The sequence below is a fragment of the Rhinolophus sinicus genome, chromosome 3 (assembly GCF_057876585.1).
Source record: "Rhinolophus sinicus isolate RSI-liver-muscle chromosome 3, RSI-T2T, whole genome shotgun sequence".
NCBI classification, from domain to species: Eukaryota; Metazoa; Chordata; class Mammalia; order Chiroptera; family Rhinolophidae; genus Rhinolophus; species Rhinolophus sinicus.
Genome location: NC_142503.1, coordinates 34,130,210 through 34,202,298, shown reverse-complemented (window position 1 = coordinate 34,202,298; position 72,089 = coordinate 34,130,210). Strand labels below are relative to the sequence as shown.

At 41.6% G+C, this 72,089-nt stretch overlaps 1 protein-coding gene and 1 long non-coding RNA gene across 3 annotated transcripts; one reads left to right on the top strand and one right to left on the bottom strand.

The window, feature by feature from the left end:
- Positions 1-13,937: 13,937 nt before the first annotated feature.
- LOC148758479 (uncharacterized) lies at positions 13,938-22,736 on the bottom strand. Of its 2 annotated transcripts, none has more exons than XR_016020619.1 (2): positions 17,705-22,736; positions 13,938-17,085 (listed from the first exon to the last, which is right to left on the bottom strand). It is a non-coding gene; the product is annotated as an uncharacterized LOC148758479 (long non-coding RNA). The 2 variants fall into 2 exon arrangements; XR_016020618.1 differs by having other exon boundaries at positions 18,294-22,736.
- LOC109453391 (chondroitin sulfate proteoglycan 4-like) lies at positions 17,153-71,791 on the top strand. Its single transcript, XM_074329209.2, has 10 exons — positions 17,153-17,364; positions 27,515-27,678; positions 28,009-31,569; positions 33,209-33,679; positions 36,456-36,632; positions 43,213-43,411; positions 46,782-46,913; positions 54,365-54,537; positions 68,196-68,379; positions 69,010-71,791. Exons 1-10 carry the CDS (start codon positions 17,286-17,288, stop codon positions 71,055-71,057), a joined length of 7,188 nt encoding a protein of 2,395 aa, XP_074185310.2. The 5' UTR covers positions 17,153-17,285; the 3' UTR covers positions 71,058-71,791.
- The last annotated feature ends 298 nt before the right edge of the window (positions 71,792-72,089 follow it).

Below are 72,089 nucleotides of genomic sequence, written 5' to 3'. Positions count from 1 at the left end.
CATGTGAGGCTGAGAGCCTGGAAACTGCTCTCCTGGCTCTGTCCCCACATAGTTAGTAATATGCTTCAATAAATTAACTAGTGTTCTGGTGACAATTCACATCCTGCTTTATTTTAAAGTAACCTTCATTTCTCTGGGCTGTATAACAGAGCTGCAATGCTAATAAAATAATAACCCCTGGTTTAGCCTCCATAAACAAAATCACTAGAACTTTAGTGGTGCCCATTATCTCAGACTGAAACATAATTTTTTTTCAAGGGCATCTGGGATACGACCTGTACTCACTAGTTGTTGATATTGCTCCCTCCCTCTATTTCTATCACCCTTATTGGGGCTCCTGGTGTCTGGGAGATGAGGCTGTTTGGTGTCTTGGCCAAAAGCTGGTCTAGGAGTCAAAGGGTGGGTTTATGTCCCAGCTCAGCTGTGGGGCCCTGGGTGACCACCCACCTAGATCCTCTGTGCTCAAGATTGGTTCACAGTCTCTTCTGTTCTCTTTACAGTTTTGCCCTTGGCAATCTCACAGCTACAGCCATTAGTCTGCATAGGTTCAATAATTCAACTTCATTCAATAAATGTTTACTGACTGCTTGCTATACGCCAGGCACTGTTCTTGCTACTTGCGGAAACACACACACACACACACACACACACACACACACACACACACAGCAGAAGATGGACAATAAACAGTTAACAATAATTCGATAAACAAAGAAAATACGTAGAATGCCAGAGGGTGATAATTGCTGGGAAGAAAAACATAGCAGGGAAAGGAGAATCAGTGAAAGGTGACATCACTGTTGTTTGCAAGAGAGGGGTTGGAGGAGGCCTTGATGAGAAAACGATGTTTGAGAAAAGTCGTAAAGGAGAGAAAGGAGTGAGCCATGAATATCATTGGAAAGAAAACGCTCCAAGCAGAGGTAAGAGCCAGGGCAAAGGCTGGGGTGTAGAGGGAGTGAGCCTGGGCAGGCCTTTGTGAGGACTTGGGCTTTTACTCTGAGAAAGAAGGGTGGGCGCCATTGCAGCGTTTTAGCTGAAGAGCGATCTGAGTTATGTTTTAGAAGGATTACATTGCCTGCTGTGTTGAGAATAGATGGCCGGGGAGGAGGGAGGTTTGCAAAAACAGAAATAGCCAAACCTGTTAAGAGGCATCTACCATAATCAGGACAAAAAGTGATCGTTGTTTGGACCAAATAATCAAATTTTGGTTGATTTTTAAGGCACTACCAACAGGATGGGCAGGAAGACTCCCAAATACACGTTTCCAGTTGGTTTCTCTCCCAAGTGCCAGTCCCATAATTTTAAACTGTGCCTGGGCAACCCCATCTGGATATCTTTTTAATGCTCTATAATGCCCCTAACCTCCTGCCACTCTAACCACCTCTCCTCTTAATAGCTTTCCTCCTGCACATAGAACCTTAGAACCACATGAAAGTCTTCCTCACTCTCACATGTAATAGTTGTTAATTCTAAAGATTCTGCACTGCCATTTGAATCCATACTTCCTTTCTAGCCCTAGTACCATCGCTGTAGTCAGACTGCCCTATCTCCCCCTGGAGGGCTTATCCTGGGCAAGGCGCTGCTGGAGATGTAAGGAGGTGTTGAATGTATTCCCAGCCCTCAAGGTGGCTAGTTAATAATGTGATGAGGCCATAGTGAGATAGGAAGCCTCCAGCTGGTCACATAGCAGACTCACAAGGCTTGGACCCCCATCCACTGATCACACTGGGGAGAGAGATGGCACTTACAGCACCCACAAATGCTAAGTTGGCACAGGAAGGCTTGAGCAGTATCACATCTCTATTAGATCCTAGCTCTTGCTGAATGCTTCCTTGACCTGCAGCTTAAAAGACCCACAGTCACTATCCCAGAGAAACAGGACTTGCTCTAGTGGAAAGTCTGTAATTTGGGGACGTACAGAACCCAGAGCTTGAGTCTCACCTATTTTCTCCAGGCCTTTGATGAGTTGCTTAATTCTCTCCAAGCAGGATTCCTGGAGTTTAAAGATAATAAATATAAAATGGCTTGTGCAGAGTCAGCATTTGATAAACAGTAATGAATATCATATGCCAATTCTTCCCCCTTTTGATTCACTTTTTATAGTACCACTAGATTCATTTTCCTAAAACATAGCTCTTGGATTGTTACATTGCCTGCATGGTAATTTACCTTTTAAATAAGTCTCAGGGTAGTAAACGTAATGTATGTATATTTTTAAACTTTAATATATATTTCTCTTTAAGTCTTTGACATCCTTGAGGCTTTTCACTAATAGAAATCACCCTTTCTTCCTTTAAAAACAAGCAACTGGAAGAAAAGTGTTTTTTACCTTCTGTTTAGATAATTCAGTAAATTTGAAAGTATTGATTATATGCCTGAAATGTCCTTGGGTGGGAAATAGGAGTGTTACAAAGATGTAACATTTATCTCTTGCTTTCAAGGGTCTTATAGTCCAATGGGAAAGACTATATTTATATACGAAACCATTAGAGTAATATAACTGCAATGAGATGATCATTTGGAAAAATTAAAGAAGGCTCTATGAAAACCACAGAAGTCACAGAGTACCAAAGATGGAGTAGATTAGGCTATGTGGAAGGTGGGGAGAGGAAATTCCAATTTGGATCAATAACGCTCTGTTCTGTTATCTTTAACTCTCTGTCTATTTGCCTACTGAATGTCTTATTCTGAAAATTCTGCATGGACACTGACACACTCTATCGAATTCAGAAATTCATTTTGGTGCCTTCATGCACCCCCTCCTGCAGAAGCCCTCTGCAACAGCTAGCTAGGGAATTTCTGCTCTCCCTGTCATTTACTGCTATCCCTCCACCCCCGAAAGTAGGACCTGCATTAGGCAAACAAAGCCTGATAAAGAAGCTGGGGTTACATATCAGCTTTTCTTTCCTCTGGGAGTTTTCAAACACCCAAGTAAAGCAATTTTCGCCATGGAAGCCAAACAGCTTTAGTTGAGAGTTTGAAGTCAGAAGATTCCTATTATGCAATTTGTTCCCACTGTTTTTCTCACTTCACATTGGAATGTTGATCTTAAGCAACTGTTTTTTCCACAGAAATACACAGGGCATCTTTTCACACAATATTCCTTTTTGTTTCATTTGGCTGAGTAGCTTTGTAAAAGGGAATTTAGAACTTGTCAATTGAATCTTGGTTAATCTCACTTGAGCTTAAAGAGACCAGATTACTGTTTCCCTTCCTTTTCCTAGAAGTGAGTCCTAAATCCAGTCTTATTTCACACTTGTTGGACACAGTCTGGGTCCAAAGATGGCACTTTGAAAGTTAGCAGAAAGCTCTTTTCTTAAAACCTAATGGCGCCCTCAAGTGGCATATTCCATTTCAAGTTCTTGAATCTAATGGCAACCCTTTCAGAAGCTTTGTTTCTTAGAAATTGGAGAACGTATTTTTTCAATAATCAAAGCTATCAGTTAGTTTTATTATCTTTTAAGATGACTATTCAAATTTTCCCTTATTAGCCTTGATCCCTGGAGCACTGGAGATATTTCTTTGCTACCTGCTACATGAGAATAAAACTTAGATGCACATATCAGTGCTGTAGAGGACAGTTAATAGTTTCTAAGAACATTCTCATGGGAAGGGTGAGTTGGCTGTCAGAATTAGTGATTCATGCTGAGTTGAATTTTAAGCAAGGTGGGGATGGGGTACTTGAAAAAACAAGTAAATGCTTTGAACCTAAGTGTAGTGTGTTCTTCCTCCTACACATGCAATTTCAATTTCAAGAAGGTACAATAATTTATGCTTCACAAGATAATAAATAGCACTGAATTCTTTGGTTTTCTCTGAAATGTCAGTGGTCAAGTTACTGGTGGGATGAATGAGCCACTTTGGTCATTATTTTTGAAGGCTGACTTTGAACATAAAATCTTTGAAGCATTCTAAGTAGATGGATTCAGAGCTTCCCACAGGCTGGCAAACCATTCACCAAACCTCACATGCCCCAGTGCAATCGGAGCCAGGAGGCTGATAGAAGACAGAGGAAGGCCAAGGGCTGTGGCTGGGCAGCCCAATATCTGTTTCATGTGTATTTTAATACCCAAGGAATCAGCTTCCTCGAGGCTGGGAAGCACTGAACCTTCCCTCACTCTAATAGGCTGAGTGATTTGATCACACTCGCACAGGCCTAGCCTGGCACGTGTGATGGTTTGGGAGGGTAAATTGCTTCACACAACATCAGTCAGGGGAAGGACCCAGAATGAGTCTCAGGCTTACACTCTCCCAATAATATTGGCATTTTATAAAGACCCCACGGAAAGGCCACAGCAATTATCTGAGAGCTTAAGGAATAAGAAGAGTTTTAATAATGTCCCTTCATTGCTTTGAGAATAAAGGGTCAGTGCCAATAGGGTGTCATGGAGATTTATGCACAGGTAAGGAAGGCCATTGGTTTCATAGATACCAGAAGGATTTTGTTTTTGCTAAGCTCATTGATGTTCCCGGACAGCAGAGATGATGCCACTCTGCCAGTTACGGGAGTGCAAGTTGCCACACTGACTTTGTAGATGAAAAGAAGCTGGAAGAGCCAAGAAAAAGAAAGTATGAATTTAGGAAATATTTAGTTGGCATTATAGAGAGAGTTCTCTGGTTCTCATGCTCCCTCTTCCCTGAAGTGCACTGTTGCCACGCAACACTGTTTTCACAGAGTTAAGAGACTGAACAGTTGTAGGGGTTTGATCATGAAGGGAGAAGCCTCAGGCTCTTTATACTTTCACATAAATTCATGTGTGTGGGGCGAGGGGACAACACACATAAAGGACAGCACATCCCTTCTAGCTTTTCCATAGAAAGCTGAGCAGACAGGGGGCAAAGGATTGAGACCAAGAGACACTCATTGGAATGTAAGCTCGTGATTCACCTTGGTCACTGGAGGGCACCCCTGTGCAATTATCATGGCCCGCAAGGCCAGCTGACTTCAGGTCGTACAGATGCAGCTCCAGATGTATTGCAGGATTTCTCAACCTCAGCGCTATTGATATTTTGGACCAAATAATTCCTGTGGTGAGAGGGCTGCCCTGTGCATTGTAGCATGTGTAGCAGCATACCTGGCCTCTAACCACTAAATGTCGTTAGCCTGGGCCCCTTGCCCCCAGTCATGACAAAAACTATCCCCAGACATTGCCAAATGTCCCCTGGAGGCAAAATCACACTTGATTGACAAGCAATGGTGTATTGAATATTGGCTCTAGGCATCAGTCAGTCCACTGTCCTAAGACTCAAATCTTGTTTATCCTGGGTCAGTGGACAAATGCGTTAAAAAACACAAAAGTTGCTCTAGCCACCATCTGCCATCATTTCCCACTGAAGCCCCAGATACAGGGCTCCCAGTTTGATGTGATATAGGTGTACATCCAGCCTTCTCTCTGCCCTGTCTGTCCCCCTCTCCTCAAAGCCTTGTCCTCCAGCTCTGATGACAAGTGCAGACTATTATGTAGGAGGTGAGGCATTTTGTTAGCTAATTTATACTAAGCTTTGTTGTTCATCTGGAATACTTCTGCATCACCACACTGAGGGATAACACATTTAAAATGAGAGAATTGCCTCATTTTAAATCTAGTAGTTTAAATCTAGTAGGTGTAGTTTAAATCTAGCAAACGCATCTCTAACAGCAGAATTCTAGGCACGATAGTGGAATCTGCAAAATGGGGATATTAATACTATTTATCTCATAAAGTTATAATGAGGGTTAAATGAGTAAAGCACTTAGTGCCTGGCAAAAAAGTAAACACTGTTAAAAATACTAGTTGTTGTTGTTATTATTATTATTATCTATCTAATAGACGTGTTTGGGAAGAGGTAAGCTAGCCTATCAACTTCCTGTAAAAGTATTCTTGTCTGTAACATTTATCCTCCATGCCGTGTCCAAATACCTGGGATAGACCCACCCATAGAGTAGAGTTCAATGTTGAAAATGGATCCACTTTGAAATCTTCCCCTTTGAAGTGACTTTTGGATGTTCCATCAAAAATCAGTGAATAAGCGAATGCATGAACTATAAAGAAAATGGAAACAAGTTTCCAGTTTTTGTGTGTGTGAAGCACCTATATGTACATGCAAGGTACCATGACACTATCTAGAATATCAGACATAATTGTATAATTAATAAACATGTGGGCCCAGGAGGGTGTAATGAAAGTAGAGGGGAGTATAAGGTATGTGGGAGTGACGAGGAAGGAGACGTAGCAGTCCCACATAGCAGTTTACCGGGGAGGGTACTTGGGGACTGGTGGGTTGAGTATCCTGAGCCTTTATTTTGGGTGCTGGGATGTTATTGTGTAACCAGGAAGCAGCTGCCCCTCAGTCAGAGTCCCAGACTCTGTGCAGTGGAAGTTTCACATGTGCCATTCTCAGAGCAACATCTGTAGAGTCTGAAACCTCAAACTCATGCAAAGACCAAGCAGCCTTTTCTGAACCTTCCAGTCATGCATTCACTTTCTTGATGGGCTCTGCAAAGTGCTCCATGGAAAGTAAATGAACTAAATCACAAATTTTGCTGAGCTGGAGAAATCGGAGCCATCATAAAAGTGCATAGCTGTTGCCTAATTTTCTTAGTCCCTTCTGATTTAAGCAAAGGGATGCGTGTTGCGTGTGTGTGTGTGTGTGTGTGTGTGTGTGTGTGTGTGTGAGACAGAGACAGAGACATACAAAAATTGATTGCCAATTGCTTTATATTGGAAGGAAGATGAGGGCTACCCATGAGTGACGAGCGTTAGGGTTTACGTCTATTTTAGCAGCAGACAGTTGATGATATTGTCTTTGGATTAATTTAATTTACTTTAAAACAATTTGTATAAGCTGTGATTTTTGTGTACAAGTTAACCCCAATCTTCATCCTTTAATAACCTTTGAAACTCACAGGGCTATTGACTAGTTATACAGAATCCTAAACAGAAACCTAAAACTCAAGAGTAGATTTCTTGACACTTAACATACGTATTCTTATTGCAAGAAAACCCAAGAGGGTATGTTAATTATCGTAAGAGAATGTGGGATAATTTTAAGTGGTGAAATTCACGGTGTGAGATAGCATTTGATGGGGAGTATTGTACAGGACGCCTTGTCCTTGAATGAACAACGTTGAAGAATCTTGCCAAGCCCAAGACTTCAATAACTGCTTTCCAGATCTAAAATCACTTACCCTGCTTCTACTGGCCACGATGGGACTTAGTCATTGAACTTGACCACAGAGATGGGCATTCACTCACCTTGGGATGGGCCTTTCATGTAAAGGTGATCATGTGAACAGGGCAGAGAGTGGGACCTCTTCTGCCACACACAGGCTGTGGGACTGAATTGTGACTTTGGGTAGAATTTGTCCCTTTCTTTATTCTGCAACCTGGTAGAGAGCTCGTGGTGAAGGGAATGTCTAACCCAACCCACTTAGAACCACCAGAGGATCAGCCTCTGATATTTACCAAAACAGAACTGGACATTTACTGAATGGCCAAATGGACTTTGGCCAGTTTGCAACAGTGTAAGCAGCCCTCCTAGGGCAGCTCTGGGGTGGGGATTCTGGTCAAGACATTTTTGTTCAAAAGTCTCATTTGGGAATACAGGCTTCCCGAGGAGGGAGGACACTAGGCTCCCCACTCTGTGAAGTCAATGGTGAGTGAGCCATCATCAGGAGGGTCCCTTGAATTCAATGAAGAGCCACAGAGCAACGGTCTCTCTGGACAGATGCTGTGAGTTTGTCAGTAGTTTCTGGGCTACTCCTTCATCAGATGACATTTTCCAAGCAGCCGAAGATGGTAGATGCCTAGCAGATGCTCTGGCAGAGTGTTTGGCACAGGGCTGTGGGTATGGGAGGCAGCAGGGCATCATGCCTAAGGCTTTGGTTTCAGTGGGACTTGGCTTTTAGTCCTGAAGTTCTTACGAGTAGCAGTGGAAGAGAAACAGGAAGGAGATTCACTCCTCATCCTATAGGTTCTTGAGTCAGATCTCCCTCTAGGTAAGTGTTCTTTTTTCTCATGACGTAGAACAGAAGCTGTCACCCAATTGCTGAATCGGAAGGAGAGATGATGGGGTTACGGGGCTAGAGGAATGAGAGAATTGCAGGTATATTTTAATGGTGTCACTTGAAATACAGCCTCCCACAGTTTTGACAACTGTTCCTGTAACTCTGTGACCTACAGGGGACTCCTGTATGGCCCATGTTGATGGACTCATCCTGAATCTCATCTTGGCTCAAGGAAGTGTCTCCCACTGCCCTGAGTCTCCAGAGCCATCTCTCATAGGAAACAAAAGGAAAGTCCTTCTGGCTCCTCTCTGCTCTAACTTTCTTCCTTCACTTTAAGGCCTTGCTCCCAGGTGCTGTGGGAGGCCAGTCCTTGCAGTGGCTCTCACTGATTGGTGTTTCTGTAGGGGACCTTGAAGAGCAATGTACTTAGGGTGGCTGTCTAGTGTGGGGTTGACTTTTCCTTATTACTCCACTCCACACATATCTGGTATCTTGCTGTTCCTCAGAGCTTCACAAACTGCTATTTAGAGAAAGGAAATAAACTCTAGTAAAATGATGGGTTGCTGATGTTTGCTTAGGAAGTGCTGCAATCTCTTTAAAAAGTATGTAATCACCATTCTTTCCATATGGCCTTTTGAAGTTTGCTAATTTATGACTACAGTATTTCCTATCCTCTGGTGAACCCTAGATTTCTCCTCCCCCACCTACCATAAGGGCCCTCATCCCCACCTGTATGTCACAAAAGTCCCACCACAGCCCTTCTCACAAGGCAATTCTCAGCTGGGGGGAGGGGTGTGTGTCTTAGGTTGTATCAGTATGTGAAGGAAAGTCTGTCATTTTGATGTGTTAAGGATCTGAGCTGTTGTGCTCACCCAACTTCTAAGCACTTCCACCCCTCCTTCCGGCAGAGCAATCCTCGCTGTAAATTCTCAGGCTGTGGTCTTCTTTTCCACAGAGGAGTAAATGAGAGGGAGGTGGCAGAATGTTGGAGGTGAGGACAGGTTACATGGGCCTAACAGGGCATTGGGAGGATGCTAGCTTTCCCTCTTGAGAGATGCCTAAAATCACACACTTTGCTTGTCTTTTTACCTACGTGTCCCACAAGCAGCACTGATGGATATCACTTATCCGCATGCTATCCAGTCATCAGAACTTTCAAGTCTCTTGAATTCCTAGCCTTTCACTTCACTTACCTAGAAAATTTCCAACCTTGGGGCAATATTATACTTTGCCTTTTCTGTGTCTATTGCAGGGTCTACAGGAGAAAATGACACAGTTGTGCGGGTTGACAAAATGCTAATCTCTCTCTCTCTCTCTCTCTCTCTCTCTCTCTCTCTCTCTCTCTCTCTCCCTCCCCATCTCTCTCTGTGTCTCAATTATATTGTGACTCTACATATGTACATCCAGTCACAATATAATCTATTATTCCAACTGGGACACTGGTGAGAGTGAATAGATATGATGAATAATTACATCAGGACGATAGTAAAAAACTAGGACTCTTTTGTACACACCGGGAGTAATGGTCAACCTATTTATGAACAATTTTACATAACAGGAGGGAAAGGAAGGAAGATAGAACCCAGGATAATTCCAAACCTTCCAGGCCCCTGTTGAACCCACTTATCCTTTGCAGGCACCTTTCATCTATTTCATAGAGAAAATTTACGCTAACAAGCTCAGTTCCCTGCGCTCTGAGCTATAAACTTGCCATATGCCTAAGTCAGTCTTCACCTCCTCTCCTCTTGTTCAGGACAAACTTCCACTGTATCTGGACCCATCACCTCTTGCCTCTTCCAGGACCCACCTCTCGCATCCCCTCTCTCTCCTATAATGTTCCATCCCTCCTTCTCTTTGTTTTCCCACTTAAAAACAAGCTTTAATCCTAAAAATCCCTTTCCTGATATAAGATTCCTCTCCCCCTGCAGTTTTCCTACTCTTCAACTCAAACTCTTTGAAGCACCATCTGCACATGATATTTCCTCTTTGCACCCCATCCATTCAGGGCAGTATAATTTCTGTCTCCTGCTGGGTTATTGAAGCAACTGTCATCAAGGTTAGCTTTATCTAAGTGGCCAAAACCACTGGACAATTTTCCTCTTTATCTTACTAGACTCCTCTTGATGACTTCAGCTTTGTTGAGTGTTCCTAATGAATTCTTTTGACTCCTTCCATCTCCATGGAACTGGACTTTCTGGTTCTCTTGGTGCCTGTTAGGCTGCTCATTTGTCTCTCCTCTGTGGTCAATTGCCACCGGTACAATACGTGAACCACCATATGAAGATATAAAATATTAATAGTTGGCTGTTTCTCCTTCCTGCAGATGGCACCAGAGACACAGGATCATGAGTAGGAGGGCCGGGAAGGGGCTGTGGAAAAGCTGGCGATGCTTGCTATTTCTGACTTGAAAATCTTCAGTGCTCTGGATCTGGAAAAGCCACGTGACAGAGGAGTCTTTTTAGTGTGCATTTTTTTCAAGTCTCACCCAGCTGTGGGGCAAAGGTAGGACTGAGTCACATGTGTAACTTGCAAAAGGGGGAGGCCAAATGCAGCGGTAAATGGTTCTTTGGAAAGCAGAGTTCAACAATCTAAAATCAAGGTTCTAGTTCTAAGATTCCCCAAAACAGTTTCCTGTGGCTTCTTATATTTCTTTAACTAGGGTTACCAGAATGAGGCTTTGTGTTAGAAATGCAAGTGAAGCAGAAATGTGTCTTCCTTTCATGAGGCCTGCTGCCTGTTGGCATTGTGTCTGAGCCCCCGGGGCTGTTCAGGGGGGCGGGGGGACAATCTCTTCTTTCCTGGTTGCTGAGACATCCACAGATGTCCTGTGGACATATAAATGGCCATAAACTACCCTGGACCTTTGGGACTCAGCACAGGGCTTCGCGTGGGCTTGTGTGGAGCAGCTTACCCCCCACAGCTGGCCATGTGGACCCCTCGTCACTTGGTGGGTGGCTTTACATCGAAGACTGTGGCCTGATGGAGGCTTGATTCTGAGTGATGCTACGCAGGAGACGAGGCTGTGAGGAACAGAGGATGCACCAGTTGTGGGAAGGTTACAAGAATTCCCGTTGTGACTACAGACAAGAGCCATCTTTCTGTGTTCTGTGTTACTGAAAAGCCTTTGTAAAAGTTCATTTGTGCAAGGCATCGTGGAATGTCGGAGTTGGCAGTAACCCCAGAAACCAGCGAGCCCAGCCTTCTCATTCTTTTTAATACAGGTTTCGAAAGGCAGATGGTGGTTTGACCCCTGTAATTGCATCAAGTTATGTGATTCCAAAATTTTTGACATTCTTTCAATATTAAGCTATTCACTGCTGACAGCTAAACGAGAAATGATAACCAGGTGAAACATGAAGGTGTTTTGAAGCTAAATTCTTCACACCATCAGCTTCCAGGACATCCCCCATTTCTTCATTAACCCATTGCCAACTGACTTCTGCCCTCACCTCTACAGAAACGCTTCTTAAGACCTCAAGTCCTCCTTCCTCCTGGGCTCTTACATTGACCCATTCTTCAAGGTCTCACTAGACACCAGAAAGGGCTTTTGTTCCCCTCATGTTCATCATATATGGCCTTTGTTTTTGTTAGGGCCCTTTTGGTGGGATTCTGTCCCTGGCAAGCAAACTAGTGTGGCTGAGTAACTTTTTTTTTAAGTGAAATAAATCTCAGCATCCCTCCCCACCCAGCTGTTTCCTTTTTCCCTTGGTCTTCGCATGTCTGAACAATATTCTTCAAGGAAGCGATATCTCACTTTGCTTAAAAGCAACAGGGAATAATTAGTAATCCACAATGCTGCCTACCATCACGTGCTGATCACATTACATGGATGATCTCATTTAAAACATTCCTATGGACTATACCATGTCCATTTTCCAGATGATGAAATTGAGGCAGAAAGGCTAAGTAACCTACCTTGCTGAGTTGCGGAGCTGGGATTTGAAACTCTCACCATTCATCCAGTCAGGGGTTGTAGCGTCTACATGAAAAGCTGCCTCCCTAAATGATGAGGCTGTTACTATTTAAACTTGGGCCTTGGGTGTTATCTGACCTCGAGGAGACAAGGGAGGTGAAGGAGCCTAGGTTCCTGCAGGGTCAGACTGGCCCCATTCAAGTCCTCTGGTTTCCAAGTCCTTAGCCCCCAAATATGCGACAGCTTCACATTATTAGCTGTCGGTTCTCTTTTGAGGTGGAATCTCCTAGAAAGTTTTTTTTTTTTTTTTTTTTTTTTAATCTTCCTACAAGTTGAGGAAGAGCAGAAAACATGCACTCTTCCCCACTTGGATAACATTTCCCATTTTTTGCTTAGAGCAACTCTCTTGAAATAGTTCCCTTAGGGGTAGGCAGAGCCCCCTGGCCAGGATGGGAGTCTGTATGTGCTCCAGGCCGTTGTGCTCCCGTCAGTGTGGCCTAAGCTGTGTGGGCTTTGCAGGGTAGTGAAGGACCTCCTGGTCACTGGAGGTAATTGCTTCAGCTGGACATGGGTCTTTGGTTGGTGAGTAAGTTTGGCTTAGTGAGTAAGGAGTCATCTCTACACGACTTACCAGTCCTGTGACTGCCACAAAATCATTGCATTCTTTTAAAAAAACTTTTTGTTTTCAATTATAGTTGACATTCAATATTGTTTTATATTAGTTTCAGGTGTACAGCCTACTGGTTAGACATTTATATAATTTGTGAAGTGATCTCCTCCCCCCCAATTAATCTAGTATCCACCTGGCACTATACACAGTTATTGCCATATTATTGACTATATTCCCCTACGTTGTAGTTTACATTCCCTTGACTATTTCATAACAACCAATTTGTACTTCTTACTCCCTTCACTTTTTCCACTCATCTCCCCAACCCTCCTCCCATCCAGAACCATCAGTTTGTTCTCTGTATCTGAGTTTGTTTCTGTTTTGGTTGTTCACTTATTTTGTTCTTTAGATTCCACATATATGTGAGACCATTGCATTCGTAATGCCTCTTGGTTGAAAGTTTTGAGAAGCAATCAGCTTTGACATTCTTGTTCCCCAAGGTCATGTCCCTTAGACCAAAAACCCATCCTGGTTCAATCACATGGGGTTAGAAGGTGAGGGGTCATGTAAATCAGACATAGCTGCTCAAGTCGGTCTCATCATCAAAGGTATATGGGTTTGACAGTTCCAGATAAGAGTCTTGGGCCCAGTTTCAAATTCACCTTTGTTAAAATCACTGCTGTACGTGTCTCATACCCTTCCTCTATGTTGTTACTTCCTTGAAAGCACAGGGTCTAATTCATCTCTCTATGCACCATGACGTCTTTTGTGTGCCTTTTGCATTTGGGAGAGTTCAATAAATATTTATTAAATTCATTCATATCTTTATTCTTATACTTTCATTTCTGTGTACCTTTAGTTCTCCATATTCATTCTTTGCTATCTATATTTTCATTTCTGAGTGAACAGAATTCAGGTTAAAATATGAATAAAATAATCCTTATTGCTGGGCTATGGCAGGTTGAGTGTCAGCAAAATGACTGAATTTGATTGTGACCCCTACGTAGATGGACTTTTCTGGCCAGACACTATAAAGTAACATCCTTAGAGTCACCGTACCCATAACTGGGCTTTCCCTAACAACTGCGTATCTTAATTTCTCATTATTTTAAAACCATCTTAACTGCTATGGAAATTGGCTGGAGATGGCATTCAATCTTTGAGTATTTAAGTAATTTAAGTAATAATTTACAGAAGAGAAGCAAGTAGTACTCTGCAGGGAGATAATTCCTAGTCTTTTTTTGACATTTTAAATGATTTTTCTGAATTTAAAGCCCCAAGTTTATTAGCAATCACTGCCTTGGTCTGAGTAAAATCCCAAAATTCCAAGTGTCTCTGTGTGATAATTAAAAGAGTTCTATTTAAATGGCACAGCTGTCCTGATGCCAATGACGACAAATTAGAATCATAACATTGTGAGCCTGAAGAGAGTTTACAGATCATTTAATCCATCCCTTTCATTTTACAGAAGAGGAAATTGATGCTAATATAGTGTCTATGACTTGTCACCCATCTAGAGGCAGAGCTACAACTCCCACCCACCTGATCCAGGGTTCGTCAGCCTCAAGAAAGTCAGCACTACTGTGGGCAGTGGGGCGATGCTGGAGATTACTAACATGGTGTGATACTGAGATTTATAATGAGACATATATTTAGTTCAGTTTATGTGGAGCTGTAAATGGTGAGCGAGCCATAGTGGCTAAGAGTAACAGGTTTGTGCACAGTCTGGAAAATTGATCCTTTTTTGTGTGGCTCCCTTTTTAGCTGCTTGTCAGCCCAACAGAGTGCTCGTTTCTTGCTTGCCAGTCAGACAACACTGATAAAGTGCACGGTATTTTTAGGGGGGAGGGGAAAGGACACAAAGGAACTAGAAAACATAGATGAGTGAGGCAGGGGTAGAAATTCCACCAAACCAGGAAGCTTTAAGGGTTCTTGCAAGGGGCTTGGGGACCCCTAGCCAGACTCTTCAAGCTACTCTGAAATCCTGTCCTAATTTAGTTTGAAGCTAAAGAACCCACAGAGGAGAAAGGAATTGTATGACATGAGGCACTTGACTCATCCACAGTAGGCACAAAACCATTTCAGATCTCAGTGGGATCTGTCTGCTTCTTTGGCCCTTGGCTCCATGCTAGGACCTCAAAAAAACCTTAATTAATCCTCACACCAACTCTAGGAGGTAGGAACTATTGTTATGCCCATTTGCAGATAAGAAACAATGTGGCAGTCATGGTATCAAGGCCCTGGGAGCCTAAGGGACTTGTCCTGGGACACTCAGGTAAGATGGATACAAAGCCAGTGGCCATATTCTTAACTATGACATGGCTGCTTCTAGATCAGAAAGTCTCAAGAAGCTCCTTCCAACTCCAACACTTTTTAGTTTTGTGATATCTAAGTATGGGGAAGAGGGTCCCCCAACTATCCACATTAAGGAACAGGTTACTATTGTGGGCAAGAAGAGCTCAGTCCTGCAGGAGACTGCTCAGAACCCCCTTCAGAGGTGTCCCACTCTAGAGGTAGGAAGCGTGGATATTTTTCCACCAAGTTCCTTCTGTCACTGGTTGAGAACTGCTCCTATGAGAATTCACTTTTGCCTGCCTTGGGATTATATGGGCAACCATACATGGGCCAAGCATGTTCCTAGACCTAGAGTAAGCCCCCATGCAGATAGCTGCAGGAACTCGCAGAAGCAAGTCAACAGTATGAATGCAAAGGCAATCTGAACTGGGGACAGACAGTATCCTTGGCATTCATGCTACAAGTTCAGTATCAGTCAGCTAGACGTCTGCTCCTTATCTCAGAGCTTGCAAATTTATGGCCTGCAGAACATACACGGGAATTAGTGTGATATAAAGCATGGTTGGATTAAAGATAATTACAAAGCTCTTTTGGTCCCAAGTAATGGAACCCAATCTGCGCCAGCTTAGGTTAAAGGGGACTTCACTGACTCATGGAACCAAATTCCAGAAAAGATAAGGGAAGAGCTGGCACCCCAGCCCATGCTGTACATCTTCGCTCTGTCTGCTCTCTTTTCTTATTATGGTCTAGCTTCTTTGAAACAGCAGGAGACTTGGCTACCTATAGCTTCCCTTCTTCCCTTCCAGAAAGGAGCAGACCCTCTTCCTGTAGAAGCCTTCCTGAAAGTTTCAAATTTGAACTGACTGGCAGGGCTCTGCATCAAGTGCCATCCCCTGACCAATCACTGTAGCCTGGAAAGGTCATGAGAGTTGATGGGCAGCTCCCATTTTCTGGTGGGCGGCACATAGTGGGGGGCAGGATGAGTGGAGGAAGTAAGAAACAGTTCGCTTAGAGAAGGAGTGTGAGGCTCCCAGGAGAATGGAGGGCTGCTGGGCAGAGGAAACATGTCTGCTGAGGAGTGAAACAAATCACAGATCATCTGCTGAAGAAAAGGTCAAACTGGATTCTATGCTTAAAAAGCTCTTTATTACAGAACTCAACTAAGGAAGGGCAAATGAACTAATCTTTAATTTTATTAGGAACAAAAAATGTCACTAGCATTGATTCATTTTTAGTACATGCATTGGCATTTTGTCAAACACCAATGTTGCAGAGAACACACAGAGGGGGAAACGTGGCCCAAAGAAGCTGATCTAGAAGGCCCTGGACTCTTTATCAGTCAAATCCAGTTTTATCAGAAGCCTCAGACCTGGGTGAGGCTTCTGCCTTCTAGGAGTATGTGTCCCAAATCAGGCTGTGAGAGTTTCTGCACATGACTCTTGGCCTTGAATGATTCATCTGATAGATAGTTGCTCCCCAAATTCAATGAACTACTTTGAGGGACTGTGGGGACAGTTTCCAGGCTCTCGGCCTCACATGGAAAGGTGTTGGCTTGGTTATTAGAGGGCCATCAGCTGTAATCAGATGGCTATCAGCTGTTACCAGTTAGCCATTGGCCACTAATATAATTGCCGCCGCTACTCTACGGGGTTGGTGGAGAAGCGGATGGTGGATTGCAGCTAGCAAGTTGGTTGGCAGAGCAGATGGCAGATTGCAGCTCCTGCCTCCTGAGTCTCCAACCGAGCTGCCAGGGAGAATATAGTGGTATGACTCCCCTATCCATGGCTCCACTGGTGTTCCTTTTTGGCCTCACCATGTCCTGCATTCTTGTGCGGGGAGCTGGACCAGAGTCCCTTCATGACAGGGACCGTCCTTTATTATAAAAATAAAGCTCACATTTGAGGATTGATTATGTCGTTTTCTCCTCTCTCATTCTTACTCATTCATCCAACACATATTTGCTGGTGTCCATGCACCAGGACCACACTAGGGATACAGCAATCAAAAAATAACCGCCTGCCCTCCTGGAGCTCACTCTGGCCAGGGCCACTGGCGGCCTCAAAGCTGTGTTAGGGTCCTACCCCCTCTAGGAATCCTCCCTCCTCCCAACTCCTTCAGGCTCCGTTTGTCACCATCGCCTGCTCGCACACTTAACTGCACGGCAGATCTTGCCCCGCAGGGCGAGGGCCACGTACGCAGTGTCCTCTGGCGCCTGTCTGGGTGCTGGGACCCTCGCACCAGCGCCGTCTGATTTCACCGTGGGCCGGAAGGCCGCGGGTCCTAGAGTGAAGACGAGCGCTGATGAGGTGCAACAGCTGCAGGTTGCAAAGGGCTCTCCCCGCCCCAGTCCAGCCCCCAAGCTGGTTGGGGGCGGCGCCCCCTTGCCAGACTACCGGTCAGGGCCGCGGGCGGAGAGGGGCCGTGCAGGTAGCTCGGCGGCCGCCGGGAGCGAGCGCTGGGCGCGGGGCCGCCGCGGCGGGATGGGGCGGCTCGGGGCTCGCCGCCTTGTCCTGCTCGCCGCCTGCCTGGGGCTCTGCGGGGCGCGCGGGGCGCTCGGAGGTACGCGCCCGAACTTCCCCTCCCCGTCCCTTCCCCGGCTGGCCGCGCGCGGAGCCCGCTAGGAGAGGGTGGGTGGCGAGCAGAAGGTAGGGCGCGGGCAGGGAGACCCCCTGTGCTCCCGGAGCCGCAGAAACGCTGCGGCCGGGCCGGTGCTGCCGCGATTCCGACTTTAACTCTCGGGCCGGGCGTTCTTTCCTGAGCGGGGCGGCCTGGGGAGGAGACTCCTCGGTCCTGCACAGTGGCTTAGGCGCCGTCGCGGAAAACTTCCAACTCCCGGCTCCGTGCGGCCTGGCCCCTCCAATTCCGGCCAGGCGTGGAGCCCCAGGGGAGGGCCCTGTACCTGACCTCCGCGCGATCCTCGCCGCGGAGTTGGGGTTTCAAAGCCGGTCTCCTGGTTGTACTCCGCGTAGCAGCATGAAGGATTCCTGCTGTCCTCCCTTCTGATCCTTTTCAGCTTCGCCCCTGACTCAGGCCCCGTGTGAGTTACTGGGACTCACGTGACCATCACAGGTTTGGGGACCTTAAACTCAACCCCGAAAGCCTCTGATTGCTGGCCTATTGTTCCATAAATCCCTCTATATGTTCGCTTAAATTTTCTGTGCCCAATTCGCTGTTAGTGCTTTACATTTCCATAGTGCTCTTTAGAAGTCAAAGATTACTAATGAAATCAAGTTATTGAGACTTTCATATAATTGAACCCAGCACTTGGGCCTTCCCGCCTTCCATGGCTCTTTGAAATTTAATTCAGTTCAACAAAAGACTTCCTTCGAGCCAGTTTTAGAACACATTCTAGATCAAAGGCCTGTATCTCTTTGTAGTAGTCACATTAAATTCTGGACGCTTGTTTACGCGCAGACAGGGTCACTGCTGCCGACGCCGCCTGAAGGTTTCACTAGGAGCTGTGGAGTAACGTTCCAGCGGTGACTAACCTGTAACAGGGGCCTCGCTCTTCCCTGTGGCCCCGGGTCTCATTGTAGTTCCTCCAGGTGTGCCCCAGTCCTGCCGTTTCCAGGGCCCTTCCAGAGCTCCTCCCTCCTCATCTTCCTCCTCCATTCCGGGTTCTTCCTCTACCCCTTCCCCCACCACTTTCTGCCTGGCAGGCAGGATGGATTGGGCCAATCAGGGAACTGGAAGTCTGAATTTTCTGTAATTTGAGGCTTTGGTGTGGCCATGAGGGGCAAAGTGTGAGCTGCAGGCCAGAGATCTGAGAGGACATTGGGAACAGATTGGGTGTGATGGACAATGAGCCCCTGATCCTGAAGGTCAGTGTATGGTGATGAAAAGCCCATGGCTTTGGAGTCAGATGGACTTGGGCTTCAATCTGGTGCTATCATATATTCTCAGATTGACTTTGGGAAAGTTACTTTACTTCTCTAGGTCTTGAGTTTGCATCTGTAAAATTGAGATACTAGCTTCTTCAGAGAGGCTTGAATAAAATACTGTGTAAGACTTCCTAGCAGCATGAGGACTACTCAATAAATGTTCCCTCCTTTCCCACTCATTACCCTCTTTCCTCTTCTTCTGTGCAATTAACTTGGGTATGAGGCCAAGAGCCAATGGGTAAGATATCCACTTAGGGGGTTCCAAATGATGACAGGAGATTTATTGAATAAAAATTCCATAACATATACTTTAACACATATACTGTTCTTCACCCATGGCTCCAATTGCATGACAAATATTGATAGTGAGGTCGTAACAAAAGCTACTTTGGAGCATTTCGGAGAATATTTTCTTGAGTGTGTGATCAGCCAGATGTGTGATCTAAATTTACGTTTCTTCCTTATCTCTTTGTGCAATTCAGTCTGTTGCTTTGAAGAATCTAATTGTCAAACTTGGTTTCTTAGAGGACATAGGGTGATGTGTCCTCACTTGGCGAGTCTCACCACAGCAGAAAGCCACCTTTGTCTGGTAAACAGATTGTCTCAGTAAGAATATCTTCAGCATACATCCCCAGGATATCTCTATTTGCAAATCAAATATCAGTACTGTCACTAACCACTTTCTCAAGGTACAGTATACACTTAATACTAGACATGTTGTCAATTGTTCAATAATTCCTCATTTTTCTCATACCTTCTTGTCAGTTCCTTTGCATTATTTATATATTTAATCTATGACTTGTTTGCAGGAATTTTTAAGTCATCCGGACCCTTTTAAAAGGTTGAAATTAAAAAATAAAAGATTCTGAAATACAATGGTGAACATATAAGGGAAAATAGAATCATAAAATTTAATGTTGAATTAAGCAGAGAGCTGAATGTTTGGGTCTCCAAATTGGCTTGAACCCAAAACTGTTTAAAAATGAGTATGTTCACAGTTAACCGCAATTCAGCTGGCTTATGGGTGAAAGAATGGTTGAAGTTGTTCCTGTTGAACTACCAGGGAAATTCTCTCCTTAAGAACATTTTTTAAAATTGTTGCATTTGCTGGAGTTTTTTTTATTTTTTATTTATTTTTTTATTTTAAGAAAATGATCCTTTTTGTGAGGATTTGTTTAGTTATGGAGAGGTAATATCATTGTCAACCCAGTTAATCAGGCAAACCCGCATGTGGTGTGTGACTGAATGGGGAAAGAGAGGGAGAGAGAGGGAACCCTGTCGACCCTTCCCCCTTGTAGAAATTCTTTTCCCTTAGGGAGACTTGTGTACCCAGTAGGTGAGACCCACATGCCAACAGGATGCCAATCCGTCTGTAACATAGAGATGAATAAAGCTTCAGTTCTTTCTTTTTTAGATAACCACCCCACCCCCACCCCCTGCCCATCGCCAGAAGTCCTAATATTTTCTTCTGGCTCTGCAGTGAAGAATCTTGGCACCTCACTTGCCATTTCTGCCTGAAGCCGTGGTGCCCAAACCCAAATGGTTACAGTGGCCAGTGAGTCATGGTGGGGCAAGCAGCAGCTGGAGTGGCAGGGGGTGGTGTGGCGTGGGGGCCTGTGGTGCTGGAGCATCCACACTCCACTCATGGGTGCTGCTCTGTGGGAATAAATGGGTCCCACAGTAGACTGAGTGGCTGACTTATGTAGGGAAACCAAAAAGCCCAGGTTTTTATTTCAAATCTCTTATTTAAAACAAAATTAACTTAACCAAAAATATAGCTGTATAGGTTATACAAAGCACAAACAAAACTCATACCCTCTGCTTCTGGGGCCTTTTCCAATGCTACTGCTTCATTCACCTCTGTATTCCCAGCACTTAGTGCAGTACCTACAAATGATAGGTATTCAATAAAAATATGAGTGACTGAATTCCCCCTGGGGACGGTGGTGGGCTGAAGAACATGTCACCCCCCCAAAAAAAAAGCTCACATACTAATTCTCAGAACATGGAATATGTTACTTTCAGTGGCAAAAGGGACTCTGCAGATGTGATCAATTAAGGGTTTTGAGATGGGGAAATTCTCCTGAATTATCCAGTTGGGCCCTAAATGCAGTCACAAGGTTATTATAAGAGGGAGGCAGAGGAGTCAGAGTCAGAGAAAGAGATGTGATGATGGAAGCAGAACGCAGAGTGATGTGATTGCTGGCTGCTGTCACAAGCCAGGAAATGTGGTAGTCTCTAGAAGATGAAAGGCAAGGAAACAGATTTCCCCCTAGAGCCTCCAGAAGGAATGCAGCCTTGCAGATACCTTAATTTTAGCTCCGTGAGGCCTATTTTGGATTTCTAACTTCCAGAACTGTAAAACAATAAATCTGCGTCATTTTAAGCCATTAAATTTATCGTAATTTGTTATAGCAACAATAGGAAACTTATACAGGGAATTTCTGTCCGATTAAAATGATAATACAAGAGCCATATAGATACTTCTGACAGAGATCAAGCATGCCATCAGAGAGGAATGAAGAGGCTGGGAGCTTTAGGGAAGGTTCTGCCCTGTGGGGAGCGAAGCTGGGTCTAGCACTTACTCCTAAAACTGTGGCCGGGACCTGGAAAGCTCTCTGCCAGTGGGGTAGCATAAGGGTCACATAGTGGAACACCCAGGAGAGGCCCCAGGCTCTATAGTCACTAAGGAGGGAGCTGTCAGGTCTGCCTCACTGCTCCATTCCAAGGGGTGCGACCGGAATCTGCAGCCTATGTGAATAGCTCCCCTTGGCGCTGTGCGGGGCACAGTCTGCAGGTCCATTCACAGGGACTGGAGAGCGTCCCACTGCGAGGCAATAAGGGCAAGGGTAAGTGTTGGTTTTCTCTTTGCAGCCTAAGCAGTTGGCATGGAGGCTAATGTTTGGGGAATGAATGAAACATGAGAGCCTGGTGAGCCCTGTTCTGAAACAGCAAGAATTCCAGGGCTGTGAATGGCTTGGACTCTACCTGGAAACCCAAGATTTGCACCCTCTGGGCCTACTACCCTCCCCATCCCACCCTCCCAACAGTGTCAGCAACACATTTAGCATAGAGATGTGGTGCCAGAGACTCCCTCCCACACCGCCACCCCTCTACCCCCCAACCCCCTAGCTCAACATCCCCTCAACTGCCTGCTCTGCAGCAAGGGAGCAAATATCTCTTCTGCTCATTCATTTTGTTCCAATTTAAATATTAGGGAACCCGAGTTTTGTTGGAGAGACTTTTAGAACTGTCCCTGCTGGGGTTTGCTTTCAATGAATATGGAGGTTGGGCCTCCCAGGGCATGTTAGCTGTGTGTGCTGTTATTTCTTACTTGTAAGTTTTCTTCTTTCTCAGAGTGCTCTGGATAAAGTTAGTTATCTCTTGAATAAATATTCAACTTCAGTTTGGTACAGCATGCAACATGATGCCTTAGTAAAACACTGTAGAGATCCTTAAGAGTAGGTTTGTGGGGCAAAATGTAGCTTTTCTTTCCCAGTGAAGTTGTTCCATTCCAATGACACAGCATGACAAAGAGCTGTTGTATAATGTTATAAAACTCCTCTGAGGGCTTCTCCTTAGGACTTAGTATAATACAAATACTTTAGCAGAGAAGTTTTGTTTCTGTTGTTTTTTATTTTAATTTTTAAAATAAGCTTCTACACTTATGATATGTCATCTGTAGAACATATTTGGAAGAGGGGCGATATGTAAAAAGGTCCAATATAAAATTACCCCAAATATTATATTATGAAAAAGCAATTCAAATTTTCAGTGAAAGCAAAGTGTTCTGAAATCTTTTTTTGAAATACTTTCTCAGTAAGTTTTCATCCTCTTCTTGGTTCTCCCTCAGAGTCACCAGACTGATGTTTCTAAAACATACAACTGATATGTCTCTTCCCAACTGAAAACCACTAATGCTTCTCCACTGTCTGCAGAATAAGGTTCAACCTTCTTAATATGATTTGTAAGGCCCTCTGGTGCGTGGGCCCCTACCCTTGGGGATTCAGTTGGTCAGTCAGCCATTTGCTCCCCTGTTCATTGAAAATTTCTTGTCCTACACACACCACCATAACAGAGCAAAAGGAAACCAAAGCCTCCCTCTCACGGTCTCCTCAGTAAGGAGATACCCAGCCAGAAATCTAGAAGTTAATCTGGATTTGCCCCCTTGTCTTCTCTCTTTCCCTTCCCTGAGAGTCCAACTTTAAATATCTCCTGAACCCACCCACTTCTCCCCGTCTGCTTCCCTTCACGCGCTATTCCTTTGAATTCTTTCTCTGCATTTCATCCAGAGTCAACTTCTAAATTGCAATCTGATTGTGTCATTTCCCTATTTGATCCCTTCATGGCCCCTTTTGGATTGAATCTGAACCCTTTGATTCAAAGCTATCATTTATTGAGTGCCTACTATGTGTTGCATGCTGTCGTAGATGCTGAATATTGAGCAGAAATCACAACTAATAAAGGCTCCTGACTTCAAAATCTTACATTCTATTTATGGTGGTTTGGTATTGGGGCTGAGTAATAACCACAAAAACAAAGAAAGTAATTAGAGATCATGATAAGGACCTTGAACGCGTAGCTACCCATTGGGTGTGTGCATTTGCAAGCGTGTGTGTGTGTGTGTGTGTGTGTGTGTGTGTGTGCACTTGCGTGCAGTTGCACATTTTGAATTGGGAAGGCCTTTCAGGTGGATGCAGTGGCATTTGCCCTCTGACTGTTTGACTCTGAACTCTCATGACTCTGCAACTTCTACCCTGGCTTCCTTACCTCCCTCACACTGTGCTCAGTCAGACTGGACCTACAGTTCCTTGCCGTCATCTCTTTCCTTCCTTCCTATTTCTCCTCTCTTTTTTCTCTTCTTCTCCTTCACCCTTCACCAGCTCTTCTTAGAATCCATTGCCTTGCCTAGGAGACCTTACTTCACCCTCCCTGACTAGGCCAAGTGCTTCTGTTTTGGTCTGCATTTCACAGTTAATAATCTAGCAACCGTAATTGCTTAATTAGCAGTCTATCTTGTTCACCATTGAATCCCCAGTACCAAACAAACACTTGATATATTTGTGGACAGAATAAGTGTGTGTATAATGGCACACTTAAATCTTCCAGGGAGAGATGACTAATAATTAGATTGCTCCTTCCCTCATATCCCAGCTGGGTCCCCAACAAGCTTCTGCTATGTCACTTGGATGAGCTCTTCTTTCTGAGCAGCTTTCTCCTCTGATTGCTAGCCCCTTTGTCTTGTTAATTCCCTACCTCCAACTCCTGATAGTACTGGCACATAGTAGGTGCTCAATAAATAGTAAGACCCTCCTCCCCAAAAAACAAACCCCAAAACAAACACAAAACATGAATCAAACAAAAAACCAGAAAGATGTAGCTTGGAAGAACGAATGGGAACCAATTCTAAGGTAGAGAAAATAAATAATCACCCACTTGGGAGAAATTAGAAAGAAATAGAAATGCTTACTTTCCATGAAAATTATTTTACCCACCTTACTGCCAAACTTTGGCTTCCACTCAACCATTTCACGTTTTATTTAAGCACACAAAACTGGGACGTTGCTTTGATTTTTGTTGAACTCGATTTGCTACACACATATAATACTGAAATCATACCTTTTCCTTCACTGCAGGTAGAGATCACCTTTCTTTTTCTAGGAGTTGGTTTTACCTGTGCTTCTCTTTGTTTTTCATTGTTGTTTTGAGGCACTTACTGGGGGCCACAAAAGTTGGGGTCAATTTGGAGGAATGTGAGGAAGTTTTAAAACCAGAAGTTTTAAACCTGTTTCCTTGTTTTTCCCCTGAGGCAATGGAAATTTCTAGCCACCAGCCGGGACTAGAATTGATTTAGTGCCAGAGAGGTGAACCATGGGAAAATATAGGGATGTTGTTTATTAACATAACATTACTTAGTCATTCTCAGGGGTAGATTTTGTGATTTAGAAAACATTTCCTGGTTTTGAAAACTTAACAATACAGCCTAAGTCTTTCAAAAATTGGAGTGTGGGGATTCAGTAATGGGAAGGCCAGGAGGATAAACTAGGATAGCTAGTGGGGTTGTCATTGCTTATGTCAACTTTATGACCTTAAGTCTACGTTCTAGTTTTATTGAGTTTAATTATTAATGGCTGTTTTCAACTGGAGAAAAGGGTGCTTGTACATATTTGAGAAAGTCTGTAGAGATCATAATCATCTCTGTATCAACTTCATATCTTGGTGAAAACACTGGATTGGTGGTTGGGAATGCCTGGTTTTTGTCTTAGCTCTATTTCTAACTAATTGTTGACTTTAGGTAAATCCCTAAGTTTCTCTAGGTCTGAATTTACTCAATTATAAAATAAGGGTCTATTGGGTTAGTTTAGTTTGATTCAGTAAATGCTTACTTGCTCCCTGCCTATCTTAGGTGTGCTTCCCTAGAGAAAGAGGATTAAGCAGGCATTCCTGTGTTAAGTGAATTATTGAGTGGGTACTACAAGGAGAGAACTGTAAGGACGTGAGGGAAGCAAGATAGGGCCCCGGAAGCAACCAAGCAAAGATGTGATTTCAGCTGATGTAATCTCAGCCTGATCCCACGGAGAACACTGGAATATGAGTGGCAACACGGAGTTCTACATACTTTATACGTCTGTTTCAGTCAGTTATTGGCTATCAGTTGCCCTCCAAGGCAGGGATTATAATTTTATGGAAATTTCTGTATAACAAAGTTAATCAGCTGGAAGATGTGTGCACCAACCCATTAAAAAGGATCTAAATGGGGCACCAACAGAATCTATTGTACCACCTGTGTGCCAGGTACTGTGCTAGGTATTAGAGAGAGAAAGATATAAAAGATAAGGTCCCTGATCATAGGAAACTCATGGAATAGTGCAGGAGATGGATGAATAAACAAGGAATTTTAATAGGATATGTACTTCATCATGTACCCATTGTGCCATCTGCACCCATGGTGGCAGATGAGAGGAGCTGGCTGATGCCACTGGCCAAGTCATTTTGTCTGCCTGGTTGTTTAATGCCTGTTCTGTGGTGGATGATTTCTGGTGGACATTAACATGCAATATAAAGATCTTCCCACTTCATACTGACATTCATGCATCTCTCCCACATCTCCTTGTACCTGCTCTTTCAATCTGTCTCATTCTAGGCTCCTGACCATCTGGCTGGACTATTTACCAACTACTATCAGTCTATATATTTTAACCTCAGGCCACTTCTCTCTCATATAAGGAGGATGATGAGGTATGCCATGCAAAATTCTATCCATTTGGAGGATTTGCCCTCAGTGTTTTCCATAGCCACCCTTAAGAAGAGCTGTAGTGCAGTTGGAGGCCATTTTCAGCTTACATTCATGTGATGAAGCCAACTGCTCCATGAACCAAGCTTAGGTGTTTTGCTCCTCCAACGGCTGGTAATAAGGGGCCCCAATGCAGTCATATGTGTGAGTTGAGGAAAAGGTGCTGGCGCAAGTGTGGAGATGACATTACCATCTCATGTGCCTTTGGTCTTATTCATGCTCCATGCCAGATGTACCATTTCCATCCCTTTAGTCTCCCCGTTCCACCAATTGTCATCTGGCAATTCTGTCATGTCTGTCTCAGACTGGGTCATTGCACTTTCTATGTTTCTAGGAACCACCTTAGCAGTGAGTTTACACCACTTCCGTCAGTCTTTGCCAGCATGTTGCATCCTATGTCCCTGGAGAGTGCTCCCAAATCTGTGAATTCTTCCTTATTCAACCTTATGTTTCTGCCCCCTTGATCAGATACCCTCAGTCCCATGTGTATTCTTCCAGCTACTGGCAATACATTCTAGATTGGTCCTGCAGCTCCTTTATGGTCTAGTCCCTTTCTTCCCATATCGAACACAGCATGTCCCCACAAAGGTTATGTTATAACTTAACCTTTGTTTTTGGTCTAGGGGCCAGGAGGAGAGATGGGCACATATCAGGGGTCACATGTTGCTAGTGGAGAGAAGCCTCTGCATCTTTTTTAAGCAAGGGGAGTGCCAGCATTCATAGGGGAATAGGCCACCTCTGCAGGCTAAGAGTATTCAGAGGGATCTGGGGACCCAAGATATTTGAATGCATTAATCCAAATGTCCCCATTCCATATGTCAGGGTTCCATTCTTCCCCAACCCGGGCCTTAGCCTTGTCAGAGCAAACCTGTCTTGGTTGGGACTTTATTTGGAGTTCCACTACTCCGATGATTAATTCCTGGGTGGGAGTCTCAACTTCCTCTGGCCTCCTGCTGTAGGATATGAGAAAAAATTTGTATGCTACCAGGGAAGCCCTCCAGCCTTCACACTTAGCTTGTAATTGTCAACAAATCTCTCCTAGCTTTTCCTTATCTTTTTCTTAAACTTAATTCAAACTTAGCAATAGACACCCAATTCCATTGACCTCATGATTACTATTGGCCCTACATTTTTCATAGATTGCTATTTTGTAGCCCACTAATGCATTCCCTTCTGCTATTACATCAGTTCACCCACAAGTGACTCAGGATTAACTCTGTGGAAGGCAAGGAAGCAGTATTGAGTAGATGGAGAATTGAGTGGCAATTCAGCTTTAGTGGAAGCCTCAGCCATGCTTCTTGAGAGTTCTAAAGAAGGGCTGACCCGTCAGAGCTGTCTTGAGTTGGGGCGAGAGAACATTGAGCTTTTATACCCCCATGTCGGATCCGTGGGCCTCCCCAGGAAGCAGGTGTGGCATTGGGTAAAGCAGCTGTCTTTAGAAGGGTCAGAAGGGAGGTGACAATATAAAGTGGAATCATCATTGTGTGATAAAGTTACTAACTTATACTTCTTTTTTTTTCAAATTTCTCCCTAGCATCTTTTTATGGTGAAAGCTATGTAGAGCTCAACATCAGAGAAGTTTCCTCTGAGTTATCTCTTCGATTAAAATTTCAAACAAGTAAACCACAGGGATTACTTTTTCTTGCAGTTGGGAAAAATGACTACTCTATAATAGAACTTCTCTCAGGAAACGTATGGGTAAGATTTTAAAAAATTCTTAAAAACATGGAAGCATTCAATTACTGGAAAGAAAAACAGAGAGAAAGAGAACAAAATTATTGTCCCTTTGATTAGTATTATTTCACTAGAATGAAATCATGTGCCATTTGTAAGGGTGGGATCTTCTCCAATTTTACCAGCATGTCTTAAATATTCTGACTCTGAAAATTTCTAATCTCAATATGTAGTCCATAAATGTAGGAAGAGTTTTCATGTCCAAGTTTCTCTCTCTCTCTCTCTCTCTCTCACTCTCTCTCCATAAGACACTATGAGATGAGACTGATTAATTTATGATTCTTTCTCTTTCAGGTGAGAGTGAATTTGGGTGCAGGTGAACAAGTACTTTCTGAGCAAAGGCTTCGTATGGATGATTTGGCTTGGCATTTAGTGGAACTGGACTGTGTTAAGGATACTATCTCTCTGGTTGTTGACAAACGTTATGAGACAACTGGCCAAATCACTGGTGGGATGCGCAATTTGCACTTTCAACATGGAATCTACATAGGAGGCCACGGTGGACTTGATGTCCCTTACCTAGATGAAGAGCTCCCCAATTTCCGTGGATGTATGGAGGATGTAGTATTTAACCAGAGGGAGATCCTTGCATCCCTTAGATCTTACCCTGGTTTTAAGAAGGTTTACGAGGTGTCACTAGGATGCAATGATGAATTTTTTGCAGGAGAGGGTGAAGCCATCAATTTCTTCAGCTCCAGATCCTATGTCACCTTCCCACAATGGAGGGTGCAAGGAAAAGGGCTACTGGAATTTGCTTTGCACACCGGAACTGAACAAGCCTTGCTTGTATTTCAGTCAGGTAGAGAAGGAGATTTTGTTGCCTTGGAAATAGTTAAAGGTGTATTGAGGGCTCATGTAGGAAGGAATAAGAGTAATACTCAGCTCTCTTCTTCTAGCTTAGTTAGTGACAACAAGTGGCATGTTATTCAACTCAGATTCACTGAAAGTTATCTGGACCTGATGGTGGATGAACAAGGGGTCAGGATGTTGCTGCCTTTGCAAATCAAACCATTTGTATCTGAAGGCCCCCTCTTTGTGGGAGGTCTTGATAACCATAAGAGAGAAGAAATTAAGAGGTTAGAACTTCCCTCTGTGCATAGGAAATCTGCTCGAGGAATCTCTTTCAAAGGGTGCTTAAAAGGTTTGGTAGCCAACTCAGAAAACAGAGCATTAAAGGATGCCCTTGTTTCCAAAGACATATCTGCTGGGTGTAAAATGAAGAATAGTGATACCGAACATCCTTCTATAACAACCATAGAAAATCTGCTTCAGTCAGAAATTCCCCTTTCTACTGCTGTTCGTGAGGTGGGTGAACCTTTTCTTCAAGATGCAAGTAGCTATTTCTTGGTTCTAAATAACTTGGAGGTCCAAGAAGGTGGGCAAGCCTTACTGGAACAAAGGCATGTGAAAGTGGATATGGAATTTAAGGATTTGAATCTCCATCATTCTCAAGTACTATTTAAAATAAAGGAAATGCCTATTCATGGCTTCCTTCGATTAGATGTTCCCCCTGAGCAGGAAATGGAGAAGGCTTTTACTATGTTAGATTTGGGGCAAGGAAAAGTTTGGTATGTCCATGATGGTTCAGAAGAACCTAGGGATTATTTCACATTTTCAGTCTCTTCCAACAGCAAGAAGAAAATGCCATTATATCTGCAAGGACATGTTCCCTATGTGTTTAACATTATTGTCATTCCAGTAAATGACCCCCCGCACCTTAAGCTCCCTGAAGGAAACTTGCTTCTTCTGTTTGAGAACTCTAAGAAACGACTGACTCCAAATATAATACATGTGTCAGACCCTGACACGGATTCCTTGAGTCTTAGTTTTTCAATTCTTGGCAACTTCAATTCAGATTCTGGGTTTTTAGAAAATGCCAATGATCCTGGGAGAGCCATTAATGGTTTTACACATGAAGATTTAAGAGATGGCAACGTTTTCTATGTGCACAGGGGCCATCGGAACTCCCGGATCCTTCTCAGAGCAAGTGACGGAGAGCTGGTTAGCAATACAGTGGTGTTACGGATCATGGCTGTTCCTTGGGACTTTGAAGTTGCCAATAGAACTGGGGTGGTTGTACAGCAGGGTGGCACAGTTCTGATTACACAGAGTAACTTGTCAGTGGAGGTTAATGGTGAACGCCATGAGATGAAGATCCACTATGTTATTACTTGTCTACCCCAGTTTGGCCAGATTCAGCGGCAGGGATCAAGTGGTGAATGGAAACCAGTTAGTACCTTTTCTCAGCGTTCCATTGATCAGGGTCGGGTTCGGTACTGTAGTACATTCAGAGAATTGCAGCTAGAAAATGTTACAGATCACTTTAAATTTAAAGTTAACATAGAAGGAAAAACCAGTGGAGAGCTGATGTTTCCTGTTACTATACACTGGCTAAAGTTTACTCTTCTGAAAAATGTTCCTCTTGAGATCGATAAAATAAACAGACAAGTATTGAATTCTGATCATTTACAGGCTGTGACAGAGGGTGTGGAAGTTGCTGAGAGGGAGCTACATTTTAAATTGCAGACCCCACCGAAGAAAGGAAAATTGCTACTTGGCAATAAAATTCTAAAAAGAAACTCAATCTTCAGCCAGGAAAACATTACAGACTCAAAGATAACTTATGAACCACAGGAGAGGTTCAGGGAAGACACACAAGATACTTTTAGGTTCTTGATTGTTGCAAAACACATAGAATCAAAAGATTATACTTTTACAATAAGCTTTAAAACCGCTAAGACACGCATTATTTTAACCAACAGAGGATTATTTGTAAAAGAAGGAGAAGGGAAATTAATTACAAAATCGGAATTATTCGCTCAAACCCTGGAGAATCAGACCTTCCAATATAAAATCACCAAGAGTCCTCAACATGGGACGCTGAAACTGATTAACTTTTCCGATTCTCTGGGAAGTTGTGACAACGTTACCACATTCACTAATCAAGACATAGTGGGGGAACGGCTGATGTATGTCCACGACGACTCTGAGACCCAGTGGGATGAATTCTTCCTTGTGGCTTCCACCACAGGCCAAGAGAGAGATGTCAGGGATCTTGACATGGAAGATTTGTCTCCAGAAATCAAAGTCACCATTTCCGTTGGGCTAAAGAATGATGAGAGACCAGTGCGCATGATAGATAAGGTCTTCCATGTTGTGCGGAATGGCCAGCGCTTGTTGACCCTGGCAGATCTCTGTTACCACGACCCGGACTCAGATTTCGATGACGGGCAGTTGCTGTACATCCGGCGGGGCATTCCAAATGGGGACTTGGTACGAGCCAGTGACCCCACTCAGAAACTCTACCAGTTCAGGCAAGACGACCTCCAAGAAGGGCGTGTGCTCTTCAGGCATCGGGGTGCAGACTCGGCCCGCTTTGTGCTGTTTGTGACAGATGGTGTCCACTACACGTCGTCCCTTCTTGAGGTCAGTGTGTCAGACCCCTACATCCAGATAGCCAACAACACTGGGCTGCTTGTACAGAGAGGAAATCACAGCACCCTCACAGCAGCCAACCTCAGTGTGACCACAAACCAAGATGTTAGAACGGACAGCGAGATCGCATTCCACATCGTGCGGCCCCCAAAGCATGGAGGAGTGCTGCTCAGCAACTCCGTGTCCCACTCGTTTACCCAGCATGACTTGAAGCAAGGACGTGTGATTTATAGGCATGACGGCAGTGGCAACTTTGATGTGTTCAACTTGACAGTGAAAGTTAAAGATACATATTTGGAAGTGGGCGTCTACGTGCAAGTGTCCTGGGACAGCTACCAACATCACACCCAGGTTCTACACAGCAAGACCCTTGTCGTTGAAGAAGGAAAACCAGTAAAGCTGAGTAGAGGTAAACTCCCGGTAGGTAGTCGTCCTGGCACCATGCGGTCTCCTGCTCCCAGAATCATAGGGGCAAATAATCTGTTTGCTTCTGAAAGCGATTTTCGTGTTGATTTCTTTTCTGGTATTTGGAATTGCTTTTATAAAATGTAGATGCCATTGAGAAGAAATGCTGGAAGCTTTCACTATTTTGATACTGCTAATTTTGCTATAGTTGGAAATGGAATGTAAGCAATACTAAGCCTCGTTTTAAAGCTGTGTGTACACAGGCACACAAGTATGTGTGAGTGTTTAGTGTAGGGTGAACTGGGAACGAGCAGGGCATGTAAATAAAAGAGCTTTATTTTTAAAGTTTTTCATAGCGACACTGCCAATATTTTATTTGGTATGAGTTACATTTGTAATGTGATGAAGCAGGGTATAAGAACTTTGAGTAACCTAGCAATCATAAAAAGGATTCTTAAACCAGCAGAGGATACCATATTACACAGTTTATTTCCTTAGCTCTGAATGTAGCTGTATTTAGTTTCTTGAAATTGATGGATAAAATTTGCCTAGACAGTAGAATTCCAGGCATGAGACCTCACACCAGAAGCTACCTGGTTCCCTGGGACTGCTACTTGGAAACTTCCAGCAGGCACAGCCCTGCTGATCAGAGTTAAGAGAAAGTGTTCTTTGTCGGGTAATCTCATACAGGGTGTGTAAAGTGATTTATGACAATTGCCACAAATGCTGGGTATTCTGTCTGAATCTACCCTCAGGATTGCAAATAAGTTTACTTGCTTGCTAAATGCAGCCAACAACATCAAGTAGAATTCAAATCAGAAATAGTTTACTAAGTAATGAGGGTTTTTTTTGTATCTTATATTCTGTATTTTGAAATATTAGTCTTAGAACATAATCCTCCATATTTTTACATAGATTTATAATCATCGGTTTAAAGGCTGCTTAATATCCATAGAGGAGATATACAATATGTTTTTTTATTAAATTTATTGGGGGGATGCAATATACAGATGACATATTATAGAACTCTATACTTGAAACTTATGTAATGTTATTAACCAAATAATGAATTTTGACTAAGGGAATGTGGGCTCACCAGCTTTTCTCCATTCTTTTTCAGGATCTGGGGAGTTTATGTTTAAGTTTCACCACAAGGGGGCATGTGCAGTTCAGACTGTAAATCGGTTACAATGACAGTTTTGAGATAGATTTTGCTGAATCAGTAGATTAAATATATATTGAAAATGCTGAGCCAGTTAAAATGGGAGAGAAAAATAAACTTTCCTGTAAAGTCTTACAATTTTAATCATTCACGTGCTGCTTCTTTCACTATCTTTTATTTCTCCACCAGTTTATTTCTTTCACCTTGACTATCTGAATCTTGGGTTTCTTGCCACTGTGGGTGATGCCGTGTTAATACATTAGTAGCTCTTCAAGTGTTGTTGACCATTGCTTTTCTTTTCCAGTAGGGCTAAAATTCAAAATATTGGCACAGTCACCGGAACAGACCCAGGCTTAAACTACATGTATCAACCCTGATTATAATAAGCCATTTGTGGGCATTAATAGAAAAAAATGTGGTTCCAGGGTCTTGATTCTTACATGCATTAATGTGTTTTTCTTTTTGTGTCTGTGTTGTATGTATGAACTCAAGGCTGTGCATGAAGGTAATATTCCTCCTGAGACATCCTTCATTGTCAGAACTCCACCAATGCATGGCTACCTCCGAAAATCTTTACCAGAAGAAAGCAGCTTAGGTGCAGATGCAAAGTCCCCTTTGGTTTTTACACAACAAGACATTGATGATGGTAATATCCATTATGTGCAGACAGCTCCGGACCAACAACAGGACCGTTTTTTACTGGATGTGTTGAATGGTTTCCAAGCTGTGAGGGGAGTTGAAATATTGGTGGATATCATCCCTAAGCGGATTCCTCTGGAGGTACAAAATTTCACAATCCAAGAAGGTGGTCACAAAGCACTTCTGGAAGACCACCTCAAAATTCCAAGCAAATATTTTGAGAGATTTGACTGTGAATTTGTTTTACTTAAACCACCAAAACATGGTTATATTGAAAATTCTCATTTTCCAAGAGTAAAGCTAATGAAATTTACCAGGAAACAGGTAATGACTCTTAGTTAATATTTTGGGTATGTTGGATAAGAGAAAAAAATTAATTGTTATTTAGATTCATCAACGCTTAGAAATGATGGGACCTCAGAGGGTATCTAGTTCAACCTCCTAACAGATCCTACAAGCCTTTTCACAGTAACCCCATGTCTAGCCATTGCTAAAATATTTTAAGTGATGGAGAAATTACTTCCTGAGATGGGCCCTTCCAGTTTAAAAACACTCCATTTGTTAGAAAGTTCTTTATGCTGAGCTGAAATCTGCCACTTAAAAACTTCACCTAGGTCCTGGCTCTGGTAGCTTGCAGAACAAATTGTAACTCCTTTCATGAAAGCTCTTTAAATCTATGAAAGAAAAAGTTATCAAATTCCCTGGGGTTTTATCTTTGTTAGGTGAAACATCTCTAGTTTCTCTAGCTTTTGCTCATATGCCCTGGGTTTCTAGCCCCTGCTGCATCCTGTCTGCCCAATTCTGGAGGAACTCCACACTGGCAACATCCTTCTCAAAGTATAACATCCAGATATTTAACACAGGCATGCTTTAATCATTAGTGGATTTTTGCATTCATTCATTCCCTTATTTAATCAACAGACGCAGATAGAGTGCATACTCTGTGCCATGCTCTATGCCAAGCACAGCGCTATCAATGGCTACAATGGCTCAACCCCTGCAATAAAGCAGCTGGACACAATTGCCAATCTGGTGTCCAATCAGCATAAAATAACCAGAGTCAACAACCCTGGGCTGCTATCAGGTTTCTTTGCTTTGGGCTAGAATGGTATTATTGTGAGACTGCTTTCTTATTGTAAGTAAAAGAATGATTTCCATTACTCTTTTTAAATATTGAAAAGTAACTGGCAGATCTCCATCATTTCCTTTATAAGCTCCTAGGTGAACTAGATGAATACGGAAAAAGAGCAAGTGAAAAGCTCTGTGTGGGGAGCATGCAAGGAGTGTAGTGTGGCTGGAGTTGCATGCATGTGGGGAGAGCAGTAGATGAGGTTATGGGAGGGCCTTCGACTTCACCTTTGACCCTGAGTGAGGTGGGGAGCAATAAGGGAGGGGGTATATAAGCAGAGGAGTGACACAACATGCCCCTGAACATGACTGGTGACAGGGGACTGAATACTTTTTAATCTTGTAAGATTTTCTGTAAGTTTGTTATGTCCTTTAATTTCAGCTCAGCAGATGTTTTTCTAGTGTTAGAAGTCTAGGACTAGATCAAGTCCCACCAGACTCTCTCCTTGGCCTCTAGATTAATACCTATTAAATGGTGTGTAATTTGGGGGAGTGACACTCCATTGAGGAAATTACGAATTTTCTCAGGAAAAATACTAAGGAAGTGACTTTTGTTTAAATGCTGTGTTCCTAAAACATGTTAGATTAAAAGTTATCTTGCCCTCTGATCCATGCCATCTTTCATGTTTGTTTTCAAGTAGCTTAAAAGAGCATGATCCAAGATCATGTGGTCAGCCTGTGATCTGGAATTCCTCTGCCCACGGAACTCCAGAGAAATTCTCAGCACACCTGTATATGAGTAGCCACAACTTTCCCTTGAGATTCCCCATGAACTTTTCAACTCTTCTCAGAAACACCTCTGAGAGATCAAAAGTCTTTGCTCAAAGGAAGTGTACTATACGAGTGGGTGAAGTTGAACTGTTAAAATTTTTGGCTGTATTTTATCAAAACAAACAACCCCAGGGACTTTTTCAGAAGTTCAACTACGCCTGTTGGGCTTTGAAAGTTCTCTGCTGTTGTATGTTTAGGGTCACAGACTCACTGAAGCCAAGTTCCCTTCTAGCTTTAAAATTCTCTTGGGCTCTGATTTTGATCCTGTGCTCTTGTGTATTCCCATCAGAACCTTAAAGACATGGAGGGCATGCTGATCAAATTTGCGGTTATTACAAATCCAGGAGGAACAATTAAATTCATTGGATGATCATTTCAGAATGAAAATTAGAAGAATGAAATCTAATAGGGATAAAAGTAAATATTTGCATTTGGCTTATTACAGTGAGGTAGATGTACCTTGACATGATAGTTTGTTTCCAATATATTTCATTATATTCTGTCCACAGGAGATGTATGGTAGCTAATATTGGGTAACATCTATTAAGAGAGGGGCCAAAAATTGATTTTATTCCGAAGGAGGAGAAACAGGATTGGGAAGGAGCAGGTGTCACCTCTCATACAAAGAACAGTTAAGGAAATAATTCTCGCTTAACTCAGAAAAGAGAAGTCTGGGGAAACTTAAGAGTTGCCTTGGCCCATATGTCTCCAAAGAACAGATATCCAACCATTGTTTGGAAGCTTCAGAGCCTTCCAAATATAACATTCTGACTTGTTCAACCAAGTAATTCACAACTTCAAAAATTAGTCACTCTGAATAAACAAGTACAGTCTGAATTTTAGTGGATGTTGTTCCATTGGAAGAAAGGTTAGATTATATCACTTACCTACAACATATTTTAGTGTTAGACATAGCCTTTGAACTCAGGCCTTCTGATGACCAGTCCAGCATTCTCTTTACTGCCTCATATTGCTTGATCACTCTGTTCCTCCCTAAACTTATTTCTAGAATGCAGCATCTCTTCATAAAAAACTATACAATCCATCATAATTTGCACTCTGATCGTCAGGATCAAATTTCATGAGACGAACACATCTGGTTTTAGAGAGATATAAAAAACTAGGATTTCTCTTGTAGCAATTTATTCATATTTTCACATCACATTTTAGTAAGTCGGTGATTTTTTGTTGTTGGTAATAGGTGGAAAATGAATTGATTTACTATGTTCATGATGATAGCGAGGAACTTCTTGACAATTTCACCATCTTTGCAAATAGCTCAGAGCTTGGAAAACAGAGTTTTCCCCAAACTCTTTTTGTGACTGTGGAATCAATAAATGATGAGGCTCCCGTAATAACAGCCAATAAAATCCTCCAGGTAAGTGCTCCATGCTCTTTGATTTATGAAAATAATGGTAGGGCTACTACTTTGATTTTCTTTTGTGTTATTCCTAATGCTAAATAGTTAAGACACATGACTATGTATGTCCAGTTGACAGATTCCTACTGGTTTAAAATGAATGACAGTTATTGCTATGATATTCTGCTGGGTACTATCGAGAGATGATGAATCACAATGAGTTACTGTCATATTTTATTTCCTGAATGGGCAGTACTCACTTTGTATTTCCTGAGGCATGACCTTTTCTGGTTTGGTTAGGAAGGTGTATGCACTTGCAAAATACAGCCTCCTGCAAGGTTGGAAACGTAGTGGTTAACAGAGTGGGCTCTGCTGTAGACAGATTGGGTAAGAAGCAGCTCCCCACTATTGGCTGTGTGACCTTGGGCAAGTTATTTAGCCTTTTAATTTGCTCTCATCTAGGTAATGGAAAATGGAGGCGGAGTTATGAAGATTGAATGATAAAATGATAGTAAAGCTCTCCCATGTGGTTAAGGCTCAATAAGTGGTAGCTATTATTACTAAAAAACTCCAAGGCCGTACCAGTTTTAGAGTAAAATAAGGCTGCCATGCAGTCATGTGTTTTGCTGGTTCTGGGAGCTTCTCTCACCCTCCACTCTTTCTGAGAAATCCTCTAGGGGTGTTCTTAAGCACTCACAGATAAATGTCTTAGCTGCCACATGGTATCCATCATTTTGCTCCTCTCCTGATGTGGAGCCCTGCGGTAATATCTGCTGGTGTGGCTTCTATTGCCCACACAAAGGGGCTGATGCACAGGAAGCCTCTGTCTCTGACGACACCATTTCCTGCCACACCAGCACTACCCGTGTCCGTGCTGGTGATCCCATCGGTGCTGGTTTATATTCAAGTATCCCAAAGCTTGCATTTAATAGATTTTCTTGGTTTGAACTCACCCCTTCTTACTGTCCTATCTTCTAAGGATTGAACCCACTGTTCTGGCTTGGAGAATAATTATAGCTGTTATAATATTAAGTGTTCAAAAAATAAGTGTTAGCTATCGTTATGTGCCGGCTACTGCTCTAAGAACTTATAGCTCACTGAGATATGTTCTATCATTTCCCTCATTGGATAGATGAGGGAATTGTGAGATGGCTGAATGACAGGCTCAGGACAGAGTGACAGCATGGGAGCCTAATGGCTTGTTCATGCCTCTTTTCATGGTCTCCAGCAATGTCTGACACAGTGAGAAAGAAATATTTGTTGAAGGAATGAGTCAATGAAAATATAAACTGTCAATTCCCCCAACATTGGCCCATGTTTCAGAGACCAGGCTTTTGTCTTGGCTTTCTTCCTTTAGTATGGCTGCATTTCTGAGAGAATCCTCGGCCCCTCACACAAATAATCCCCCTGTGGACTCATTCATCAGCTACCCCTTCATCAGGATACTTTACAACATGGAGGAGGTCTCTGTGTTTGGGCTTGGGGGTGGGGTCAGATTGTTGCCCTCAGCTTTTAAGTCTCTCTGCAACTGCCCATCACCATAGCTCTCCCTGCCCTCCCCCAGGTCAACCCTTCCTGCCCACATGCTGCCTATCTGCCCTGTTTTTTCCTGAAGGAGAGGAAGTGGGGATGGAGGGTACATTGGGTACAGGTACATTGTCTGCAAAACTGGCTAATTCACTTTAGGTACTGCTATTATGGCCCAAAGTCATGGTGAGGAGAGGAAATAGCAAAAAAGGAAGAACATAATAAATTATAAAAATTGTAAACATTTGAAGATAAAGGGATGTAGACCAGGGCACAAAATTATAATATTGCTTTCCTATTACACGTATATAGTATAATGTGAATGAAATTGCGGTAAGGCATGTAGAATAATGAAGTCTTGTGCAGTGAAATTTATGATATAATCACGTCTGTTATCAATCTCAGCATAATTTAGACTTGATGAGAAAAAGTCAAGAGGCAGCCAGGAATTGGTCTTGCTAGTTTTGAGAGCCTGTGTAGGCACTTTACAATGTCTAAGACATTCTTTACTTTCTAACCCTAATTTTTGTTGTTGTTGGTATGTGATACTTCTGTCATATCCATGAGAATATATAACAACACTGGCAAATGAGAATTGAAAACTTCCTGGCAAGACTGTGTGTGTTGGATGTATTGCAAGGCGTCCTCACAAACTGATAATTTTTAATACTATTAGCGAATGCTTACATAGTACTTACTCTGTGCCTGACATTGTTCTAAACACTGTACATTTATTTACTCACTTAACCTTCAGCTGCTTTGAGACACCACTTTTAATTTAAGGATGAGGAATCTGAAGCACAGAGAAGCTTAGACACTTGCCTAAGGTCAAAAGCGGAAGAGCCACTGGCAGACCGTAAGTAGCAGAGCTAGGATGCAAGTTTTTGCCCATAATCATGACACTCTACTGCCTCTTCCTTCACAGTAACAGTTAAGAAGTCCAAGGACCTAGTGTAGTAGATAAAGCAAGTATTGCTCTTATTCCCATTTTAAAGAAGAGAGAATATAAGCTCCAGAAATTCAGTAACTTGCCCAAAATGACAAAGTTAGATAGTGGCAGAGTCTGTGGCAAAATATGAATTTATAAGGCCTTTGTATTATTATTATTATTATTATTATTATTATTATTAATCTCTGACTTTTCAAACAGCATTTTTCTCAAGGCCTTCAGTTTATCCCGCTTGACCCCCACTCTCCTAACTTGCCATCAGAGCCTGAAGGAGGTGGAAAAAAGAGTAATCTTCAGTCTACTTGAGAGTAGGAAATGCGAGTGTTGAGGGTGGATGGAGCTGCATCTCAGACTGTGGAAGGGCGTTCACAGGCAGAAATATGAATACGAGTCACTCTGTTCTAGCAATTCAGGTACATTACTTTCTCCTGAAGTACTTTAAACAAGATTTCCTTAAGCCACAGGTCTTTAGCAGGCTGATCTCCAAGGCCATTCAGTGGTATGACAAATTGGAATTAGGAATTGGAGTTAGACTGCCTAGGGAGAATCCTTTGCCTTTTACTCTGAAATATGTTCTACTGCGTACTTTTGTATTCAAGTGTGAACAGTGATTTCTGTGCACACCGTATAAGGGATGTTTGTGTCCACAAGGGGGCTTCATTTTCCTATTTTCTAACTTTCGCTTTCTAGAATACTGTACATTTTGTTTCGTTGTTTTATTGCACTGAAAATAGAATCACGTGCTTATTTTTGATAAGCGTTTGTCATCACTAAAAAGAGCTTTGAGAGCTAGAGACAGCAGAAGAATTTCGGGCAGCAAAATCTGAAAGGATGACTGAAGGCCTGGAAGGATCAAATAGTAGGAGAATGAATTCATGAACATTTTACAACCCTCAGATGAAACTTAAACCAAACGTCTGGGTTTTTTAAATATTAGGGTCACAATCAGGGTTACATTGAATTATAATTAGGTTTCTAAATCTCACCAGCCTCAGTCAAAGGTGAATTTAAAAATACATTATTTCAATGAATAAGTATCAATTTATTTCAGATATTTATTCCTTAAACCATGATTTCTGGGGCTTTGGGTTACTTTTAAACCTGAATTCAAGTTCGGGGCCTTTGTTTTCCTTCTTCCCACCTATTTGAAATTTTATCACCAAAGACTGGGCACTAAATCAGGTCTCACCCAACGCAATGGGGCTGTTAACAGAACTAAATTTGGTTGAGTGGAAATAAAGACCTGAGGTTACTAGCTCTTGTCTCGAGTGTCAGGTTTTCCATTTGTTTTGGAAGATGGTATATTCCAGAGGCAAGAGGGGGCAAAATCAGTGTTTCACAAAAGAGTAATACAGTGGAAAACATGCCCCGTCCAGCCTTTGGATACATGGTGTTGGAAAAAATGAGTATCTAGAGTCATGGGAAGAGAAATGGCAGTACATTTCCAAATCAGTTTGAGTTCCTGAAGAAATGAGAATAAGGTACATGGATGGATTTAAAAATATAAAAAGTGAAAAAATAGAATGAGTGGGCTTGGGATTTTGTTAAACAATCCATCTTGTGTATTTTATAGAAACTGTAGAACTTCGTGGGTTAACTAAAGGCCCAAACCTTATAATTTGAATACTAGGTTGATTGGAATTTCTGGTAGCTATTAAAAAATTGATGTCCTTAGAGTTTAAAGCTGGAAAATCCTCAGTGGACATGTTCCAAAGGCCAAGATACAGGAGCTTCCTTGACAACAAGATCATTAAACAGATAAACTACTCACCCCAAATTCTGAAGGAATGCTGTGGGATTAAAGAAAATCTGCAGTACATGTTATGGAATGGCCGTAATAGTGGTTAGCATCATGCTACAAATGACTTTTAAGTAGTAGTTTTAAAAATCACATTCATCCTCAGAACCACAGCTGATGAAGATGGGTAACATAAAGCTAATGGTTATTGAATGCTTACTATGTGCCCGGTGAAGCATGTCCTAAGTACTTTACATATCCTAACTCACTTATTATGCATAATAATTCTATCATTCCTAGTTTACTGATGAGAAAATTAAGGTACAGAGAACAGAAATGAGCCCAAGGTTACACAGCTAAAGTGGCATATCGTGCCTCATATGAAAATATCGAATCCTACATGCTTTCTGGTCTCCCTTTCTCAAATTGTGTTTAAATGGTTATTGGCTGATGAATGGGCATGAATTAAATTATTTCATAAATTGCCTGTGCTGCTGAGGAAAACAGCCCCTTAGACCAGAGAGATTATCTATTAAATGCTTAGGATTGAATTTTTAAAAAAGTTGGTAACAAGTGTAGAAGATAATGAGGTTCTAGTCAGAGAGCAAAGAATGCCATAAGCTTGGGAATGTGCATTGTGTTTCTGTGGGGAAGACATTTACAAACATAGATAGAAATGTGAAAATTTAGTTAGTGATAAAGCCACCAAGATATTTCAGTATTAGTGAAATATCATGTGACTGCATGATTATAGAAACTCAAAACAACTTAGTTCCATAAAATATGATTTGATGTCTCAATAAGCATTTTAAACTCAACATGTTGAAAACTGAACTCCTGATCTTGCTCCCCATATCCACTCTACCTGCAGCTCCCCTCATTTCAGTTGACGGTAACTATCTTTCTAGTTGCTGAGCCCAAACCATGGAGTCACTCTTGCCACCTTTCCTTCTTCCACACTTCACCACAGCTAATTTGTCAGACACTCTGTTGGCATCACCTTCCACATACACCCAGAATCTGACCACTGCTTACCACCTCTATACCTTGTGGCCAATCCCTTCTCTCATCTCTGGGATTGTTGAGGTCACCTCCTATCTGGTCTCCTTGATTCCACCCTCACCTTGCCACAGTCTATGCCTGACACAGAAGCCAGAGGATTCTGTTAAGACCTAAGTCAAACCAGGTTAGTCCTCACCTAAAGCCCTGCGATGATTCCCCGCTACAGTGAAGAAAAGCTGAGGGTCTCACAGTGGCCTTCCTGACCTGCAGGGTTTGCCCTTCCATTCCTTGTTGGATGCATCCCCTTTTACTCCTCGCCTTGCTTGTTCTGCTCCCACCACACTGACTGCTGCTCCTCATGCAGAGGAGGCTCGCTCCCACTTAGTGCCTTTCCCTCTTTCTGGATGCTGTTCCCCTAGAGATCGCCACTGCCTTTGGTTTTCACCAAATAAGCCCCTACGTAACATTCTCCCACTTTCAAACCCCTCATTTTGCTTCATTTAATTTTTTTTTGCATAGTGCCTGTGGTCTTCTATCAGATTATATAATTCATTTCTTTATTATGCCTATTGTTTCTTCCCCATATTCCTTCATCCTCTCCTGCTGGAATGTACACTGCGTGAGGACAGGATTCTGTTTTGTTTACTGATGTATTGCAAGCCTCCAGAATGTTGCTGGGAACATAGTAGATGCTTAGTTTAAAAAATGAATATTTAAATAAGATACTCAGACAATGTAAATAGATTTTAGATGTAATTGAAAAACAGAGGTTGTTACTCAGAAACCACTGCAGATGGACTATCAGCACAGCAAACACTGCAAGGTCCTAAGAGTCAGGTATTTGCTTTCTGCAACACAGGTGGGATAAAGGAGAATTAAAAATGTGCAGTGTGTGTATTTTCCTCCAATATTTCAAAGCTGATGAAATCATTCAATTCTTAAAGTAATGAATAGAAATCCCTAAATCAACCCTCTGAGGTAGGTTCTGTGATTAGCTGGGATTCCATGTATAGGACGTAACATATGCCAGCCACACAGAAGGTACTTAGTAACTATCAGCTTTTATTGCTATTATGCTTTATATAAGTGCATATGCAACTTAATTAATTTTGAATAAATAACTATAAATTCTATTTTTTATTGAAACCTTATAAACCTCATAAATTAAATAAACACTACAACATGCCCTACATTTCATCTGGCATTTAATTGTACGTCTGTTTTGGATTAAGAAACCTCATGCTTCAAAAACTCTGGTGCATTGCTTTAGTTTTTAAATCTTTGGACAAGGGTCAAGATATCATAGCTATCCACTTTACTAATGTGATGTGATGTGGTTGGAATTGGTCTTTTGCAAGATCTGTGGTTCTCTTCTTGTTAAGGTGTGGGTGAATTCTGTCACGGAGATTACCAGCAATGACCTCTGTGCGGAAGATGGGGACACGTCCCCACAGGACCTTGCCTACTGGGTCACTCCACCCAGCAACGGACATTTGGCGCTCAAGTCCTTTCCTGGCCGAAGCATCCAGAACTTCACCCAGGTTCAAATCAACAACGGTCAGCTAGTGTTTGTACACAATGGTATGTCATAGAGAAAAGCAATATGAAACTAAAATGTGTTTCAATCAGAGGTTAACATGATAGGCAAACCTAATCATTGCCGACTGAAAATCGAAAGTCATCTAAAAACTCTTCAGACTATAATTTTTTAAAAAGTGACACATTTTGGTAAGGCTAATAATAGCTAACATTAAAGCACCTTAACTCACATTATCATGTAAGGTCTGAGCTCAAATATAAGCTCCTCAGTCCTTTCCTGACCACCCACTAAAATAGTGTCTCTTCTCTGTCCACCTTCATCTCTTACTCTGACCTGATATTTTAGTATAGATTGATTTGTTTATTTGGTTGTTGTTTGTCTTCTCCACTATAGTAGAAGTGCTACAAGAGCAGGATCTTTGTTTTGTTCACTCTTGTATCCTCAGCACCTAGAACACTGCCTGGGACCTAGTATGTGCTTAATAAAAAAGTGTTGAAAGAATGAAATAATATTGAATACCTATTATATGTCAGGTAATATTCCAGATGCTAGGGACACATTAGTGAACAAAACAAACATCTTGGTTAAATGAGTGAACACATGAATGAATGAATGACTGTAAGTGTAATTCTAGGAGACCCTGACATTAAAAGGCCTTTTTTCTCCCTTCGGTCAATAAATCAATAAGCCAAACAGCCACTGTAAATCTGCACAAAGAGTGACCCAGCTTGGCTTTGTTTCCAGGCTGCCCTTGTCAGTGACCTGAGAGGGGCAACAGCCCATTCCCAGCTTGTAGAAGGAAACGGGAGGGAACGTGGGTCAGGGTACATGACGCGAAAGCTAAAATCATATCTTTTCAGCCATTTTAAATGATCTTCTTTGAAAACATAGTAAGTAAAGATTAAACATCTATCTCCAAATGTAGTAGTTTCCTGACTATCTTTGCAGTTAATGCAAAGAATCCCCAAATAATCTGAAAATAATTTACTACATGAATGCTCTCATCTAGTGGTTCCAGATCTGTAGCTTGGGGGCCTGTGGAGTTAGTGTTATTGCAATAAGATCCTAAATCTACACGCATATGTGTCAAAGCATTGTTTCTAGACTGAATGATATTTTCCACATATGTGTGTTCCTGTTTTTTAAATGTGAGCAGATGTGCTGACTAATAAAATACAATTCATTTAAAGAAGCTCTGAATTGAAAAGAGGTTTCCACCAATTATGTTTGGTTTTGATTAGTAGATAGCAAAAATCCAAGTAGTAGTTGAGGACCTAGAAATATTTTTATTTTTATAAAAGGATCATAGTTTCAAAATGAAGAGAACTGCTCTAGAGACTTGCGCAAGGGAAGTTTCGAATTTCTAAAACTCTACAGTTTGCAATGGAAAGGATGAATGAGTCTGGCACGTGCGGGGCACCGCAGAAGTATAGTTCACATGATCCATTTCATTTAATCTGCAGAAGTCCTCTGAACCATTGGGAGTAATGACCCCATTTTAGAGATGAAGAAACTGAGACTCAGAAAGATGTGAGGTGGTCTGACCCAGAAGGTGGGCGTTGTCTACTAGCTGCCATCCAATGAAGAGAAGAACTGGTTACTATTTGCAATGAAGGAGTCAAATAAAAATTAGCTCTCTGGATTAATTTATTTGTCAACTACCAGGTCCATATTTGCTCTTTGCGAGCAGAGGAAATAATTTCTCCCCCAAAAGCAGGAAGGAAAGTTAAAGACAAGGTCTCTGAGAGCCAATCCATCACATTTTCTAAATGGATGTGGAGGCCATAACAGCTCTCAAAGTGGCTGGATCTCAGCTACAGATGAGTCTGTTGCTGAAACCAGCTGGTTCTGCCTGCTACGTCTGTCCATCAGCAGCCCCAAACAAAGGCTTAGGTTTAATTAGAGTCTCTTAGCATTTTATATTTGCAAAGTGCTCTGCCATTAATCTAATTATATTCCACATAACGACCTAAGTAAGTTGATAAAGCCAAGATGTGAGAGGCTAAGTGATTTAAGGTTGCTCTTCTGAAAGTACTGTCAGGAAAATCTGAGGTTGAACAATAGAAAATCGCCTACTTTTATGTTTTCCTCCTTTCCTCTCTTTGGTCATAATTAGTATCATAGTTAGGGTCTACCCAGTATATTATTTTAATATTTGTTTTGATATAATTCCTTTTGATTCCATTTCCATTTTATTTCCAAATTCATGAAATGTTCAAAGTGCCTAGTGGCAGAAAGCATATTCTCCCTAATTTCATGTTTAATTAAATACAACTTTCCAAGTGCTATTTCTAATAAAAACAAGCAAGCAAACAAATTTGTTGTGGCCCCTTGTGCAAAATTAGGTAGACTCAGAATTCTCTCTCTTTTTGAATGATGACTCTTGAATGTATTGGTAACTTTTTTTTAAAGTCTGTAACCTTTTTGTGAGGAATCAGAACTCTCAGGGTATGCTTCCATACCAGGGATTTGAGAGACTGTTAAGCCATGGGCCAACCCCTTTATTAAATCATGTTATTAAGGGAGTACTTGTATGTAATTGCGGAGTCAGACCATGCCTTCTTTGTTCCTTGCCACATGTCCCTGAGGGCAACAAAGAGGACGTTTTTACCCATTACATGATGCAAAGACCTGTGGGCCTTCAGATTTACTGATGGATGAACATTTTCAAAGGGTGATGGGAATGTGAACGTCAGGCTCTTTGCATTGTGATCTTGCCTGGTGCTTTGTGAGACAGATTGGTAAAACACTCCCGGGAAATGGATCCATAGGGGGCCCGTCTCAATGTCTGTTTTGCACATAAGTTGATTTACACCTTTACTGATATTGCTAATGCCTTAAAGTGTGGGAGTAGAATTCTCTTGCAGGAATTTGAAAAAAGTGGGCCTGGATCTTTTCCCACTTTGCCCTTTTCCCTCTTAGCAGCAAGCAGCCAGCTTGAAATAGATGAATAATTAGAAATTATTTTTGGGCGTGGGGCTAGGTGTTATTTGCTTCCCGCTAGTTTTGATTTTCAGTATGATCCAGTGTTATCAATATTTCAGAAATCACTAGTGTGTGTGTGTGTGTGTGTGTTACTTGCATGCATTACTTTTACTGGTAAAAATTGATTCCAAATAATAAAAATGCAAGTAATGAATATTTTTTAAACTTTTAAAGAAATTTCTTGGAGCAATTTCTTTGCTTTCTTTTATTATAGCATGGGGAAGGGGAAGGGATATGCATTTTAGAACTTTATTGATGTTTTTGTAGCTTCATGTTTTGCTAATATTTGATTTGGTGAGCTCAGTGACTGTTAACACACTCTCCAATTGATAGGGGTTGCTTTGCAGAGGGATCAGGTGGGAGAGTGAAAGTGGGTAACTTTTGCAGAACAACCCATTGACTAGAGTGTAATTTCTTCTTTTGAAGGAGCAATGTCAGGAGGCTTTAATTTTCAAGTTACTGATGGTTTGAACTTTGCACCGCGACAAATTTTTAGCATCACAGCTCGAGCACTGATCATTAGTTTAGAAGTAAACAGAAGACTGAGCATCTTTCCTGGTAAGATTTTAACTTGAGTAAGTGTTTGGGCTTAAGTGTTTTTCAATTTATTTAGAAAGTTCCTCCTGCATGGTATATACAGAGGGTGCCAAAAATCGTATACACATTTTAAGGAAGGAAAAAGCTGTGTTAACATTGTAATACTCGATATATACTGACAAAAGGTGAATACAAGTCATATGTATACATTTTTTTGACACCCCAGGTAGCATCATCTTTAACCATAGAGTGATACCAACAGTTATAAAGTCCCAGAAAAATTCTCTCTTTGCAGGGACTTAGCAAAAGCAAGGCTGGATCTTTCTGCCTCCTCTATGTCCCCTCTCCTGTTCCTCAGAACAGGGCATGTCGGTAAAGGGTGATGGCAGAAGGAACCACTGCAGCCGACATCTTTATAGTCCCTGTGTACGTTTTTCTTACTCTCTCCTTAGGGTCCTTAAAGAAGCAAGGAGAACCAGGCTCTGCGGTGACCTTCTAGATCTAGGGGTTTTCTTTTTCTGAATATAAAAACCCTGTGCATCAGGGGACTGGGGGGAATTTCATTAAGTGCTTGCTTCAGGGGCCTGCAGACTCCTGACTGCTGTTTGCCAAGAATCTCCGCCTGGCTGAGGTGGAAAGATCTAAGTCAGCATCTCTGACTCAATACCCTCATTACAGCGCTAGGGAAAGATTTACCCAATGTCAGGGGATGTAATAAAAAAGGAGAGAAAAGAACTTAAACGTGCACAGGTATACAGCACAGGAAACAATAACATTTATATTTCAGTTAAAAAAAAGAAAAGTCCTGTCTGTGCATTGTAACTTGTTTAATTGACGTGCATTACCAGTAAAACACAGATAGAGAAAGACACTAATCATTTTATTAATTATGGTTACTCTAGCCAGTTGTTCTCCACCTCTGGACAGCTTTTAGAAATACCAGTGCCTTATACCAGTTGAATGAGAGTCTCTGGGAGTGGGCTTGGCCATCATTAATTTTTTTAGTCCCAAGTCGTTCTGAAGTGCAGCCAGGATTGAGATCCATGGGGGTAGGCTCTGGACTAGTCTTTGAATCCTCACATACATGTGAAGCAGGTAATAAATCCACAGGAAGCTGGCAGGACTTGTGGCTTCGAGAGATGATGTAACTTAGCTGGGCAACCAGTAAATGGCAGAGGAAGCTCACGTGCTTCTCTAGTAGACCTAGAGGAAAATAACTCTTTATAACTTAAAACAAACAAACACAACAGAACAAAGTTTAGGATGAGTTTTCAAATTTTGAGTTGCCTTAAGCATTTGGGATCATGAAAAAAAACCTTATCAAAATCTAATTAAAGGTATGTTAACCCAGATTCTTCTAGTCTAAAACTTTTTTATGTTCCATAATTTGTCTATGAGAATAAGTGTGCTGCTTCTATTGATTTTTCAAGGTGATTAGGATACCATTTATTGTTTTAAAAAATAAGCAAATCAACTACCGCACCTTAGTCATCTGACAAATATATCTATAAAATAGTGTTCTAAAATCAGAACAAATCTGATTGCTGCAAAAGATTAAATACCTTTCCTCTATTCTGGCTAAACTCTGGATTAGTAAATGAACACACTTGAATTGGATTACAGGGATGTTATAGCCACTACGGCTTAGAAAGTTTGGAGTTTCTGGGGCCTGTTTTGCAGAATATTAGTTTAGCAAGAAGAATATATTAAAGGGGCCCAAATTCCCTTGTCGCCTCTGTGGAACTGCACCAAGCATATAGTTTTCATAGCCCTTTGTTTAACCTTTGGACACAGTCCCGAGTAACCAACTCCTTTCCCTTTCCAATGTGTCCCTTTCCAATCTGTCGTGCCCCGGCCTCCCCGAGTCTGAGAACTCTCCACAGGAATCGGCGCATTGTCCTCAGATGTCAAAGTGAGCTGCTCCTACCACGTTAACTATTACTCTTGGTTACTGTGTTGCCCTCGATCCCCAGACTGTGACTTGTTTCAGCTTCAGCTCCTGGCCAGTCGGAAGGAAGCTAGATTTTCACGTCCATTTCCATTAGGTGGCTCCTGCATGTGATAAAATCTCAACTTGGGTGGGTGTGGAAATGAGAACTGTGGAGTCAGGGATTTTTGAGTTCAGGATGGCCTGTGTGGGTTGCCTAGTTGTTCTTGGTGTTTTTCCTACCCTAACATTCCCAAGAAGCAGAGGCCCTCTCTGTTACATATTAGAAGTCCCTGGTGGGGGTGCGATTCTGATGACCACATTTCCTTGTCCTCTTTCCTGCCTCCACCTGTTCTTCTCCAGCCACTTGAGGATGTTGGTGCTGGAACTGTGTAAAGCTGTGGGGGATGATGATGACAGATGCCCCACTCTACTTCTCCCCTCAGGACCTCCCCCCATTCTGGTCTTGCTGGAAGGAGGCCCTGAGTGACCTCTGCCTCCCTCGTCGGTCAGCCAGCCCTGTGGCTGGGGGAGAAGGCAGGTGTGCTGTGTACCGCCTCTGGCATGATGCTGTGTCCACTATCAGCTACTGCTGCTCTAGTCAGACTCAAGTTGACCTATAGGTTCTGAAATATCAGGGAAAATCGATTCCTTTTTATAGAACTATAGATTTTTACAGAACTATAGTAGGATAAAATCTATTCCAATTATAGAATGGACATTAATATACAATTGATACCTGTGTTTTTATAGTGCTTTATATTTTTTATCTACTGCACTGGGATGTTATAAGGATGTAAATGAAATAATGTATATAAGAACAAGTTTTGATCATCCCCAGCTGGCAGATAAAAAACACTGACGCTTGGGAAGGCTTGAAGTCATGTAACTACTAGGAATCAAAAGCCCCAAAACCGAGTAGTGCCAACTTCAACCTCAAATCCTGTGCTTGAATCCCAGCCTCCTCTCCTTTCCGAGTGTCTGCGTTCCAGGGCTGTCTCTATTTTAGAATATCAGTTTCCTGAGAATGGGGCCATCATGGCGGCTGCTTACTTTGTCTCCTTGATGTTAATGATGGATTCATGTACTCAACCAGGGAAATATGCATTGCAATTTAACAAACAGCAGTGATTATGTAGAAATTTTGTGTGTTCTACCCCCCTGGGTTAGAGAAATATTGCAAGCCAGCATTAGTCAACATTTTATTTTTACTCACATTCATCCCATACCGGTTGGACTTTTTCCGCCAGCCTGGCTGACTTTGGCCATGCTGTTTTGCCTCCTTTGCATACTCAGTCTTAAAATATGGCCCTGGCTTGAGATTGTAAGAATTTGTACGCTGAGCCAAAATAATTATAAGAATACTTAGTGGGTGAATGTTTTAAGGTTAACCATAGCTTCCATACTCTGCCAAATTTGAAAGTTATTCTTTAACTCAGTTATTTTAAAGTAGGAAGGACTACAGTTGTAAAGGAACTTTTTGTGTGTGAACAAAGAAAAAAAATCTATATAATGTATATTTTCATTTTGTTATTTTGTATTTACAGATACATAAATACACATACACACGCATAGATCTATAGATCTATATCTATATATATACATATACACACATACATACATATGTTCTATTTCTTTCTGCATAATTTATTCCCCAGAAAGGAATTTTGTAAACAGTTTTTCACCTTGAATGCTACTATTGAATGTATTTGTTTATCTTTAGTAGTGGCATGTTGGAACATAGTGGCCTCAGGACCTAGTTTTTCTGCATATCCAAATTGTACTTGGCTCGTTTTACAGAGAGTGTTGAGGAGCTGACCTTGAGAGTTTTGTCAAATTGGTCTAGAATATAAGCTTACACAGACCTAGAGTTAAGTAGCCCATTAGTGAACGGTATTCATAGCAAACTGTGTGACTTCACTACCCTTGGGGTTTGGTCATAATATGAAGGGAATCCTGTCTCACCAATGGGCCATCTGTCCTCCATGGTGGGAATCGAAGGAGAGAAAAAAGCAGAAAGAAATCAGTGTGTTGCTGAAAGGTTTGGAGCAGAGATTTGTAAAAACTTTTAGTCAGCTTGTCTTGGAACACTGAATTAAATATTGTAAGACTTAGTGGGAGATAACCAAGAACTGTAAGAAAAGATCGTCAATCCTCAAGGAAATAATTAAAGACTTACTAATTAGGGAATTAAGAGAATTATACTTAAGAGCACAGTAATCATGCAAAACGTACTGTGCTAAGTTTCTGGTGAGTGGGTACAGGTTAGGTGCGTTACATGAATTCAGGGAATGGAATTTTCCCATAGACTGCAGTGGTCAGGGAGAGCTTATGGGACAGACAGATCTTGAGCTCCCCAGAATGAGTAGGATTTCGATGGATGGCAATGAAGAGGGGTGAGCATACAGAGAGGGCAGTATGACTGCAGAAGTGAAGACCAGGGAAGAGGAGGAGTGTGTTTGGAAGGCAGAGAGGAGACTCTGTTGGGTTTGTTGAATGAGTCATCACATTATTTCCTAACTCAAATGTCATTTCAGTACTGAGCTCCAAGAAGTATGGAACACTGACAGGCAATATAGTGTCAACTTTGAAAATACTTACCTCAGAGTCAGTGAACTGTGCTTTTGACCATTAGACAAGTAGCTTAAGCTCTCCAAACCTTATAACCCCTTCTTAGTGGTGTTGAAACATACTTCTTAGGATTATCATGATACATAAAAGAAGGGCAGGGACAGTGTCTGTGCTATTTCCTGGTGTATCTCCACCCCTTATTGTAGGGCTTGTCACGTCTGAGGCACTTGATAATATCTGTTACAGAAATATGTAAGGTTTTCTAGCCTGATGACCATGAAACGCTTGCTGTTAAGGTGGTTGTCGTTTTTTGCAAAACAAACACAATAGGATACAAGTATGTTTGAAAAATGCTGTATTTAAAAGGAGGATAAAACAGATTTCTTTATTCCAAGACTTAGATTCTTTAACAGGCTGATTTACTTTTCGAATCTCCAAGAGGTGCATATGGAGTGAGGGCTTGCCAAACAGGTAAGATTACAGATAAAGTGATAGAGTCCATTTATTACTACTGTACCTCTTGTAGGATAGTGAGTCTGTGGAAAATGATTTAGGTGGGACCTTAGAGAAATCCTTCCCAACTTAAGTGCCTGGAGCTCATAGATGAAAATTGCAATGGCTTGGATGAAATGAGGTGAGTGGGGGTAAAGGATGTTTGGCTTTTGGTGAATTGGACTGAGTGATAAAAGATGCTTGTCAGGCAGTTGTAACATGGAACAAACTTATCTTCCTGACTGACCATGCCCAGAGTGACTACTGAATAGGAAATAAACCCTAAGTACCGTCCTGGGTTAGGTAGCTCGATGAGAAAATCAAGGGTTGATGTGTTCTGGCTGAGAGAAAAGAACTCCTGGCCAGGAACATCTCTAGTGGGTCCTCTATTCCAAGAAGTTAAGATAAATTTAGTTTTTTGGTTTTTTTTTAAAGAGTCCCCCTTACCCACTACCTGCCAAAGGTAACTCTAGAGATGAAGGAATACGTATAAAGCTAGGGTCCTTTATAAGAAGGAAATAGTTAAGAAGGCACAGTGAGGAAAAGTTCCAAAGAAACCTGAAGATGGAGAAGTTGGATGTTGGGGTGCACAGAGACTGTACACATAAGAGACATAATTCACTTGCCAGGAAGTGGGGCCCTACCTTGGCCTAAGTTATGACTTTATGTAACACTGTCTAAGAGTACAGAATATTTTCCCTTGGCCTCCCTGGGGTGACCTCTGATCCTGGACCCCTAGCTCCAGAAGCTAGAAGGCGTAATTTAGCAATTGCAAAAATTTTCTTGAGCAAGCTTCACACTGTTTTCCAAAATGGCGGTACCAGTTTACACTCCTTCCAACAGTGCACAAGGGTTGCCTTTCCTCCACGTCATCGCCAGCATTTGGGATCTCTTGTCTTTTTGATCATAGCCATTCTAACAGGTGTGAGGTGATATCTCATTGTGGTTTGGATTTGCATTTCCCTGATGATTAGAGATGTTGAGAATCTTTTCAGGTACCTGTTGGTCATTTGCATGTTTTCTTTGGAGAAATGTCTGTTTAGTTCCTTTGCCCATTTTTAAATTGAATTATATGAGTTCTGTGTATACTTTGGATATCAACCCCATACTGAGTATGTGGTTTACAAATATTTTCTCCCATTCCATAGGCTACCTTTTAATTTTGTCGATGGTTTCCTTCCCTGAGGAGAAGCTTTTCAGTTTGATGTAGTCCCACTTGTTTATTTTTTTCTTTTGTCGTTAAGCATTTGAAATAGAGTTTCCAAATTGAAGATGCAGAACAATCCTTGTGTGGATGGAAATCTTCCAGACCCAAAACTGGCTTCCCCCTGCATTAGCTGTAGTCGAGGTCCTGCTTTTAAGCACCTAGTGTGGTTTAAACATTGCAATTGGTGGCCCTAACTCGCTAAGGCTACAATGGCTGAATAAGGGAAAACAAAATTGATGTCATTCAGGAGACTTATTGGGTGGTTTACTCAGCTTCATGACAGTTTATAAAATGCCTATTCTAAGGGCTACCCTGTGCAAGGCCTAATGCTGAAGCCCTTTAGCCAGGGCTAACACAGGAAGATTCTGGGCCAGGATGACTATATGAATCTCTTCCTCACCTGCCACCCTGTAAGGTTGGGGATATTCCCTAAATCATGGCAAAGTAAAAGGATATGTACGCCAACCCTGTGCTCCACAAATTGTGGTCCGCAGGCCTTCTGGTCTGTGAACTGATACATGAGAGGAAGTATTTAGAAAATTTTACAGCAATTTGATATTGCTGTGACCTTTTATTGTATTTTATAAAATTATTGGTTCACAGTGGATTGGGAGGGAAACACTTATTCTTCACCACAGAGCATTTGAGAAATACTGCTCTGACCCAAATGTCTCCGAGCCTCTCTGGCTTTGGTTGCCAGTGAGGTCACATTAGTACACAAAACCACATGACACTGGTTCTTCCCCCTTGGCATTCACACAGGTTGTCTCCTTCCACAGTGTCTGTGCAAGCTCCATGTCTGGGGTCCTCTGGAGCTTCTCACGTTGGTTTAAAAGTCATCCTCTCCCTGAAAGGTGTCTACAGGTGGATGTCCATTGAACATACCAGAAGCCATCAACAGCCTAGGACTCCTCTGGTCTCCCAGGAGAGGCACTGTGTCTTCTGCACTAGTGCACACAGTCTGCTTCCCCTTCCTGAGCTGGAAGCCCAGCTGGGTGCCACACATACTGGCATTGCCTTCTTTCTCTAGGATCTGTTAGACACACAGGCCAGGTGGGGGTTGAGGAGCCCATCTCATTTGATTTTCCTCCTTTGTTTCTAGCTTCAGTAGCAAATCATGACCATAAATAGCCCCTCACAGCCCAATTATACGCTAGAGCTAGCTGCTCCCTCCATTCGTAACCGTGTGCTTTCCAGAGTTTCCAGGGGTCTATAAAGATCATTTGGTTAATCAGCAGCCTTCATATACTTTATACTTTTTTAATCTTTACTTAGGTTCCGTGAAGCCCCTTTCCTCTCATGACCTGAGAGCTGTGACCAATGACATGGGCAGTGCAGGAAACAGAACTATAACTTTCACGGTCATAAATTCCCCTAGACTTGGGAAGCTGGTGCGAGTAAATCCTGACAACAGCACTGAGGATGTGTCCATGTTTACGCAGGAGCTGGTGAGTCCTGACGTCTGTCTGTGCAGCTGGGCTGGGCTGAGCGTCTCTGCAGAGCAGCCCTCCTCATTCATCTTCATCCTGTTAAGCTAAGCAGACGTATCCCTTTGCCCTGGAAATTACTCATTTCACTGTACTGGTTGTAAAATCAGACACTGTAGTGCACACAGATGAGAAACCATTGTCCGAAAACATTAAGCAAATTCAAATTGTGTGTCTAATACATAAAAAGGGAGCCTTTCATCACTAAAGACTGATTGAAAAGCATAGCTGCAGGAAAAAATCAAAAGCATAATTGCAAGAGTAAATCTACAAGACATGTCAGTGTGCATTTATATTTAAGACATATTATATGCATTATTTCCTATATTATAGTTATATATGTGTGTATAAATATGTATGCATAGGTGTGTATTTAATCTGTATCTCGAAGCATCTGTTTTAAACTTCTCTGGCACTTTACCACCACCACTACCCATACTCCTTTGTATTTAAATAGATAAGCCTTTAAACCTTTTGATATTTTTTTCCTTTTTCATCCCAGAAATCTGTCTGACTGGACATCTTTGCTTATATGTGATCTCATTTTCTAAACATCTATATTTTCAAATGGTCTTCTTACATATACCTATTTCTCATTTTCCATTCAACCTTCTTCTTTCAATCTTGAACAGTGTGGACAGGGATCTGACAGTTGATTTGGCTGCAGCTTTTTACACGACTAAGGAATTTAAAAACCCAAAGTCAAATTTAGAGGAAATCACAAGAGTGTCTGCCTTTAACCTTTGAGCCATTTCTCTTCACTGTGATGTGGCAGGACTGCATTTGGCTCTTGCTTTGCAATTGCCTTTGTCTGCATGCATTTACAGGAGCAGATCATGAGGCTAGCAAAAGCTCTGGATGTGATACTGAAAAGAGGAAGTAAAATCTCTCTAGTTCCCAGATGCACTTTGAAGGAAGAACAAAAGGACTAGAGTGAAAACTACATTCTTAGGGGAGCTTAATGTGCCTGATGGCATCAAAACTCGCCCAAGGTCAGTTGCATTTTGAACACTGACAAGAATGATATCCGTCACATAAAGATGCGTTGGCTCTAGCCCTCGTTTTAAAACAAGAAATTGATGATGATTACTTAAAGCATTAGTTTCCATGACTTTTCTTTGCAAATATATAATATTTTAAAATATTATGGTCTATATAGGCATTAGTGGATATGGTAGCCAGGATCCACCAGGTTTTGCTGCAGTAACAAGCTCCCAAATCTCAGTGCTTACAATAACAAGTTTATTTCTCACTTGTATTGATTGTATATAGGCTGTGGGTTGTCGGTGGGTCTCTCCTTTATTCCAGCATCTAAGTTGAAGGAGCAGCCTCTCTCTTGGGTATTGCTGTATTTGTAGCAGAGAGAAAAGCAGTGATGGTGGAACCATGTGATGACTCTTAAAGTTTGTGCTCAGAAGTGCTGTGTAGCACTTATGCTCACATCTCATTGGCTAAAGAAAGTCGCATGAGCAAGGCTGAAGTCAATGGGTGGAGGAGAATGACACAAGGAGGAGGCCGTTAATAATTGGAACAATAGAACAATCTACCACAAAGGGCTAGCCTGGTGATCTGAAAACTGTTTATAATACATTTAGAGTACATTCCTATGAAAACAAACCACCTTAGAATATAACACATTTGTAAACAGGAATTAAAACTCCAAGCTAGTTATTAGGCCCTAGGGCAGGAGGCAAAGTCTTGATTCATTAAAATCCAATTATTTTAAGGTTTTATTTTTCTTCTCATTATTCCTTCTACTTTAAAAACCAAGAAAACATATGAACAATGGTTTATTAACAATGGCAGATGTTAACTGGAGCAAGCAATATTTTACACGGGGGCTCAGGACTGTTAGGGGCCTGCATAGGGGTGTCTCAGAAGAGGGGCCTTGACTGAAATGTTGGTCCTTGTGGGGACAGGGGCAGGTTCCAGTGTGAAAGCACAGCCTGGGCAGTGCCACTGCCACCAGTCAGGCATGGTGAGAGAAGAGTTTCCTTCTCCTTTTTAAATGGACCAGCTGTACGCCTCTTCTCATGACACACAGCCCTTTACTCCCCAAAGCATGCACCCCTGTGCCCGGGGCCTGGCCCTGTGCTTTGACTCAGAGGACAAAGGAGAGCTCCTTTTATTGTATACAAGGCTTCAGGCTGTGTATCAGGCTTCCTATGCGAGGACACCCCTGATGTAATGATTCCTGACTCCGTAAAACAGCACCGAAGAGATATTCAGAGTCTATAGAAACTCGGCTCAGCAGCCCACACTCTCTGTTTCTTTGGAGTGAGTGTGGAGAGAGCATATAATTTAGGAGGCAGGTGCCCTGTTCCTGCTCCTTGATCTACTGCTGACCACTCCTGACTGAGGACACTCCCTTGGCCAAAGTCAGAAGATCTGGATTAGCTCTGTGAGGTAGGGCAACTTACATATCTTTTAAACTTTGGTTTCCTCATCTGTAAAGTGGAGGAAATAACAGTAATGATAATTAAAACCATTTACCATGTCCTCGGCGTTGCTCTAAGCTTTCTTCTATGTTACTCATTATCTTACTCGATAGGCTTGGATCCTTTACCACAGGGAAGTTAAGCAACTTGCGCACAGTTACACAGCTCAGAAATAGCAGAGTCAGGATTTGAACCCAGGGCTTTGACTCTAGGTCATGCTTCTATCCGCTATGCTGTACTTTCCTCTTGGAGTCGGTAATGGATTAATGCAGGTAATGAATACAAAAAAAGCTTAGCTCACTGCCCCACATGTAGCAGACACTAAATACATGGTAGTTAAGGCTGCTGTTATTATCTTTTGGTTTTGGAAATGTGAGCGGTTCCCTTCCTCTCTCAGTAGCCAAAAGACTAGTTTCACAGGGGCAGGCAATTTTCTGGGACACGGGAATAGCTGCTGTGTTTACCCTCAAGTGCTATAGTGATTAAATGAATGGAAATGAGGTCATTAGAGGAGAACGATATTTGCTTCACCCTGTAACCTACTTACTGTTGCCCTTTGTGGGAGAGTCCCTGGTGTTCTAGAATACATTTCACTGAGTGATGATGCGCGGAGGGGGCTGAGGGAAATGTCAGGGGGCTTTGGGCCTGGATGGGGCACTTCATCCCTGGGCACAGCACAGGCTGGAGGCTGAATGAGGCCTGGGGCTGGGGGAGTGAGTCAGAGCAAGGAGGACTTGGCAGGATTCCTCCCAGATCAGGTGAGAGCTGCTGTAGCAAATTTGAGGTGTTATTACAGAATATGTTTCGTGGAATTTCTATGAATGCATTTCATTGAAATAACCTGTCTCCCCTTCTACTTCAGGAGTCATAAAAAACATCAGTAATGTACTTGGAGGAGGGGGTGTGCAGAGAAAACTGTAAGGATATAAACCAAAATGCTAACCCTGGCTCTTTTCAGTGTGCATGTTTTTCTGAGTGTGAAAGTAACATATGCTTACTGTAAAATACAATTAGAAAACATTAAAGCATTAAATTTGGATTGAGAAAGAGCAGGGATTATCAGTAAATTCAGTACAATTGGTGTTAACCTGAAGGTATTCCAATTGCGTTTAGCTTGTTTGTTCAAAAATGTACGTTTTTGTTTATGACCTGGGAAGAGAAAGAAATTTATTTATCTTCCTGACTTTCCCCTCTCCAGATCCTGTCTCCTTTTTCACATGAAAATGGAATGTGACTCTTTTCCTAAAATTTGCAGTTTTGTGGCCTCTGTCAAATAGAACCCTCGTCAACTCTCAGCCGTTTTATGATGGCTCCGGTTACTTCCCAGCAGCTCCAGAACATTTGGGAAATAAAAGAAATGGTGGGACAGATTTTGGAGGTGGTGAAGATGATCAAAACCTCTTCCCTGAAATTACTTAATGAAGACATTTATTGAGCACATACTATGTGCTTTGATTAGTTCTCTTCAGTTTGGTTGGTGAAAAGACGTATTACTCAGGCAATAGTTTCAATTTTAAAAGGTTCAGAACTATTGAGCCACGTTCACATACTCAAATGGCTTTAAATGGTTTTTGGCTTTCTAGACCAGTTTTTCTAACTTCAAGTCAGTTCCAGCCAATAACCTGCTAAGTGTCCAACTGGGAAAGAGTTTTAGGCAGTTGATTGTGGAGTCCTCTTTCACACCTTTACCTTAAAGGACTAAATTGTTTCCAGACCTTTACCACTCTCAGATGGGGGAGGAAAAACCAGTGTATCATTTGCTCATAAAACCCACACCCTTTTTTGCTTTTTATAGAGAAATAGCTTATGAAGGAAATCTACACAGCATCCATTATGCTTAAAATCATACTTTGGCAAAATAATTGTGGGGAAAACATTTATTATGTTATAGCTCAAAATATTTCCTTATTCCAGAATAAGAAAATTCACTGCTTTTTAAAGCCATACCATGACAACCTACCAACATAAACAAGTAGCATTCTTGTTTTTCACCACAATATTGGATCTGCCTAAATGGGAAAAGCTAAACCACAAAAACTTGTGCTGAAAATCTCATATCCTGAAGAATTAAACATAAGAATACACAGAAGAGGTGAATCATCAGGTTTTAAAATGAAATGAAAGCTTTTTACAAATCTAGAGAAATTTTTGTTTATTTCAAAGAATGTATGAACAAAGTAAGAACTGAGTTCTATAAGGCACTAATCTCTTCCAAGTAGAGCACGAGGTTAATTGAGTGACTTGCATTCCAGTGCTTGTTTAGATCATTTAGAATCATTAAAAAGCAAAGTGCTCTGGTTTGGGGGTTTATGATGCCTAGCCTTTTTTCTTTTCCATAAAGCTAGTAATTGCATTGTAGCCATTGTGCTGTTGGGGATGGAATATCACCCATCTTGTCTCTGTTTGCTGCTGAAACACAAACACTGGTTTCCAGGGCCACATAAATGCAATTGATTGCATTAAAAGAAATAATGCAATCAATTCTGGGATATGAACTTTGTCTAATTACCTCTTTTCCCAGAATCTGGATTTATTGCTCAAGACAACACTTACACTTTATGCAATGAGGAACACTTCCCACAGGATAGAATTAATTTATTATAACTTAATGGAGAGTACAGTGGGATCATTAAACTTTGTCCCTTTGATTTTCTGAGCAAGGAAGGATGCGTGTCTTTATGCAGCGCTCACTCCTGCCCATGCTAACCCCTGCTTTTCTGGGGTCTCTTGAGTAGCCAGCTAAATAGCAACTAAACTCAGTCATCATTTTGGATATTTTCCACCAGTTCTTTGTTTTGGCTATTTTGATTTTGCCAGTACAGTTCACTGAATTATGTGCAAGCATGTTTTTCATGTGTAGAAATTACTGTATGTAATTTCTAGGTGTCATTCAGTCACCTATTCATTGTTCAAACTGGCAATTGGCTGATGAGTCCTGGTCCAATGGCTTGGAATAACCAAAAATTGTATCTTTCTCTTTGAACTATTGGCTGTTTTCTTTGAAAAAGCAATAGAACCAATTCCCATTTCAGTGGGAGGAATTTATCTTTTCTCCTTGTTTTTTCTCCTTGTATTAATTTTCTATGGCTGCTGTAATAAATTACCACAAACTTGGGGGCTTAAAATAGCAAAAATTTATTCTCTCAGAGTTCTGGATGCCAGAAGTCTGAACTGCATTTCACTGGGCTGAAATCAAGGTATCAGCAGGGCCCTGGTCACCATGGAGATGCTAGGGAAGAATTCCTTTCTTGCCTCTTCCAGTTTCTGGTAGCTGCCAGCATTCCTTGGCATGTGGCCGCATCACTCCAATATCTGCCTCCAAGGTCCCATTGCTTTCTCCTCTCCTGTCTGTGTCAGACATCCATCTGCCTCCCCTCTGTAAGAGTGCCAGTGATTGCGGTTATGGTCCACCTTGATAATCCAGGATGAGCTTCCCTTCTTAAGATCCTTAACTTAATCACATCTATAAAATCTTTGCTATGCAAGATAACATTCCTAAATTCAAGGGATTAAGACCTGATATCTTTCTTTTGGGGAGGGCAGCTTTAGCCTGCTACACTCATATATAACAAAAGCAAGATATCATATACTATCTTTTGCTGTTTCCCAATGAATCACCTTTTACATGATCTTATTTAGTAGTTTTATTAAAGGTCTACATGTAATGGCATAAGGCCCCTGAGTATCTATGATTACTTCTATATAAATGAGGATTTGGACCTCTCTGCCAGATAGGGCTATAGAAAAATATATTGCTGGGCTCTTTAAAAAACTTTTTGTTTTAGTATTTTTATGCAGAGTCTGATCCAGTCATGGAGGCACATGAGTCACAACTTCTTGGATAATTATTTGGACCTTGTTTTCAGCTGCTTATTTCTAGTTGGAGACTTCACCATTTAGGAATGTAGGTTTCTAAAATGCTTCTTCTATGCATTCCTACTAAGGGGAATCACACCTAGGACTTAACTGAGCCCCACTTTATATAGTCTGATACCTGCAACTTTAAGTTGTGGCCCCAGACTTCTGACCTCTTCTGGGAACCTTGAACTCTGTGCTTGGCTCCCCTCAGCAAACATGGTGGTGCCAGTCATGGTAGAAATAAGAAAGGGCACAGAGAGAGGGGTCTTCTCTCTGAGCTCAGCCTTCAGGAGCACAGGATCTTATTGTCTTGTGAATCTTAGCTTTTAGGATTTTTTGGCAAACCCACATGGAATCTTGGAGACGTTACCTTTTTGAATCATTTGGCTTTCAGTAATCTCCTGTCCCCATAAACATCTGCCTAAGGTAGAGGTTTTTAGGCCAGTTATCATTCCTTTGCTCCTTCTGGCCAACCATTGTCCTGTCCAGAGACTTAGAGCTTTGGGAAAGCCATCATGTTGTGGAGAATCAAGCAACATGTCTTCTCTTCCTCTCCCTTCTCCCAGCTGACCCTAAGATAATTTGGTTATTCTCTTTTCCAGTGGGAGTTTCAAAGCTATGATTGACTTTTAGGCTCCACTGTGGGAAAGATCAGTGTAAAGGACTCATGCTTTGGTTTTCTTATTAGGATCATAGGAAGCTACATTGAGATGGACTCTCAGAATGAAGATACAGGTATACTTCAGAGCATTCTAGCCCTGCCTTTTGGCCAAGTTTGACAGTTTTATTTTCATAACACTCAGTCCTGTCCACATGTACTTTTGTGGATCTATGGAATGTCCACATGGTTTTAGGGGAGAAAATCGTCAGATTCCATGCCATGTCTGACACCACCAAGCACAGTGTATCAGAGCTTCTGCTTCATTCCTGGGCTCATCCAAGAGCACGCACAACGGCCCTTAGCTCTCTGCCTCCAGGTTTTACAAAAGCTTAGTCTGAAGAAAAAATGTTTTCTGCTAGTCACTTTGGGGCTTAAAAAGAAATTACCCTCAGCCTGGAGCCAGCTGGAAACTCCTTTCCCCTCAGTCTTACTCTCTTTCCCCTGATGCCTTATGAGAAAGTCTCTGCCTGATCAACAATGGCAGTAGTTTAGAAAGACTAGAAAACAACCTTTCTTTAACTTGCCATTTAAAGAAAGTATATAGAATGAGCTATTTCTTTGAATTGTTACAAACTTTGCCCAGTAGCGACTGTCTCTAAGACAGTCAGACCACAAAATGGCATTTGTCTGCCCTATTCACACCTGCCAACTGACTTTCTATGTTACTAGACTCCTTGGCGTTGAAGAGCATGTCTTGTGAATTTCTTAGTTGCCTAAAGTCTCACTGAGCTTTCTACACTGTAGGTTCAGTGCTGTGGGAAAAGCATGAATTCTGGAATCACATGGGACTAGATAAAAAACTGGGCTCTCCCACTTGTTGGCTATAGATAAATTATTTAAATTTTCTGAGCCTCAGTTTCTTTTTTAAAATCTGTCAGATGGATATAACAAGTCCCTCTTTTAAAAAATTAAATAAATTGAGTTACAGAATGTGCCTAATAGGGTGCCTGGCACATATTTAGGGCTTAATGAAAGTTAGATACTCTATGTGTTTTCTTGTTAAATAAATGGGTAAGAAATGTCTTGGATGTCTTATTTCTACTGCTTCATGATATAAATATGTACTTTATAATTAAATTTTGTAAAGCACTTTTAAAATAGTTTATTTGTTAATTAAACAAATATTTGTTGAAATGACAAGTATAGAGTGGTGAGCCAATACTTATTTACAAAGCAGCTACAAGTAAGCTCCTAGAATATGTGCCAAGATTCCAATCTACAAATTCCTTTATTTTAATGGAAAATATTTATTTTATTATGCATGTTTTAGAACTTTCTGATTGCTTAATATTCTTGTGCCATGATTCAGTTTAAACAACGAGTTTTGCCTTCCATCTTAACCAGAATCCCCTGCTGTCCCAGTAAGGAATTTGTCAGTGAGGACTTAGAGGGTTTCTTGAAAGTCCTAGAAATACTCAGGGCCATTTTAAACACTGATGTGGCAATAGACCGGTTAAGTCAAATGCATATCTGTATGTGAGATATTATTCTATATTTTAATGTAGAAATGGAGGCTCAGAGAGATTAAATGACTTGCATAAGAGCCACAGAGCTGAAAGTTGGTAGTATTCATTTGAATTTAGGTCTGATCAATCAAAAGCTCAAATTCTACTACCCTCCTCTTGCTTCCATTTTTCATGTTAATAACTGTCCATTTCTTCCTTGGAGGAAGAAGAATAGTAAATCAGGCAGTTGGAGCCAAGAAGGCCCCAATAAAGTGCTTTGGGAGAAAGAACTCTCATCTATAAGCCTGGAGATCTGGTCCCAGCTCTGCTACCAATGAGCCCAGTGATTTGAGGGGAGGGAGAGGAGTTCCCTAAATTCCCAACTTCTCTGAGCTTCTCAGTAGTCTCTCAGCTCTAAACTTGAACCCATCACAGAAAAGTCAGTAAGACCTCTGGCCTTCTTAAAACCAAACTTATCTCTTTAGCCTCTGACAAATGTTCTTCCGTGTGGTTCTATAGGAGTTAAGGATATGAGACCCAGAAGGTTTAGATCTCAGAGATCCAAGGGATGGGATCATATAATACCTTCAAATAAAAGCATTACTCGGAGAAGGTCTAGGATTTGGAACCATATATCTACCCACTCATGGGCCAGGTAGGAATACAACCTTTTAAAGTCCTAGAGAAATGGACCAAGGTGGAGATGGTGGTGGGGAAAGAACCATGTCGGGATAGGAAATGACTACTTCTTGATTTCAGAGTGCCCAGGGCATTTGTGGGTTCCTGCCCCTATTCTGCATCATCAGAGAAATGGGTCATCAGAGAAAAGGGACTACACAATAGCACTGTATCAATCTTAATTGTTACAGTTGATATGGCAAAACACCATAGATTGACTTTTTAATATTATTATTTTTTAACTTCATATTTCAAAATAATTTCAGACTTTCAGAACAATTGCAAAACAGTATAAAAAATCCCATATATTATTCATCCATATTTCCCAAATGTTAGTATTTAAACTACCTAACACACACACACATACACACACACTTCTGAAAATTTGAGAGTTGCAGACATGATGCTCCCTTATCTCTAAATACCTCAGTGTATATATCCTAAAAACAAGGACTTTCTCTTTTATATATACAGTATAATTTTCAAAATCATGAAATTAACATTGATACAGTGCTATTATGCAATCTATAGACCTTATTCAAATTTCACAAATTGTTTCAATAATGTCCTCTATAGCAAGAAAAAAAACAAACATCCATAGCGTAAAACAGCACTTAGTTGTCAGGTGTCTTTAGTCTTTAATCTGGAAGTATCCTGTAGTCATGCTGACTTTTGTGCCCTTGACATTTTTTTGAGAGAACAGGCCAGTTATTTGTAGTTCGGTTTTATCTAATGTTTCCTCATGATCAGATTCAGGTTGTGCATTTTTGGCAGGAATGCCCCGAGAGATGCTGGGTCCTTCTGAAAGCTTTATATTAGGAGGCATTGATGCTCACTTTGCCTGTCACTGATGATGTTTTCTTTTCTCACAGTCCGGTGATGTGAAGGTACCATTTGCCCCATTGTGATTAATAAGCATCTTGTGAGAAGACACTTTGGAACTATTTAAGTATCCTGTATCTCATCACAATTTTGCTTACTAGTTTTAGCAACCATTTTAGGATTCTTGCTTGAAACATTTATTACTATGATGGCTGCCAAATGGTGATTTTTCTCATTCTGTGTTTCCTTCTACATTTATTAGTTGGAATTCTACACCACTGAATTTCTAATGACATTCCAGAAAGATTCCATCTGTAAAAGAGAAAATCTCTGGGCTAATCTAAATCCATAGGAAACAAAAACCTCCCCTCTCTTTAATCTCAGAGCCCAGGTATTCAGCTAAGTGGCTTATCTATCTATATTTAACACAGTAGAAATATGCAGACCTGTTGGAAGTTTTCCTAAGGCCACTTGATCTTTTCCTCCTCAGGTTTACCCTATGCTTTTTCTCATAAACTCTTCATTTCATTCTCCCTTTCCTGGTCCTTTCCTACTACACACACACACACACACACACACACACACACACACACACACACACACACACACACACACCTTAGAACCTGACTCTTAAAGCTGGTGAGGCAAAGGCTGTCTTCTAAACTTTAAAGACTACTCACCTCACACCTCTTTCAGGGCATGACTGGCAAGTTGACATTCTACAGGCACCCTTCCTTACTTCCTTTGACTTCTAGCTCAGAACTTTCCATTACCTGTTCTCCAGTTTTAAAGCTCAGACATTCAAGGTGAAGCTAATCAAATTCTCTCACTCTCCAGTGTAAAATAAGACAACTGGTTATTCATAATTTCTCACTCTTGAAATGCTTTTTCAAAAACAACTTATCACAGACGTCTGCTTCACTAGTCTCCTGAAGTACCAAGCCATGTTTAGGATTCTTCCTCAGTTACCTCCCTTAGAAGATTTCTGACCTCCATCTCAAACGTTCCCGTCTATGAAAACAGTTGTTTCCCTGGGACAATCACTCGCCATACTATGGATATCAGAAGATCCTAAGATTATTCTAATAACTTGTTATATATTTTTCAGGGAAGCTAATTTTTGCTTATACCAAAAGAGCAATGGACAAGATTGTCCAGCTTCCAGAAAAATCTTTCCTCCTGATTAATAGACTATGTTACTTTTCATATTAAGAAACTGGATCTATTTTTCCATATAATATTATGCCTCTCTTGAGAAGAATGGGAACCTGTTAGGAACCATCCCCCAGTCCAAACTGCATAGCATAGTCACCTACTTATGGGAGGAAGAATGTATTTGTAACTAATCTTTTGTCATAAATCTTAAGCTGGAAATAGAAATGGCAGAACTGCTAAATAAAACTGACTTGATCTCCAGGAACTGCTGGGGAATTAAGTTACTAGTTTATACCAGAAATTACTGTCTTTGGAGAAATTCCAATTTCTCATGAGTAACCTTGCTTCTTAATGAGGAAATGTTGCAATATGGTATTTTCTTCTCATTTTAAATCCCCATAACCGCATTTCTTTGCTACATCCTTGAATAGGATAAGGAACAAAAAAGTCATCAACAGTTTTTGGTCACTCTGGGAATAGAGAGCTTGTATTGCGTGGAAATTCACTAGAGCGGAAAGCTAGCAATGAGCCAGAGCTGTACATCACCAAATTCTATTAATTAATACAGGATTTCCAAATACTGACTGATTAAATAGACTCAGCGACTCTGTTAATTATATAATTATTTTAGGCACTTTCGATGTGGACACTCAAATATGTTGGCAAAATCCACTGGTAAGTTCAGATATTATAATAGATAGCAGGTCAGAAAAAGATGTGACCTATAGGAATTAAGGGTTGAATATTTTATCTCTAGCCTTCCCTTCCATGGTTACAATTTTAAAGCTTTCAATCACTTGTTGGAGAAAGGACTACCCACATGCTATTGGGATAACAAAACAATGAGTGGAACCCATCTCCATCAGTTGAGTTAGAAAGGACATTGATGGGCAATAAGCATTAGGATCTTACATTACATCTTGAAAAACACCTTAAGCAAGGTGGGAAATTTTGAACATCAAGAAGAATAATAATTACAATGGAATTAAATACATCATATATTAAAATTCATAAGTTTATAATGATTCCAAAACAAATAAATAAATAAAACAAAACCAATGGTCATGTTTGGTGATTGGAGTCAAGGGAATCTTCTAAACATTGGTATATAAAGGAAGGAACCAAGCATTTATCCTGTCTTTCCTGCATGCACTGTACCTAAGTATAACCAAATAACTGATGAGGAATACTTCTTCTTTATAGAAAAATTCCAAATGACAGTGAAAAAGGAATGAGAAAATAAACAATATCATTGTTTTGCCACTGCAAAAATAAGAGATTTAGGCAATGCTATCAATGACTCTGTAAAACTATTAATCCTAGGTGACAGGCTGATGGGGAACTTTAAAATAGATGGAACAACCTGGCAACACTTGAATCCACCTATAAATTTTAACATACGCAAAAGAAGAGCAACCAGCATTATTTTGTCTTGCGATGAGATGCAAGAGAAAATAAACTATACCACCTGTAAAACATTCTTTTTATTTAACTCTTTTTTTTTAAATTAAATTTATTGGGGTGACAATTGTTAGCAAAATTACATAGATTTCAGGTGTACAATTCTGTATTACATCATCTATAAATCCCATTGTGTGTTCATCACCCAGAGTCAGTTCTCCTTCCATCACCATATATTTGATCCCCCTTACCCTCATCTCCCACCCCCCACCACCCGCCGCCCTTACCCTCTGGCAACCACTACTGTAAAACATTCTTAACAAAAAATTGAACTGGCTTCTTATTAAGCCTCTAGAGTTAACTACCAGTATATAGGAACTACAGGGGACAGAGAGAATTTGTGAAGCACCATGCAGTCAGCAAAATCCAGAATGCAGGAAACTCTATAAGACAAACAACCCAGTTTCTTCAACAAATAAATTATGGGAAAAAAATTAGAGAAGGGAAACCTATAGATTAAAAGACACCCATGAGAAGTACCAAACAAATATGATGCGTGGGCTTCTTAGGATCCTGACTTAAACGAAGCAATTATGTAAACACACACACACACATACACACACACACACACACATACACCAGAGACATTTGAACACTAATTGAATATTTGATGATATTAAATATGTATACTATTTAGGTGTGATGGTGGTATTATATTTTTAAAAGAGTCATTATTTACCAATACATACTAAAACATTTACAGATGAAATGTTATGATGTCTGTGATTTTCTTCAAAATAATCTATTGGGCAGGAACATGGATAGGAGTATATATGAAACAAGATTGGTTTTGAGTTAATAGTTGTTGGAGCTGTCTGACACGCAAGTGGAGGTTCATTATAAACTTTCTGTAAGAAAAATACTTCGGGCATTAGTTATCTCAAAATCAATGTGCTTTTCTTCCTCTGATAAATAGATCACCTTGTAATAGAATCACCTAGGTTTGACAAATAAGTTAGCACATTTTTAATGTTCCTGCATTTGTATGGATATGTGCAATAATTTGAACATGAGTAGAGTAAACCCTGAAAAGACAGAATATGTGTTAATCTTCATATTATCCCTGAAGCCAGGGACTGATTTTTCTTACTATCTGGCCAGATCAGTGAACAGCTGATATTATACCAGCATGTGGACCACGAGAACACTGGCTGGACTGCGGAAGACTCTTTCACGTTCACGGCATCCTCCCCACCGGCAGCTCTAGGCCCTGAGAAGTTTCGTATTACTATTTCGTATGAAATTAATGAACCTGGTCGGCAGAGTCGTCTGCTTGCAAATACAGGTAAAGCCACAATGCCATGGCCAGTGCTTTATCTCTAAGTATTAAAGTAGGAACAATTTGAAAATAAATTGTTCCCTTTTTAATTGTCAATGCCACGATACCAACCTTTGAATAGAACTTACATGGTTATAAAAATTTATTTGTTTGTGTGTGCTCTTTCTCTGAGACTCTTCTTCTCGTAAGCCTTAAGAGTTGTAGGGGAAGAAGGATGGCAAATTAGCTTTACAGAATTTTATTTGTACTTCCAAATGGGGACATGACTGAAAACTGTTGATAGGAAATGAAAATGACAAATAGGATAAGTTCTTGAAAGGAAATGGGTATTAAAAGCTGTACCTGTTTCTATGGCAAGAGAACGTGTGGTAGTAGATAAGTTAGGACATTAACATTTTATAATAAATCTCAAGGTTTTAAAACTCCCTTGCCTGAAATGTTGACTTAATAATGTGGGTGTGTATATTTTCATTTTTTTTTTTTCTTTCATATGCCTTGGGTAGCAGATCCTTGAGCAACAAAGGTGTTTTGAATAGTCCCCTGGGATGTGCAGATTTGAGGGAGAAAGAGCCTTACAGCTGTGTCTGAAAGTTCTAATGAAATGCCACTTTGTTCTTTATATTTATGTTTTAACAGGAGCTGCTGTCAAGGAGGGAGACAAAGTTCTCATTGACCAATCTAAGTTGGATGCTTCCAATGTCCTACTGAAATTGCCCAAATCTCAGCGTTCTTCCTATGAAGTTTGGTTCCAGGTTATATCTCTTCCTCACCATGGAACCATTATGATTGGAGAGAGAAATATTACCAAAGGAAAACCCAATTTTTCCCAGTATATAATTAATAAATTTGGAATCACATACCTTCATGATGACTCTGAATCTCTGGCTGATAATTTTACCTTTGCTGTTTGGCCAAACCCAAAGAGCAAGCCTGCCACCAAGCCAGAGGCTGACTTCCTTGAAGAGATGTTTAACATCATCATCTCTCCTGTTAATGACCAGGTGCCAGAATTAAAGACAAAAGGGCTTTGGTTGAAAGTTCTACAGGGCCATAAGTTGGTTGTGGGACCTGAAAACCTGAAAGTGGAAGATCTAGACAGTCCTCCAGAGGAGATCAGATATACAATCATCCGTAATCCTAACAATGGCTTTTTGTCACTGGCTCCCCATCCAAACACACCTGTTCACCATTTCACACAAGCCAACATTGATAACTCTCAGGTGTGGTTCATACAAGATGGAAGCCCATCCTCTGGAGTGTTTTACTTTAGTGTGACTGATGGCCAGCATCGCCCACTCTACAAGCTCTTCCACCTGGATGTCATCCCAGTCTCTATCACCCTTGTGAACCTCACTGACCTACTTCTCCCACAAGGCCAAACAACCGTCCCCATCACCAATGCCCACCTGTCAGCAATGACCAATGGGAGGAGCCCCCAAATCACTTACCAGGTAACATGGCCTCTCCAACATGGGCACCTGTTCATCGAAAACCAGACAGTAATCAGCTTTGGACAGGAGGATCTGGATTCAGGAAGACTCTCTTACTGCATGACAAATCTGACTGCCTCAGAGGACCAGCTACAGTTCTCACTGTTTACCTCAGAAAGCAATCTGACAGGACAAACACTGAGCATCAGAGTACAGCCTTTACTGAGTGTTCTTTCAAACCTGACAATCGCCAACAGAGTGGCGTATCAGCTAAGAAGAAAGGACCTTGATGCTACTGAGCTCGCTAATAGGACTAACAGTGATCCCAAATTTGAAGTGACAGAACCCCCTGTCCATGGAAGACTTGTACGAAGAGTAGGCCGTGGCACTCTGATGGAAGACGCTACTCTATTCTCTCAGAGGGACATTGACCAAGGGCTATTGATGCTTGATCCACACGCCAATCTAACTAGCACTGATATGCTGAATGATTCCTTCACTTTCTTGCTCCGGGCAGACCACGTACAACCAGCGAGAGGCTATCTCCCCTTCACCATAGTGCCACCTGATGCCTTACTTTTGCAAACTTTTACCCCTGATGTTTCTTTATTGGTTACTGCAGATAACTTTGTGGCTTCAGCTCTCTCTCAGGAAAAGCCTGTGGTTTCCTCAGGACCCACGGCACAGACAGAAACTCTGGGGAAGCTTCCCCAGAGAAGATGGCAGGAATCAGATCCCTGGGGACGCCATCGTGGTGATAGGCCTACTATGGATGGCAAGACTTCTCCTACCAAGGTCATTTGGCCACCAGCTGCCACCAAAGCCAGCCTTTGGGCACCCACCCAGCCCAGGGAGAGTAGTTACTCTCTAATAGTTGTCATACCCGTGGCTGCTGTTGTATTCCTGCTGATAGTAATTGTGGTGGCCCTGTGTGTCTGGCTGCTGGGCCGGAAAGTAGAAAAGGCAAAACCTCTTGTCAAGCTCCAGACCAACCTGGAACCCACAACCCAAAATCCAAGGCCAGAAAGGAGCATAACTATTCCCACAGTCACAGTGACGCCCCTCCTAAAAATCTCCAGCAGTACCCCTGTCAGTCTTTTCAGGGCCCGGCCATGTAAGCAAATGGCCTCTCCAGTCACTGAGCCAATGGAAAAATGTGCTCCTTGGGAGACATGGGTGAATCTGGATCCTGACATGATCAAACTCTGCCGACAAACCAACCCGACACTGAAGCATAACCAGTACTGGGTGTAGACTGAACGCTGTTGTTCCTTATTGACCATCTATTGTATGCCAGAGACTGGGATAGGCACATACAAAAGCAAAGAAAAGCGACTTGGATCAACTGAGAAAAGCCTGGCATTGCCAGTCCCTCAGTGCTTGGTTATGGCCCTATGGTTAGATGTTGGTAGGTGTTTATTATAACTTTTGTACAACACTTATCTTATGGGCTCTCCACAATGAGCTGTATGTGCCCTTTTCTGGAACTGATTCTCTGACGGTGCATAAGATGTAGTCAATATTTAAACCCTTTACCAAGGTGCTACAGAACATGCTGGCCCGAACAGCAGTGTGTTAACTTGGGAGCTGGAGTTGATGGAGGAAGGCTTTGAAACTTCTTCCCTGAGGATTCAGTCTCTCTGAGTGAGTCAGTAAGGGAGTGCAGGAACTGTTTCAGCAAGTAGAAGAGGTTGTCTATCACATCAGTGAGTTTGTTTCTAGTGTGTTTCCATAATGTCTTTTCCTCCTTGGAGTCTCTAGGTTTGACTTCCAAATGCAGGAAATGGCCTGGTGCTCCACATAATGGGACTGTCTGGTCCCCTTTGAAGGTATTCACTGAACACATTGTGTTTCATCAAGAGGCTTTGTCTATTCTGATTTGTACAATCAAGACTATTATTTGAAACTCTAAAGAATAGAAAAGGTTGCTAAATACTTTTGTGATGCCTCAATTTGGCTGAACTTTACAATAAATTGAAACAATGGCAGATTTGTATTGGACTTGTCTACTTGAGCCTGCCATGGACCAACTCAAGCTTCAGTTTCTGTAACCGTCAAATGAAGGTATCAGTACTCGTATTAGTTAGGCGTGCTTTAGGTTGTGAATCACAAGATGTCTTCTGTGAACAGTTTAGGTTGGGGATTGGCAAAATTTCCCATGCAGGGCCACAGAGTAAACATTTTTGGCTTTTGGGCCATATATGGTGTTTATTTTTATTTTTTAACAATCTTTTAAAAATGTAATAACAATTCTTAGTTCCTGGATTTGATCCATAGACCGTAGTT

Excerpts from the sequence above, each read along its gene's own strand:
- LOC109453391 (XM_074329209.2), top strand. The coding sequence starts at position 17,286 with ATGGGGCGGCTCGGGGCTCGCCGCCTTGTCCTGCTCGCCGCCTGCCTG. Across the intron at positions 17,365-27,514 it reads GGCGCGCGGGGCGCTCGGAG|CATCTTTTTATGGTGAAAGC; the intron begins GTACGCGCCCGA and ends ATTTCTCCCTAG. Across the intron at positions 46,914-54,364 it reads AAGACTGAGCATCTTTCCTG|GTTCCGTGAAGCCCCTTTCC; the intron begins GTAAGATTTTAA and ends ATCTTTACTTAG.